We start from the raw sequence: 61413 nt of genomic DNA on the forward strand, positions 1-61413 counted from the left end.
AGGTAAGTGGATTGTTAGACAGAAATACAGTAATAGTATTAAGATAAGGGAGCTTTAAAATAAATTAAAACGCAACATTCAGTGTTGTAGGAGATGATTTCATCTGCGGTTGCTATAGATTCACCTCCATGTGGTCTTCATTTCTGCAACCTCCTTTTTTCTTAATTTCACTGTAGGGAGGTGATTTATATAATAAGTCTACCTGCTTGGCAGAGTCTAACTGTGTGTGTTGGCTAGATTCTTCTGTCAGATTCATCATTTTGTGCTTTTCTGTCACTGTGACAAGAAAGAAGTTCATTGCTTTTCATTAGTTATATCAAGTTTTTCATTTTTCATTTATAGTTGGTCGGGAAAAGAAACCCCTAAAGGCTGCAGCACTCAGGCAGGATGTTGTAACAGATACTCGACATGAGCTGCACTGACAATGCCCTCGGGACTCCTGGCAGGGCCCAGCAGGTCCAGGCAGCCCGTTTCCATGTCCGTGTAAAAGCTTTGATTCAACATTGTGATAAATGCCTCAATTAACATTCCAGTCCATTAAGGCTTTGACATTTTTACTTCAAACGGACATTCACGGTTTACAAAAAGCTTCGCTTGCGGGCAGCAATCTTTTTGAAACACTGTCCCGGTTGTGAATTTGACAGAACACCTGCATTAAAAGCACCCTGGTTTTAGTGTTACAGTGCTTTTAGGCTCCTGTAATGAAAGATAAAGATTTAACGAGAGGAAAGGTTTGCTCACCGTTGTCTCTCAACTTCTCAGAAATGTTTTCAAGTGACTCACTGAAGCCCAAAATAGGTTTAGAGCAAAAGGTTGAAGACTTACTTAAAGGACACACATACTGTATGTACACGCATGCACATAGACACACACAAACACACACACACACACACACACACACACACACACACACACAGGTATGCATAATAAATACACACATCTGCTCACTAATCTACTTATCCACCCACCAACTTTTTCAATAGATATTTTAAGTAGCTTCTGTGCAATGCAGTGGTAGCTCTGTGGTGAAGATGTATAAATTCATTTTCATGTTCCCCACACATTGGGGATTTTGTAGGCATATTTTCAGGTATGGTGCTAATGATCACCAATACAATATGTAGGTTGCAACACAATCATTAACTGAAACAGAAACTGTGTGTGAGGAATACCAATAGCAAAATTCTTCTGCTTATGTACGTGCTTTTGTTTTACACTTGCTTTGGCACTGTAAACTTCTGTTCCCCATGCCAATAAAGCTAAATAATACTATTAATAAAGTATTTAAAAAAGTAATACGTGAGAAGGTCACCAATGCTTGGCAATTGTTTTCAAAGATGCTGATGATCAGCTGCATATTGATAGTTACAGTTTCTTGGGGTAGAGAGAAAGATGCTTATTGTGTTTCTTTTCCTTTAAAGAGCAACTTATCACCTTAATTTAACTTTAATACGCCTGCACATAATCAAAAACTGCATTCAAAAACATTAACAGCCTACCTCGTGACTAGGTCCTGCTGGCACAGCCCAAGGTTCAGTTGTTCTGAGACGTTAGTCAGATGTGGAGTGTAGCATTGCCTCATAGTTTTGTGGACAGAGTGTCCTAGGAGATGTCATTTTTCAGATTTTTGGGGGGTGGACAGAATTACTGGATCAATAAATAGTGTAATAAAGTGACTATACTATAAACATACTCAACATTCTCTACTGGTTTGACAGGGATGGGGTACCATTCCCTTGAGGCATTTTCCAAACTCCACAATTGATGAAGCGTCAAAATCACAAAAACAAAATTAAATTAAATAGAGTAAATGATATAGCCCCTTCAACTGTGGTTGCATTTACTATGTTTAAAAAAGTTCATTTGGATAAAAAGAATCAATAAGGTTTTCACAAGCTTCACTGTAGAATTTTTGCAAAATATATAAGTTCATGAGTATGAGTATACTGATATAATTTTTAAAAAGTCAGAGTCAGTTACTTTTAACACTTCTATGTAAAGGCAGAACACACACAAAAACAATTTTATTTCATTTTTTAAGTGATCGTGGCATTGCCTGTTTTTATTGTCAGTCACTTAGCTAAAAACTCTAGAAAACTAAAAAACTAATTCTGGGGACCTTTATTTATTACTTAAATATATATATTGTTGTGAAATAAAAAATCATGTTCTGAGATACCATTAGACTTTTTATTTGTAATTGTTATTTTATTGAGTTTGGATGACCATGATGAAATTATGCCTATTGATTCAATGTACTATCATGACTGTCAGAGTTTAACATTTTCAGTTAATCAAAAAATAATTTAATTTTTAGTTCTGTTAACGTAAAATACAATTTGTTGACATTTACGGCCCACAGTTTCCCTCTCTTGCATGTGCAGGCATGTTCAAGGCAGACGAGTGACCACAGGGCCACAGCTGAAACTCATTGAAGCATAATGTGTTGAATGGTAAGTAATTTTATGCTTAATTACACATATTTGCATTCGCTCAGGATTCTGTTGATGATAGTCTACTGTAACCGAATACCGAAATCTGGAAGTCCTCACTCTGAAATTTGAGCAGTGTTGATAGTACAGTCTGTGTGCCGAGGTAAAGTTAGCTAGTAGCTGTAGCCTGTCACTGATTGAGTAGGCTTAAATGCGGGAGTAATAGGTGGCCAGGCAGCCAAGAAAAACATCAAGCTAACTGAACATAGGATTACCTATTAGCCACCGCTTCGGTTAGCATGTAGGCTAGCTACATTTATAAACTACAAGTAGCTACGTTAGCCAGCTAACTGGTTAGACATGATTAGACTATGATTCAGATGAGAAGATCAACTTATTTATTAAGTTCATGTTACTTAGAAATGTGTTTTATTGTGGCCAAAAAGCTTCTTCACCTAACTTAAAACATTATGTTGGATCAACTTAAATACTTGCATTCATGTTGACAATTATTAAGTTCATGTTACTTAGAAATGCGTTTTATTGTGGCCTAATAGGTAATTCACCACACTCAAAACATTGCTTTCAATTAATATAATTCTGCCAGCAGTCTTAACTTAAAAATTCTAGTGGAAAACATTAACATACTTTTTTTTGTTGACCCAATGTTTTATGTTTTAGAGCCAGTCAAGCGCTAAGCACACTGGGAACCTGATTTTCCATGTCAAAAACTTTTTGAATGCAGCAAAAGCAAAGCACCCTTTATTTGTTATTAGTTATTTCAACAATAGTGGCCGTGGTAATTACTACTTTTGTACAATCAGGAGCAAAGTAGGAAGTCAGGTGACGTAAACATAGAGATCCACAAAGGGAGGAGGTTGGAATGGATGGGTGGGTTGACAAAATGTGGAACATGGGAGACCACTGTTTGTTTGCTGTTTCCAACCAAGAGTCAACATTGGTTTCTTTTAATCATGGCCACGATCCTCCCATAACCTTAACCAGATGGTTATTACTGTGACCACTAATGTCCCCTAAACCCAATGAAGAAGTAATGTTAATCCAAACCAAAATGTTTTTCAGACCTTACTAATTATGTATTTTAAACCAAACCATGCTCCTTTCCTTGTGCCTAAACCAAACCTTAACCATAGTATTGTCAGATCATAAAACAGATTTGTAAAGGTTTCGGAAGACACTTTAGGGCAGTTGCAAACAACATGTTTTGTACTGTAGTATAATTTGGGGGGGATTGTTTTGACAGAGGTTCAAATATTGTTATTTGTGGTCCCTGGGCTGCTGGTGATGCATGCAAAAGTTCTGGAGAAAAGAGAAACATTGAAATATGCATAATCAAAAAACAAACTATAGCAAACTGTTGTGACTTTACTCCCTTTATTGTGAGCAACACGGTTCGCCCATTGCTTCTTCAGGCTCACTGTGAAATTACAAAAACACTTACAGGTGTACTAAGTAGACCCTGTGCAGGTCATATGACCAGCACAATCCATTTTTTTTTACACCTTTCTCATGTATATACATCTATAAAATCAAATATCTTATATAAAGTTTTATAATATAAACGGCAAGAATGTGTTAATTATCCAGACAGATCAACGAACATCACAATATATATATATTTTCAACATACATCAGTCACAAGAATTCCAACATAACAGGAACTTATAAGTATCTTAAGGCAAAACAGCCTGTCGTTGCACTAAATAAATTATTATATAATATAATTATGTGATAATTCATTTTTTCATTAAAATATGCATGTTACAAATAGGACTAAGTAATTCGTATTGATGAACCAAAGCCATCCACCTCAGAGTCAATCATTTATTCAATTTTGGTCTTGTAATTTTTAACTGTCAAGACACGGAATAAGGATAAAAAACATCTGATAGAACTGTTGGTGGAAAAATTCACATCCAGTGAACATTTAAAATTAGGGTTCCTTCTAGGTTTAATGTGTTTGGTGAACCGCTTCTGATCATCAAATAATATCATTATCAGTCATGAATTCTCACTCCTCAGACTTCGCAATCATCATTTCCCTGTAAGCCAAACTGAATTGATGTTCCATGTCTTCCTGTTTAAACTTTTTTGTTTTTTGAAAAGTAACAAGACCAAAAAAAAAGACATGATGTGCAGAGACTCATTTCTGCCTCAGTGTGATTGAGTTTAATAACAGCTAGTTTCGTGTCTTTCTATTAGTTGCTGGCTTGTATTTTGCTCTTGAAAACTCTGGGACTCTGATAAGAACGCATGTACATGAACAGTATGAGTGCAATCCAAAACATTTCAAGGACTTGTCTGACAGCTGTATTATCAAAGTGCTCATGAATATAGACAGCATTGCCTTCTCCAGTTATTGTGACTCACACTAAGCAGCTGACATGGAAAACCATCTCGCAATATACAGTAACTGTTCATCTCCTTTACTGTGCATTCCTATTGGACAATACGGAGCACGCACTGCTGGCGACGCGAAGGCATTCACGCAAGTTGAACATTTGCAACTCGTGCGAGAAAGTTGCATGACGCTGTGTCGCGATAGCCTATCAGCATTGAGATTGTCCGGTTGTCACCAACGGCTTCAGAGCGTTGTTTGGACAGGACCAGGCAGAGCGGAGAATAGATACTGAATCCCAGCTGGCTGACAGAGAGCTGCTGAGTGACAGGGAGCTGTGGAGGAGAGAGCCGGGGGCAGCGCTGGAGCTTGGACAAATAAACAACCATAGTCTGACTGGATTCTGCTGCCACAACTGCTAGATTCTAATGTTCTATTAATGTTTATCTAATGTACAGTGGACATGAACCAGAGATGGGACAAAGTCATTGTTTTGCAAGTCTCAAGTAATCCTCAAGACTTGGATATGACATTCTGAGTCAAGTCCCACAACAAGACACTTAAAGGGACACACTTACATGATACCACAATGTTGTGTGACTGTTTGATATTTAAGGTTCAGTTTGCAATAGTTCGGAGGATCTATTGACAGACATGCAATGTAATAGACATAACTATGTTTTCAGTGGTGTATAAAGACCTTACTTAATGAACCGTTATGTTTTTATAACATTAGAATGAGACATTTCTGTCTACACACACCGAGGGTCCTCTTACATGGATGCCATGTTGCACCGCCATATTTCTACAGTAGCCCAAACTCTACAGAGCGCGTTTCATCACTACGTTGAAAACATACAGGAAAAAGAACAACAACAAGAAGTAATATTAGTAGTATTAGTAGTACTAGTAGTAGTAATCGACTGGTTTATTTGAAGTAAGAAAAGAAGACAAATAGAGGCTGGCATGTATTATTTAGCACAAGAGCCGACAGAGCGTGTTGGCCACCGTAGCTTCTCCTGCGAGCTTGGAAAGGGAGGGGTGAACAGTGCATTCATGTAGTGTGGGAGTAATCAGAATCTTTTTTTCTCCTTAAATCTTAATTGCAAAAACAGGAATAAAGTGTACATGGGGCATGAAGCCCCATGTACACTTTATCCCTCCAGAACTTTGATTTGTGCAAAATCACATATTGCATATATATATTTTGCAAACATGTAATTTGTAATATGGTTATACCGGTTAATTTGCTGTCCATGTAGAGTGAACTGGAAGTCTGGTTTATGTGCTCTGATTTTGCTAATCTAACACATCTTGTAGCATCCATGTTGATTCCACATTCCGACATGAACACACACTGAAGTTGGAAGAATGACTTCACAACTCGGGAAATGAGACCATCTGAGGATCACATGAATGCACTATGAGCCACTGGTTCCAATTCGCAACCCTCACCAGTAGATGCCACTAAAACATTCACACTGAACCTGTAATGTAAGCCTCAGTTTACTGTTCTTTTAGAATTTTAAGATCAGGTAACATATTTTGATAACATGAATCCTTAAAACTGCCTTAGCTTTCTTTTTTTTACCACCAGGGGGCAGAGGCAGATACAGAGCAACATTAGCATTCATTTGGAGTTTCATCTCAAATATTGTAGTTTCATCCCAAATATAAATATTTTTTCTTGTAGAGCATTGTTGTTTATTTTGGAAAAAAGTACAAAGTATAAAGCATTTGAGTATTTCAGAAGTGTTAGCAAGACCAATTTTGCTGTTGTGATGATTTATTTTAGTTGTCTGGGTTTATTTTGTTTGCTTATTGTTTTGCATAGGCTACATATTTAACACCAAGTACCAAAAACATCTTCTCCAAAACAACACCAGTGAGGTGAGACTTGTCTCTAAGCTGCTCTTTGATGAATTACTGGTGCAAATCCCAGAGCAGCTGTACAACTCCTGCTAGGGACAGTAGCATTTAGATTAGTGTGTTAGCATGCTCACATTTGCTAATTAGCACTAAATATTAGGTACAGCCTAGGTTGACTGGAACAGCATTAGTTTTGCAGGTATTTGGTGATCAGCCGTAGGCAAAATTAAAATGTTGACTAACTGATGAATGTAGAAAATGTAGACAATTTGACCAAAGTCAGTAAGATTCATCCTCTGGGCACCATGGACATCTGTATCAAATGTCATTGCGATCCATCCAATAGTTGTTGAGACATTTCAGTCTGAACCAAAAATATTAGTCTGACAGACCAACACTGCCAGCCATTTTATAAATTAATTAATTAATGGTAAATAATCATTAGTTGCAGACCCATAATAAACCATAGTTTTCCTTTAATTTGTCCTCCCCTATGAAGCGGGCAATAATAAATCTTTGTCATGGGATGTAAAAGTCCATAAAAAAAACTGAAATGCATTTTTGCAAGTTTAAGGTCAAATTAAAACTATTAAATTTGAGTGGTTTATAGCAAGGAGTAAATGGAATGACACAATTTGACACAATTCATTGAGGAATAAATTTAGCAAATTTAAGGAATGATTTGGAATTTCTGGACAGCAATTATTGATTTAAAAAAATATATTTTTACTCAAAATGTTCTTCACAAACACCATTTAAACTATTTATTTGCTGTGTGAATGCTCAAAATGAATGAATAAAAAAAGTCAAAGTTAAACCTTTTTCATAACTATTAGTCATGAAAACAGCTAAAAAAGAGTTTACTGTATAAAAAGTAACATAAACTCATCTCAACTCGTGAGATATTCATCAATGTACAGGACCCCATAACTGCAGAGGTTATTTGGTGACCTCTCATTAGTATGTGTTACAAACTGATTTAACCTCTCTGCAATCTTCTTGCCCATATGACGGGCCCATCAATTATTGAGCCATTAATTATTGGCTCAAACAGATGTCAGTCAAGTGAGACGGACACTTTGACCCTGATGAATAACACAGAGCTATAAACACACAGTGAGTGTGTCTTACCGTTCGGCCATGAGCACCGGCATATGAACACATTTAAAAGGTGTTATAAATTTCAAGGACAGGGAACTAGTAAAAGGAGAGCTTCCATGACAATGACTGGCTCATATCAGCCTGTATGAAGATATAAATACTTACACTGCTCCACTTTCCCTCATGGAACCAAACAAGCATCCCAGTAGAAGACATTAACGCATTTAAATTGGGCAATATGGAGGGAAAGTATCTGTAAAAGAGCTGGTGATCCTGGATAAAAAAGATTCTATGCAAGGTGGTGGCTGCTGGAAGATCACAATCTCTTAATATAACCTTCCTGGAGCTCTGCGGAGTGAAGAAGAAGCTCAGCTTAGAGAGTGATTTTATCTTCCGCTCAGGCTTATTGAGTTTATTTTAGTCAGTTCAGCTGGTAGAGAGCTGCACTAAAGCTCTCAGAGTTCAGGCTATTATTCCCTCAAGGGCCACAGACGCTAACAATGTATGTCCATTTATCATACTTGTTTGTGGTGCTTTGGATAAAAGTGTCCATTAAATGATATGTGTTACATAAGGTAGATATGCTAAATGTATGGATGTTACATTTACTGTTACTGATAATCCCAGGTGAAATAATGTCAAAGAACAGGATGAGGTCTGGTGTTCTCTATTTATTGTCAACAAATCCCATGAAAAGACTAACACCAACAATGAATTGAATATCTACCACATATTTTCTGTGCATCCAAAGCCTGATATATCTTACTATGATATATCTACTATTTTATTATTACAAAGACCATGGTCTAGACCTGCTCTATGAAATGTGCAATGAGATAACTTCTGTTATGAATTGGTGCTTTATAAGTAAAATTGAACTGAATTGAATTATTTTCCATAGAGCTTCATTGTTGTTCAAAAACTACTGTAATACATCAATGAGCCGCACTATGTGTCATATTCCTTCATTACCATAAACATGGGGACTGTAGGGGAGTATACAGTATTTTTCTACTCAGTCCCACATTCACTGTCCTGCTGGCAGAAATACTCACTAGAGCATCCAAAAGTGTTTCTCCTCATCATATTGTCTGAGAAAACAGCCATCCATCACAGTATATCCAGAAAGCTCACATCGATACCAGTGTGGAGACGTTGCTGAAATATAATGAGAAAACTAAATAAAACATTAAATAGATGAAATAACGCAGTAGAATATCACTTTATATAATTTACTAGATCATCAGACTAGTGACTATCTAGCATCATATCATCATACATATAAACTCACTCATTCACAATTAGCAGGCTGCAAGATTTTCCACTAGGGGGAGGCAGACTTTTGGTGACTGCATAGGTGTAGCTCCCCTCCAGTTTAAATCACGAACACAAGGCGTTTCTTTGGTTACAAGCATTTATTCCGACATTCACATCGTCAAGCATGCTGTGAGAATTGACATTCAGATGGACAATGCTATCACGTTATTATCACGTGAAACTCTGCAAATATATTAGCTGTAGTTAGCCTATCCAACAATAGAAACACAACGTAAAACCGTACAAATAACCTTGCATACCCCATTGGCCTAAATTGAAATTGAAATTGAAATTAGAACAATGGCTGCAAGGCAGATGCTGCAAGATCAGACAAAAGGCAGTTCCTACTTGGTGCAGCAGGAGAAAAGCAAATGCGGTAGCCAGACTCAGAAAACAGCAGCCACCTTGCTACGGCGAGGTTTTAATGTCATGTGACATGGTGACATTTTGCAGTGCCAAGTTGGACAGAATTTCTAACCAGCATGCCTAACATTGCCAGGGTGGTGATGGCGCAATGGATAAGACACATGCCTTTGGTGTCAGAGACCTGGGTTCAATTGGTGTCTGCGTCATTCTGCAATTATAACTCGGACAGAGTTGGCTAACATTCGGTTTAGCCTTCCGCTAACTTGAATGGGGGTAAAATGATAACCGTGCGGATCTTGTAGTCTTATCAAAGGTTGTCGACTGAATGGATCACATCCTGATAGTGAAATGAGTCATTTTGCGGGGGTTGTGACGCTCAAAAATATTGATCCACCATGCTACAGCCACTGGCCGCTAGTAAAATTTAATTCAAAGCACGGAGCACTTCCTGTCATCTCGGAGGAATAGCGATGCTACCTAGCCAACCAATCACAGTTGGTCAGCGCGTGTAGTTATGTTATGGAGACACGATTTTTCAGGTTAGTCCTACAGTGTGTGCATAAAAAGAAGGCAATGGGATTGTCACCGCCATGTTGTGACAACATGGCGGTGACAACAAAATGTTACCCATAATTCAACATGCCATGACGTCAACTTCACATTCCCTATAGTTACATTTGAGTAGACTTTGGTAAGCTCTCTTTTTAAAGTGTAATATCAAATTTTAATGATTAACTTTATATTTTGTGTGGACGTATCACCCCCATATGACCTGTTTGCTGGAGAGCTGGGTGGATTAGATAAGCATCAGCCACATAGTGATAAACCACAGGAGCTTATGAGCTGAGGCTGCTGTGGTTTGTCGCTGTGGTAACCATTTCATCTCCCCCGTCTGTAGCCTGCAGGTCATAGCCTACGTAGATGAAATATCTTACATCCTGTAGCTTAGGAGTTAAAAGTTTGCAAAAGTGTCCCCTCGGTCATTGAGCACCATACATCATAATATCACGAAGAACATAACAGAAATATTTTCAGCCGCCGGAGTTATCACTGTAATGAGGCTGTCAGTGTGGCGACGTCCCAGGGTTACTGGTGACAGCCAGGACAAGTGACGCATGCCGCTGGCAACAGAGATCACAGCGGGCAACTGCCGTGACTTTCAGGAGGTCTAACCTTGTGTTTTTCCTTGACATATCCAATGCAGGCAGGCAAACAGCACGTTGATGTTACCTGTCTGCTGGCATTTCTGTTAAAGGTGGAAGAGGTGGTTATCTAACTTAAGTAAGTACACATTTTCGTAACACTTTCACATATCTGTTTTGCTATTGCCTATAATATTTGGTATAATGGAAATATTCACTCAAAGATGTGGGTTGTAAACACTTGGTTTAGAAATATAAAACAAAAAGTCCTCTGGTGCACAGGAAGTCATGCATTTTATATTTGGCAGCACCAACAGCATCCAAATCAGATGCAATTATAACTACCCTCTGTGGCCCCAGCACAAGCAGCATTAATAATCTCTCCTCTAGTCTGTTTGCCTTATCTAATAATGTTCGAAAAGAGGCCTACTACCTAGGTCTTATTTTTGATTCAGAATTGTCCTTTGATGCTCAGATGGTGCAGTCCCGCTTTGCTCAAGTGAGACAGCTAACCAAGTTCAGGTCATTCCATTCCTCTTCAGACATGTCATTAATGCTTTTATCTCTTCCAGACTTGACTATTGTAATGCACTTTATTATGGTAGCAGCAGGCGGAACGTCCAGAGATTGAGACAGATACAAAACGTTGCTAGGATAACATCAATCCTTGCTGGTTACTGGTGAGTTTTAGGAGTGATTTCAAGATCTTAGTGCTTGTTTGTAAGGCCTTGAATTCTGCCTATTTCTGTGATTTGCTAACTCTCTATGAGCCGGATTACTGCTTGAGATCATCTTGCAGGGCCCTGTTTTGTGTAACTTCCTGCCTGAAGATCTTACACAGCAAACTCAGTAGCTTCCTTTAAATCTCATCTTAAGACTTGCTTTTTTCATATGGCTTTTTCTTAACTATTAACTATTTAAATTGTTTTCTCAAGTTCTGGATCTTAATTGCTTTTATTATGTTTTTATTGTAAAGCACTTTGTAACTTATGGTACTAAGTTAAGTGTAATAATAACAATAATAATAATAATATTGTGTTTGGAATGAATTATATCTGATAAGTGCAGTGTAACACACCATCACAATGACCACTTGTAATTCGCTCAACTGGAGATGTGACATTTTATATAGTTCGTGATGAAACTGATGAGCTGTGAAAAGTGGATAAATACAGGTCAACATTTTAAGTGCAAATGCATCAGTTTTGTAAGAGGGTGAATGAGGGTTTTTACATTCCTTTTTTTCCAGAGTTGGTTGAACAAATGGCAATATTATTTTTTTAAAGTGCACTGCTGCCCCCACATGGCAACAAGAGTGAAATGCAGTAAATTTTTATTTTATTTTATAAAAACGACTTTGAGTAGGAGTAAAGCCTACATGGGTAAAAGAGCAATTGAAAACATATTTTCATTATATTTGGGGAGTATTTGTCTGGTCTGATTTAATGTCTTGTGAGTGAAGTCACAGAAAGTGATATTTTAAGGCTAAATTGATCCTGTGAATGACAAGTTGCTTCTAAATAGAAATGCAAAACCACCTGTTTGGAAATGCTGTGTCTGAATTAAGTGATTGATCTATGTGTGTTTACTTCAAGTGTGTATGAAATTATTAAGCTTATGTAAGAGGTCATTTACACAGCAGACATTTTGACTTGTCCTAGTAGGAAAGGTACAGGGGTTACTAATAACATTAATGATGGTTCTGTTTTATTCAGGTGTCCCAGTGAGCCATGACAGTGTGATAGTTAATTATCATGCACAATACCAGGACCCTGAATCATCTACATAAAATTCAGTAATTGTTATTGTGTACACCTGTGCTTTTCCTACTGTGACATGTAAAAATGTCTTAAATGCCTATTAGAGCCTGTGAAGAAGAACTACTTGAAATGAACAAATTTACATGGATGTACTGAATATATTTATGGACATTTGAGCAATGCAAAAATACTCTGGAAAAGCAGAATGTCACTTAATTTGGGAATTACACAGTTGACAACAAATTTACAGTGGATGGACATGATAACAGAAATGCCTTACCTTGTAAGCAAATACCAATTTGATTTTGAGACATTTCCTTTGGCCACATGACTGATGATCCACAATCTGGCTTCTTCTGTAGAGTTTCTGTCCCTCAACATGCTATTTCTTCAACATTTGTAAACATGAACAAGACTGTTTCAATAAAGATGTGGTCTGAGGTATTTATTTGAGCAAGGTTTTATAGACAATGATTCATCTGTAAAAGTGCGTGCAAAAATTTTATTCTGTCTTCAGAAAATGCCTTATTGCTTTTACTCTGAATTTCCATTTGGAAGGCTAAATGCCAAAATGCTTCAACTCCACTCAAGTCAAAGTGCCAGATATTCAGCATTTTGCATTTAAAAAATAGTGTTGACACCCTTTAATATACTATTGAAGGAGTTTATAAACAAAGTGAGTATTATTTTCAGTGTCTGTCACATTTTACAAAGAGCACAAATTCACATTTTTGAATGGAACGTGTACTTTCCACTTCCACCTCAGGAGCCCTGCCAAAGAGTGTAAAGGGCCAAATTTGGAAGTTAAACAATCACCAACTTTGACAAACAGCACTGAATACTAATATGTAAATATGTGTAAGTACTTTTTGCAAAATGTTAAAACGCCCACAAAGATTTTTGTTCCCACTTTATTCTTGTCTTTGGCAGACTGCAGACAGTTACATCCTGCACAGTTTAAAAAGTGATTTTGTTGCCGGGGAAACTGTAGAAAGGTTCGGCAAACAGCTGAATTCATTTTGAAAGACTTTGATATCTTCAGACAAGCAGAGATGGGCTCTACCATTATTGCTTTACATCTGGAATTGAGGTGGTGCTGTGTCTGATATACTGTCCATCCAAAAACCTATCAGCATCAACATTCAACTAAAATGAGCTTTTCAAAAGGGCCCTTCTGAGGTGTTATTCTTATAGTAGCCTTCCCTTTGATGTAAATAACTTCAGTATGCTTCAAACGAAGTGTTTATTGGATGGTCAAAAAGTATGTGAAAGCCCTTCCTCCTACTCCATGTCAGAATTGGGGCGGGGGTAGGGGAGGCTGCATCCAATAATTTTTGTAAAGGAAAAGTCCAAGAAGCAAGCCCACTTCATGCTGAAAAGGAGGTGCAGAGGTGAGAAAGGAAGCAGGGTTTAAACTTTCTCCCAAGCTCTTCTTTTTCCTTTTTTTACGCAATAACCTCTATCACATTTCTTGTGTACACCAAGTGCACAACTATGAATGCATCTGAAGAGAGACTGTCTCAATGTGTACACCGTCATCTCCATTCGAACAATGATCACGTCTCACTCATCTCTATGACAGCTTTTCACTTGACTTTTAAGGATGATCGTTGCTTTAAACAAATTTGCCTTCTAATGCAGATGACAACATGTCATATGAACAAGTTTGTTTTGAGCATGCTAACACATCTATAGCTCAGTCCTAGAGAAAGAATAGACACAACTTTGCTGCATGGCAAAACATAGACAAGTCATATGTACAGAAATGTCCTTTTCCATGTCTTGGCAATTTTTGAAATTAAACCCTGCATTAATTGATTTTTTTGGTGGAAACATGCTGTAAAGACAACACAAACACGCAGTAAAATCAACTTTTAATTTTACATATCAGAGCTTTATTGCCAAGTAGGGTTTTACACATATGAGGAATTTGCTTTGGTGATGAGGTGCTACACGTAGACAAACATACAGTTGACATAAATAAATCTAGAAATATATAAATATGGAATAAACATTATATATATATTATATAATGATAATAAAAAAAATAGAGAAATATAATACAACTAGTTTCAGAGAAAGAACAACATCACAGATATTTACATGTGCATTATTCCGGGTTTGTGTTGTGCAGACGTATTGCAACAGAAAATAATATTGTGCACATAAATATATAAATTGACAATATAAAAATATAGAACAAAGATTAACAATTGACAACAAATATGCATAATGTGCCAGGTTTGTGCATGATATGAAATGAAATGGAACAGTATTTACACGTGCAGATACATTTGTATTGCTTGAAAGGGGGGAGTGTCAGTGAGGGACTCGGGTCTTGTTAATGAGGCTAGCTGCAGACGAGAAGAAGCTGTTTTTGTGGCAAGACGTTTTGGTCCTGATGGACCGCAGCCTCCTGCCAGAGGGGAGAGTCTGAAACAGTTTGTGTCCGGAGTGGATTGGGTCAGCTGCAATCTTTCCTGCTCGCCTCAGGGTTCTGGAGGCATCCAGATCCTGAAGAGAAGGAAGATTGCAGCCTTTGTCCCTGGTGGTGGCAGCAGTGTACCAGATGGTGATGGAGGAGGTGGGGATGGACTCAATGATGGCGGTGTAGAAGTGCACCATTATTGTCTTGTAGGAAGTACATCCTCTGCTGGGCCTTTTTGGTGAGGGAGATGATGTTCAGCTCCCACTTGAGGTCCTGGGAGATGATGGTGCCCAGGAAGCGGAAGGAGTCCACAGTGGTGGCGGGGGAGTCACACAGGATGATGGGGGAGGGTGGGGCTGTACTCTTTCTGAAGTCCACAACCATCTCCACTGCCTTCAGAGCGTTGAGCTCCAGACTGTTGTGGCTGGACCAGGTCACCAGATGGTCGATCTCCCACCTGTAGGCGGACTCATCCCCACCTGAGATGAGCCCAATGACGGTGGTGTGGTGTGTGGTATCCGCAAACTTCAGGAGCTTGACGGACTGGTGACTGGAGGTGCAGCTGTTAAAGGGAGAAGAGCATATGGTCCTGGAATCAGAGACATGTTTTCCCAGCTTCACGTGCTGCTTCCTGTCCGTCAGGAAGTCAGTGATCCACCTGCAGGTGGAGTCAGGCAAGTTTAGCTGAGAGAGCTTGTCCTGCAGCAGGGCTGGGATGATGGTGTTGAAAGCAGAGCTGAAATCCACAAACAGGATCCTGGGGTAGGCTCAACTCATTTGCCCAGGCGAGAGTCGTTAATGGATTGGGGGGCTTTGGGTTTGTAGTTAGTGATCTGTCTGAACCCCCTCCAGACAGAAGTGGCGTCGTTTGCAGAGAACTGGTCCTTTAGCCTCTCTGAGTACAGCCATTTAGCTTCTCGCACCTCCTTGTTATACCTGTACTTTAACGCCCTGCACCCGGCATTAGCTCCTCCTTTTCCAACTTTAGCTGTCTGAGTTTGGCTATAAACCAGGGTCATTGTTATAACTCACCCAGGTGCATGTTGGTATACAGCTGTCCTCACAGAAGCTGATGCAGGACGTCACAGCCTCTCTAAACTCATCCAGATTGTTGGTAGCAGTCCTGAAAACATCCTAGTCAGTGCAGTCCAAACATGCCTGAAGATCCTCTACAGCTTCACTGGTCCACTTCTTTGATGTCCTCATAGCAAACTTACATAGCAAACTCCCTAGCAAATAGTTGCCTATTAAAACGTCCAACAGATACAGATCAGCATCATCATCATTTGCAGTTGTGCTTCTTGCCACCTGGCAAACAACAGTCCAGTATTCACTCTCTTTTAGCTATGTTTTCTTTCCACCAACCCCAGAGGGAAATATCTGACTCGGTTAGTTTCTAAATTCTCCACTATGTTCACCAGCCAGATGCTAAATTTGTACAGTTGTGTTACCAAAGCTTTTTCTGTGAAAACCCTTACCAGCTGGAAACAATTTGATGAGAGCTGTGAGAGTACCAAAACAGTGAAGTTGTGGGCTGTAAAACCATATCAATGATTTGAAAGATATTAAAGCTCCATAGAGCTGATAATCCTCGGTTTATATTATGAGACACTTTTTTCACATATACATAGTTATATAATTATTGATTAACTCCATCAATATGTGTGGATACCAAGCTTCTTTTGGGTCTTTGACAGCCCGATATCATTCAGCTATTAGTTCTGGACCAGCTATTTAGAGGGTTCCAAGTACTTGGAAAACCACCAGAGATACATTCTTTCCTTAAGGGAGATGGACAGATACCTAACAACTATTCAGCTGTAGTGGGAGAAGCCTCTGCTACTACCATAGGATGAACCACATTCTTTTACTGGGCAGAAATTACATTACATTTGAGTGGTTGGAAAGCGCTTTTACATCTGCATTCACCATTCACACACATTCACACACTGAGCCTAAGTGCTCAAACAGAAACCTTCCGATTAATGGTCAACCCGTTCTTACTCCTGAGCCACAGCCGTCCCTGTGGTCTGCCTTCCTGACAGTGGGAAAGATCAGGGGTTAAAATCTTGCCGTGGAAAGACTGCAATCCCAAACTGTGGTCGGTATTCATTTTGTGTTTGAACTTTACATCAAAGGGTCGTGATTGAACTCTCTGGACAAAATAGATGGGCAGCTCTCCCAGTAAAGCAGCATGCGGCATAGTGACTCATAGAGTCCAACATTTGTTTTAAGCTTTTCTGGCAACACGTAGCTCCACTGTGATGAAAACAAAATGCCATCTGACAATTTGCCTTGTGCATCACTGTGGTTACTGGTGGTTCTCAATGTGAAAAAAGGGCACATTGTGGGAAAGCAGGTTACCACATAACACTTTACTATTATCATCCTATAGATTTGTAAAATAGTCTGGAGAATGAAAATAAAGGTCATTTGTTGTCAAAGTCATCTTTCTCTCATCTTCCTCTGCAATGCAAGAAGACCTAATCTGCAATGTTTTAAAAAATATCAGCATAATTTTCCAAAATCCATCCATCAGCCTGAATTTTCCTAAATTAGACTCACAAAACAAACAATTAAAAGATATGTGTTGGTACACTGAAGTAGCCTACTTGAATGATTAATGAATATTTTCTCACTTCTCTTGTGTCTGTCTATCCATGCAGACAGTTTTGGTATTGAGGTTCAAAGTTAATTTGTGCCCTTGGATACAACTGTTGAGAAAACAATCTCACTATAAGGTCCAAAGCAGTCATGTGGATTTTGATCATATCATATCAACAACTTCATCAGCAGATGAAGTTTGCCCAGTTGCCATGAAATTTAATTCCATTTTTTTCCTGTGCACTTTCTGTCTGCTGATGAAGATCTGATATGATTAAAAGCTCCAGAAGCTTTGCATTTTTTCCAGGTCAGGATTTAGGCTGTAACACCAATTCAGTCGAGGTGAATGACATTCTCTTTATGGCGCTCACAGGATTAAAATGTAATTACATTAAAAAAATATAACAGTAACATCTCTTTCAGAGACAGTGTCCCTGTTACTGGCGATAATCCAAAGACCTCAGTGTGAACAGTTTTCAGGGACCAACTTCTACTGAAGAAATAGTCCTTCTGAGAACTTTTGACAGCGTGTTGTGTGGATAGTAACAATTGCACATTTGTCAAAATTCCTGTTGAATTCCTTAGAATGATTTTTCAATGCTGTGAGCAATATTGTTACACCAATTTATCAAACAGAATAATACAACTGTGCACCTTCTGAATTCAAGTTTCTCTCTTTCACCAAAATAATTGCCGTGTTAAGTCATTGTAATACACGCTTCATTGAAACAAAATCAAACTGGCCTTTCCACTGTTCCAACAATAAACCCTTGAATCACTTCTCCTCGCTCCTCTCTTGCTTGATGCCTCTCCTGAAGGGAGGGTATCTGTGTTCCCAGGGTTCTATACTCCCACGGTCCTATGTTACCCAGCTCAATATCCTCTTAATATGACACATTAAGGAAACCTTTCAAAGTGTTTATGTTCTCAGCAATGTGTTGTCCCTAGGTCAAATGTTCAGTGAATGTTTTGCTGGGTCAATATGTTGCCACGTCAAATTGGCCTCTGTTGGTCTCGGAGGCTGTCTTCAGTCCCATCCTGCCATAATTATAGGGAGGCTGCTGAGACCTGTGCCGTTGCCTGCTCGCCTGTCTCTGGTTCTGGTGCCTATTCCGGACTTAGTCAGCTAATAGGACTGCTACGTTAGCTGCAGGCTAACTGATCTAACTAGCTGATGGCAGTTATGATCTGACGTGATATGCTGCCCCTGTTTTTTGGAATACGAATTTGACTGGTGGAGAGTAGTCTCAATTCTTAACACTGTACCTTTAATACACAGCACTGCCTGATCGCGGGACCTCATCAAGACTGTCAGAGGTCTTGGCCTATTTAGAGACCATAACTTTAATCACTTATTGATCCCTGTGCTGTATAGCCTCTCGACTCCTCTTTCTATTTCTTGCCTCAAGTGGTGTGTGGGCAGTGCTGGATGAACTGGCAGTTAATGAGGTTGTAAGGACTGTAATTGACAGGAGCAGGTCATTTCTGCAAAGAGCCAAACATGTGATCAGGCTAGTCAAGAGTTCAGACAACTTATTTGGTGAGGACTTAGAGGATGGGGAGTGGGTGAAGTGGTGGGATGGAACATAGCCAAGAGCAGAGAGGAGGCAGACCGTGGAAATACACGAGAAACATGGGACCTTAACTGACAACAGAGCTCCATCAAGAAAGTGGAAAATGTGGTTAGAATTAGGGCTGCAACTAATTGGCTCATTACCAAACACATTGACTTTGCACTTCAAGATTGGTTTAATCATTATTGTGAGAGTTATAACTCAACAGTTGTATGTTAAGTCTGACATAAAACAAGCTCAGGTTTTTAAAAGAAAGCCAGTGTTAACCAGGGGTTTAGAGTTTAAAAGATGTGGATGTTACTCAGGCAAGAAGGGTCTAACGAAAAGTTGCAAGTTGTTAAATTTGACCACTCTTATTTTACAGAGTATTCTTTTTAAACATTTGTGTTGAAAATGTAATAAAAAAAATGTGCAGAACACAAATGTCAAATCAAATTGTCTTCAAATAGCTTGCTTTGTCTGACCAAGAATCCAAAACGTTTTTAATGAAATAAAACAGAGAAATGCACAAAACTATTGCATTTGAAAATCTGGAATTTGGAACATTAACCCCACTGATTTTGGCGATCCCGATTTATCCTCTAGCGCCACCATGAGGTCTACATTTGTGATTTTGAGTGAAGTGTCTGCACTATTGGATGAATTGCTATGAAATTTGATACACATATTAATGTTCCCTTAACATTTCATCTAGCACCTTCACCAGGTCAAAATGGTAATTTGTTTGAGAAAATACCCACAAAACGAATTCCCATCAGCCTCGGCTAAACTTTGTGTTTGAGTGCTAACATACAACTATGATGGTGAACATGGTAGAATAACTTACTAAACATCCGTACGTTAACATACTCACATTTAGCTGAAAGCACCCATTGTGCCTAAATACAGCCTCACAGAGTCGTTCGTTAGCAAGGCTGTAGTATTGTTCCTTGATAAATGACTTAATAATAAAAAATAACTAAAATCTTCTAATCATTGCAGCTCTACTTATAAATCCTCCTGAAAACTATGAGAACCTTAAAGAGGTCATACTATGCTCATTTTATTCAGGGATTGTACCCATAGACTGTATATAAAAAGGTTGTACCAGAACAGGTTGACATGGTTTAATTTTTAAAAAAACACCATATTTCTGTCATCCTGCACATTGCTGCAGCTCCTCTTTTCACACTTGAAAGATCCGTTTTAGTTACGGAGTGAGGCATCTCACTTCTACTCGATCTTTGTTGGGAGTTGCACATGCACAGTACCTAGGTAAGGATTACTAGCCAATCAGAAGTACAGTAGGGAGGGTCCTGACAAGCAAGGTAGTGTGATCCACAACAAAGAGCTTCAGCCAGCAACCTGGCTTCTGTTCAGTCTATATGTTTGAGCCAGAGTGTGATCCAGGCCGAACAACCCAAACCAGCTTTGCAACCTAGACTGGAGTGGTGAGTTATTAATTTGTAACAAATGTATCTTTCATGTTTTAACTGTGCTCTACACAGTAACAACTTTATGTCCATGGTCTGCCTAACATTTGCTAGGAAGGGTGGGGGTGAAGGGAGGCAGCGGGTGTGTGCTGCAGCTCAGTCTGTTTCCCCACCAGTGTTTTTGAGGGCGTGTCTAAATAGCTGCTAGGAGAGCATTATGACGTGTTGTTAAGCCATGACGTTACATAGTGACGCAGAGAGTTTACGGAAGTAAACACTTGACTAAAATGGAGCTGTTTTCAGGCAGTTTGGCAGCAGTGTTTTCTGTGGGAGATGGGAACTCCCTTTGCGGTGGACTTTTTCACTTTGCAAACCTATTACATGCACAAAAAAGATATATAACTCAATTAAGGGAAAAGGCCAAAAAGCCTAAAAAGACCTCTTTAAACCTCAGGTCTGCAGATGTTGTGGCTGGACTTTTATCATCCAAAGAGTCACATAACATTTGGTTTTAATAAAAGTAGAAAAAAGCGCTTGTTTCATACTATTTTGAAACTTCACTTACATGTGATGCCACTGACATATTCATAGCAAAAAGGCGTACAAGAGACCTCTTTATTGAATTTATTAAGTTGTATTCAGACACTCAAAACTGCCCATCACTAGTAATGCTGTTTTACATCATTAAAATTCATTGAGCTGTAAGAGAGACCACCAGAAACGTTAATTATGCTACCTGCTTATAGCTGTAGGTTAGCAAGTTCAATACAGTCTGTCATATAAAATTGAAGGGCATTAATTAAAACATGATCAACACTGTGCAATGCAATAAAAGTTCCTTTCAAACATAACCATGGACCATTTCTGAGAAAAGTAACAAGACACCAGAGAGGGATTTTGTTAATAACACTACATATACCTAAAAAGACCACCACTGCTTAACATTTGACCAGTTTGTGACAAGGTCTAGGATGAAAAAAAAATAATAATAAGCAGACCAATAATTAACTGTACAATTGTTCGGAATCTCTAGATAATTTCCTGGTGAGCTCATGAGCTCTGCAAGCTGTACTAAAGGAGAAAGAAGACAACATTGCAACATTGCACCCTATAACAACATTAGAGTATTTTTTTCCCCCACATACTTGTGACAATGGATAGTAGTCAAATTTTCTGTTTGTGTGCTGCTTGAACTATAGTCTAAAAACAATCCCCCTGTGATTAAGATCACCCAAACTGATGCAGGTTGACTACTGGCCTGAACAGAAACAGAGCAGATTAACAAAGAGTTTAACATACAACTAGTCGTGTGCTCAAGTCTTTGCAAGACAACTCACAAAGCAGGATTTTCAACAGTCTTAAAAGTTTCCTGTTGATTATCTTTTCCTTGTGAAGCCACATCCATGTCAAAACTTTATTGGGCTTCAGTAAAGCAAAATGAAAGTATTTGTTAAATAGCAAAGCCTAATTTAAAAACCCTGTCATACAGGCCTCATGTTGGCCTGAAGGTGTTGGTTCCTGATGTTCCCACACTTTCCAAAACTCCATGTTTTCCACACTACAAAGACTTTTGATATGATATACAGCAATGTCACAAGCCCATATTGCTCTACAGATAGTTGCACAAAATGGGAAGCCAGATGTGTATGGAGGAAGTTTTTCTTCTACAGCCTACTTCAAGATGTTTTTCTGTGTATTTTTGTTCAAAATCTGGAGAGTACCAAATAAATTTTTTCGCACTTTCCATTAGGAGCCTGGGATGAAGATGTCTTCTTGTGTAACAGATGTGAGGAGGGAGGGATTCTTGGTTTGCACAAAAGTCCTTTCCTGGCACTGTCTCAATACACGGATGCCTCACAACAGACTGTTGAAGCCAGGCGTCTCAAGATGGGAACAATTTGGTTTTCTTCTGATTGTGAGCATAACTTAACCCGCACACAAAGAGTATTACAAGCAACATCATTCACATCTAGTTGACCCTGTGAAGTGACAAATGAGGCTACACCTTCTCATCTGCAAATCACACGCGGAAATTCACACACGACACAATCACAGGCTTCTCGCTCGCTCAAATGGGGTTAGTCTTCCAACTGGATAGTAAAATAAAAATGTGTTGTTTTCTTTTTAGGAGTTGTAGTGATACATGCATCCATTATACTGATATACACTTCTTAAAAAAAGTAAAAAAGAAAAAAAAAAAAAAAAAAAAGGAACAAACAGAACATCAACAAAAAAAAAAAAAAGGTATTAGAAATGCAGCTATACAGAGTCTTTTAGCTATTCCAGGGAAGTGAGGTTGACGGTCAGGTCTGACGTCAGGAAGCCAAGGAGCCAGATGTCCAGATGTTGTTTGGGGAGGGGGCAAGAGGGGGTGAGCAGGAAGAGCTGGGTTAGTTACTGCAGCAGGGACGGCTGGTGGGCTGAGCCGACTCTGTCAGGTCCACTCCCCGGTTCCGCCCGCTGCTGGCTCCTGCCGCTTGAGGCTCATTCTTGGGTAGCTTCTTTGCTGCAATGACAAAGCAACAACATCAGTGATGACCTCACCATAAGTGGTCTGATAACCATAACCTATGATGACAATAGGACGGCGTTTAGTCGACATAATCGACAACGTCCATTAGAAGAATTCAGAGAGGCTGTTTAAGGGAGAGACAGCAATCTTCTTATTAAGAACATTTCTGGTTGTTCATTTCTAACTGCAATGCACTGCAGGAAGTGCTGGGGGCAGTATCGCTTCCATTGTCTGCCATGACTGCAAGACTATTCACGAAGAAGAAGCATTCATGCGAACAGCGGAAAAAGTGGAAAGCTAACAGTGGAACGTTTTTTAGTTTTAACAAGTTTTGTACACCACTAAATCATCACTAAATACACTTTTGAGAGGTTCTGAGGCGAGAACTCAACTCTGTAGTTTTAGAAAAGTTGAATTAGTTAAATGGTTTAATTAGGGTTAGGGGTGACTAGAATAATTATGATTAGTCGACTAATGGAATAAATTAACAGACTAGTCGACAACGAAACTGATCAACCAAATTGTTAAGAGTGGCTTAACACTTAATCCTCTTTTTCCGAGTTAGTAAATTATAGTCAATTAATTACATATTCAATTAATCCTGGTCTGCACAAATACAAAAGTTTTCAGAGAAAATTTTATATTCCTGTGCTTCTCAGGGACACCACACTCCCGAATCAACTGTTATCAGTGTGGACAGTATGGAGTTGTAATTTGCAAAGACATGTCCAGACTATCACTCTCCATTGCCTTTGTGCATAAAGTTGTGAAGTAGGCTTGTTCAAGTTAAAAGAGGGTGTTAAGTTGCTTTTCAAAGATACTTTGTCAATGATCACTAATGAGCCCAACCAATGCTGGATTTTTGCAAGCAATATCAATTTGAGTTTAAAATAAAAAAAAAATCAAATAATCCTAATTTCTTTTCAATAAGCGCATCACATAATCAACCACTTTTGATAAAGATCTCTTTAAAGCCCTGCACACCCACAAGGGCATTTTCAATTACTGTAGAATTAGCTGATGGCACCAAAGTCTATGTACTAATAAAAATAATGGTCTGATTTGCCCCGCCCTGAGAAGAGAGTGATGAAGCTGTCAATCAAGCACAGTCTATGTTTCCAAAGAGACTGTTAAGTACCAGTGGTAAACTTCGGCCATAACACCTATGTGAACATTATGAGCTGTGACATTTCATTAAGGCACATCATGGACTAACTGCTAACAACGTACCAGCCTAATGGTAAATATTGTATATTCAAATTAGGCTTGAATGGCATCTATTTTTTCATACCTTCCTAACATTTCATTGGAATATACTATAAATGACAGTATTTGTGTAAACAAAACAAATATAGCCGCAAGAGGCAATGATAGGGATCCAAGCAGATTGCTCAGAATGCTAATTTTGACATTTTCAGAGCAGAAGACCAAATTCAGATGACTTAAGAGATTAAAATGATGAAAGAATTTTCACTCTAAGCCAAGCCATTTGAGATAATTGCAGAAACGGAAACTTAACTGTTATAGAGCCACATTGAGGTCAATGAGTGTCATTTTATACGCCTGGGTAGTGGGTGGAATTTGCAACCTACCTACCAATTCTGGTGCGTTTTGGTCTTAACAGTTTTTGCTGCATGAACACTTAGCAGTTTTAAAGAGAGAGAGCAAAAACAATAGGACGTAAAAGCTGAGCTGCTGGTGATAGAAGTCTTTGTAGCATGTATGACATTGTCTAGCCTACAATGCTGTGTCTAATATGCAATTAGCCTACTTAGACAAGTCTTGCTGGGTGTAAATACTTATGGCCCATAGAATAGATACGAAATAAGCACCCTTCTTCCATAAAGTTTTGCTGGAGGATCCAATGACCAAAGTCCTGTAACGTTATCTACACCACTCGCAGTCACCGATGACTCACTCCCTTTTGTGAGTAGTGAGTGTGTGTCTGAGCGAAAGTGAGCGAGCGGCAGGTGAATGCTGCAGAGAAAAGGTGAGCAGTAAGTGTACAGTTTGTCAGTGAATAAAGGCTGCAGCTAAAGCTCTCATGTGTGTTGCTGTCCAATTGCTGGAAATACAAATTTCATGCGGCGTTGCCTGCCTGCGTTGAGGGCGTACACTACAATACAGCGTCTCCATATTAGTTTTATGGAAAGAGGCTCGTCAGTATTTTTGATGGTATTGAAAGTCATACCGCTGGGACTTCTAAATACCCTGTTACACCGTAATACCTTGATATTGCCCAAGCCTAATCCAAACGGCTTCCAATTTACGATAAACATGAACTCCAGTTGGATGCTACTAACACGACCAGTCTTTTATTGCTGCTCAAAGTCACTTCAACAACATTTGCTGAGTCCACCACTGGTCATTGGCGTATCGGGGCTCCAACAGTAGGTCAGGTCATAGTTCTGCTTACATTTATTTCATATTAGAATTCTTCAAATGTTTATATAGATAAGATCAGGAAATTTAAGATTTAAGAGACACTTACCAATGGCCATGAAAATCTCATTCACGTTCATAGAGGTCTTTGCTGATGTTTCCATAAAAAGCAAGCTGTTATCATCTGCGTATGACTGTGCATCCTATGGAAGTGAAACCAACATCAGGAAATTATCACTTAAAATGATTGTACACAGTTTGCATGAACAAAAAACTAAATATGGAGGAAGTAAAGTAGGTATTTTTCCAAGTAGTAGACAGGATCAGGGCCAATCAGCCAGAGATTGTTGTATTCTGTCAACATACATCAAAATTAATAATCGGCCAGTGAATGTTTTATGTTAGCTTCAACAGACTTTGACACAAACCCCAATTTACTTGTAATGATTTGTTGTGGTTCCTCTAGATAATTAAGGATTTGAAGAACACAAACCTGGAAATCCAGTGCTCTCTTGTTTGCGAGATCAGCCTTGTTCCCAGCCAGAGCTATTACAATATTTGGACTGGCTTGTCTCTGAAGCTCTTTAACCCAGTTCTTCGCCCGTACAAATGACTCCTGGCAAATAAAAAAGGGAGGGTTAGTGAAATAACAATAAGATCCACATAATAGAAAGATCAGGACAAAAGGTGCCTTCCTATGATGTCTGGCTAGACATTTACCAATCTTTTGACCAAGACCCAGAATAGAGACTCATTAAAATGATGAAATATGAATCTAATGAAAATGTCCTCAGCTCATGTTCAGTAAAAAGCAGTATTTTGTGTGAGTATGCTATACTGCAATGCAGAGGTTATACAGTGCACACAAGGATTTTTTTATTTATTTTAAATTTGGGCTATATGCCTACATTGAAGATAGGAAAGGAAAGGACTCTTTGTTCAAGACCTGGGCCCGTATTTATCAAGCTTCTCAGAATTACCCTGCTAACAATTGACTTAAGAGTAACAAATTCTTAGCTCAAAGCTGCTTAAAAGTTAGTTATCAAGCATCCATCGTCAAACACTTATCCTGCGTACAGGGTCGCGGGGGGCTCCATCACAGGGCCACACATAGACAAACAACCAGTCACACTCCATGATCGAACCCACAACCTTCTTGCTGTGAGGCGACAGTGCTAACCACCGCGCCGCTGTTATCAAGCACCTCAGTCTTAGTGTAGTGTAGGACTAAATCTTAAGTGTCACTTTGCTGTGCTGCAAACAGGATTTTTGATGTCAATGTAGGCAAGGACCAATCACTGAATAATTTCCTTATAACATTCTTAAAGTTCACATTAAATGGTGAAATTCCTAAGAGGAGTTTTCACTCAACACACATTTAACAAGAGAATTCATTATGATATACACATTGGAAATGAAAGATAAAAAAAAGTTGATCTTTATATGAGCGCCATCACTTGCACCTACTACTCCAGTAAAGCCGGCTATCTGCATGAATTGTGCTTGCTTCTGTTGGATTACGGGGGGTGTTGTTGGGAAATGCGTGACAATGAGTGAAGCTCTAAGTGCCATAATTGTTTCCATGACAATTCAGCTTAATGATGATTGTGATGGCCCGAAATCATCAGCATTGCTGCGTTTGTCCTGTGGCAAATAAACAAAGCGTCATCACAACCTTCAGTTAGCTGAAAATGCGTTACTGCGTAAAGTCAGTGGTCAGATGACATCCCTCGCTGACAGATTATGTCTTTTGCAGAAGGAACTCACGGGGACACATACACATCAGAGAGTATCATCCGAATGGGCTGCAGTGTAACAGCTCATGCAGCTTTTATCTTAGTCTCAGGGTCGGAGTACTATCTCATCAAAGGAACATGGTGTCTTTCAGTGTTCCCTAGGGGATCTATAGAAAGACACCCATGTCCAAGGTACCTGTGGTGAACCACTTAAAGTCATGACCCCTCTGGACAATTGTTAAAGCATCACACACATTTACCATCCATTGACCCCATACCCAAGAGGCTGGAGGCCCCTAGTGAGATTAGACACATGGCAGTGTTTTAAAGATGGTTCTCATGAAATTCCCATTACACTGCGCTATCCGACCCCGTCTAATTAACTGTGCGTCGTCAAATAATTCATAAACATCCTTCCACTCCTGAAAGATTTGCGCATGTCTCTGTCTCCACAGTGCCATCACAAGCCCCTACTGGCAACTGGAGAGAGTAAGAGTGATTCTTAACTTTAAGAAATGTAATAATTTGCTTTTATTCTTAAAAAAGTAGGAGTAAATTTCATTCATTCTCAGCACTTAAGACTAAAATGGCACTTTGAGAACTTTTATAAATACCGGCCCTCGTCTTTAAACAATCTACTGTTAAAAAAAATTTTTTTTTTTTAGTGTCAGAAGGTGCTTCTTTGCTGCTGGCTTTGTCACTGAGCAATGTTCATACCCGATAGTAATATTAACATTAAACTATGTATCTCTTCATCCTATTTTTGTGACCAACTTTTTACACAAACAACCAATCACAGTCGATCTTTCTGGTACAATTTACAAATAGAATGACTCAATCAGCTGTTGTCTTTATGGCAGCTGCAGTTTTGACATCAAATTCGACAGTTGCCGTTTAAGATATAGACTATGTGGAGGTTAATGATTCTCATTCCACTATGTTCTTTTTGTAATCAAAAACTAGCTATGTATAAATACTGTTTAAATATCTATTTGAGTATGACTCATGTATTAGGTCTACAATGTCTACCACACGCTGTGTTGTTGAGTGATGACTCATCTCTTTATTTGTCAAAATACTTAGAACACAACAGACAGAAAATACATGGTGTTAGAAAATGTAAAATGGAAACCCCCACTATCTCCTCATTATTGACAACAATGTTGTTCCAGCTATGGTTGGTGAAAGCAGCGTTGGTAAGAGGAACCACATGCCAGAAAACCTGGCACCTGACTCACCTCATTTGTTATATCATACACAACAATGGCTGCCTGGGCACCTCTGTAGTACATGGGAGCCAGACTATGGTAGCGCTCCTGACCAGCTGTGTCCCAAATTTCAAACTTGACTGTTGTGTCGTCCAAACATACCGTCTGAGTCAGGAAGGCAGCTGCAAAGCAAAGGAACCAATGACAAATGGGCCTGTAGCTACTGAGCTACACAAAATGTGTAAAAGTGAATCAAATAATTTAAGATAAATGCTGGAGACACACAGGATTATTATCTGGTTGACATTTCTAGTGATATTGAGCATTTTCTATACTGAACATCCAAAATCTGGATGTGTGCTGAGGCATTAGGTACGGTGGGAATCACTTAAACACATTTGTTAACCTTTATTTACTTTGAGATGCTTCACTGACAGCAATGCTCCCTTTTTTACTGTTTACATTTCGTCAATAACACACTTTCACACCTGGAAACGTCACTATTGCCGTTCTGGGGATCGCACCAGCGACCTTAGGGTCACACACCTTTAGGCCATCATTGACTGCATCTCTCTAATTGTCACTTTATTCAAAGGTACCTTTGCCTTCTTCATGCCTAATCTTCCAGTGTGAGCTGATGCTGATGTCATATTTTGTGATCAATTTACTGACATACGATGATAATTGAGATATTCAATGCTTATTCCACTAAGTGATCATTGCAACGCTGTTAGTGACAAGAAGGCAAATAAAAGTATGTCAGTAATATCAATCAGTATCAATACAATTTCGCCTGCCTGTTCAGAAAAAATAAGCCACAACATGGCCATAACGAGGATACATACCTCCGATTGTGCTCTCTTGGAATTCGTGAAACTGTCCCTTGACAAAACGAAGTACGAGACTTGACTTCCCCACAGCCGACTCTCCTAAAAGCACAAGTTTGAACTGGCAGATCTTGTTGCCTGCGTTTGGCCCATTGGGTCGTGTAGCTCCGGCTCTACTTGCCATGTCACACAGTCCGGGCTCTTCCTTTGGACGCTGATGTACTGTGAAAAACTTTAGAAAAGACCTGAGCAGGAGAGAGAAAAGAAAGCTTAGTGTCATTCTCACATAAAAAATCTTAATGATTCAAAAATCGACGTCAGGAGAACATTTTGGCTAAAATGGAAATATACAGGTTTACTATGTTCATTAGAAATTCAAGCGTTTCTTTTGATATTTTATTTTCTGCAACAAATCATGATAACGACAAGCAAAGCACTAATAATTATTTATCTGTGGTTTTTGGTAGCATACACCACTTGGAACATACTAACTTAGATAGTTAAGTTTAAGTATTTTCTCTGTAGGTAAATGAGCATACAAAATTGTGGCAATAGCACAGAGAACATAAAAGCAAACCCTATTTAACGATTGGATTTTATGTCAATGTGTGATAAAGAACTGCTGCTGCTGCTTAACTGTATTGCATTTGAAGCAATATGTTTTACATCCAATCAAAGTTAGGATGTTAACAAATAAATGAGACAATGCAAAAGCAATTTATTGATATTCCCAAAGTTATGGTCTTGAAATAAAATCCCGAGTCCTCAATGTCCAAGACCGAGACAAGACAGAGTACAAATGCGGTTGAGTCCGAGACGAGACCAAGCCCATCAAAAAGTGATCGGTCTCAAGTACTACAACACTAGAAATGATGAAAATAAAAGTTAAGCTAACTTGTTAGAAACTAAAATGTTCAGGCACAGATTGATGCAGTTTGTTTGTAGAATGGGGTACATATTCCTAATTTTTAAGATTATGTTAAGATATTAAGTTTAATGCTGTTCTAAGAAACAGTCCAAACCCTGAGGCCAAAATGCCACAGTCTCACAGATGACACAGTGACCACTGAGGAACATTTACTGTAGTTCATCACACATCAGGTCACCAAGATATCACAATACCATTACAAACAGTACTTACTTTCCTCTCCAAACAATAGTTGGTTGCTTGCCATATCTAGCTGAGCTATTACAGGTGTGGCAAAAACATATTAGGGTGTGGAAAATACTGTAGTGAGTGTCAAATGTCCACCTCAGCAGTAACCCCAACATTTTAGCAACTGGTGTCACACAAAGAGCATCTGAACATCTGCTTCCAAAGTTTCTCACCTGTAGAAATTTAACTGCAAAGTCTACAAATGACAGAAAGTTGAACAACTGGTGTAGCTGTGAAAATCTGTAACAACAAACCTCTGGCAACTCCTGTTTATAGCTTTACGGTATGTGAGAGACTGTCACAAAGGAGATCTGTATGACACAGGCCCGGTCATGGGCCCGGACATATACGAGGGAATAATGTTTTAAGGTTAAGTTGTAGACAGTTTTCCATCTGTCGGTCCGTAAACTTAGATTTAAGGTGAATAACATCAACCATACCTACCTAATAACAGATTCTCTCTGTAACTTTGATATTTCTCATTACACCAACAAAGTAATCACGAAGCACCAGTCCAAAAATATTAGTCAACTTGTCCAAATCGCGTTACGACACACACTTAACCACAAATAACATGTTATGTTGTTGTCGACTGGCTCGAATTAGCAAAGCCATGACTAATAGCGTTAGCAACATAGCTACCTAGTAACGTTAAGTAATGTCCAGCCCAGGACCCATTTCTGCCTGAAAGAAAGCATGATTTCACCTGTCTGAGTTAATTAAGTTCCAGTCTGGGTGACGTTAGTATTGTACCCACTCTTATAACGTTAGCGCTACAGCATTGACGTTTGAGAATGCCAAAACACAGATGATGCCGTTTAGGGTGTGTACAGCTAGTGACAGCTAGCTAACCTTAGCAGCATGACGTTAGTTCAATGAACTGCCCAATACAATCAGGGGACTAAATAGAGTCGCAGATGTTTGTTATATCAAACATGGGTCAACGTTAATGTGTTAATGGTCTTAACATGCTGACTGATCCAAAATCCCCCGCCTTTTAACGTTAACTTACTATGCTAACTAGCTCGGCCCATCCAGCTAGGGTTAGCTAGCCGGATAATAGATACTAGGCATGCTAACACAGTCAGCGAACGTTGTTTAGCTGTGGCCGCATCGGGAGGAGCCCACCCGGATAGCCATTAGCCAGCTAGCTAACACACATATTAGCTACTCACCTACCAAGAAGAGGAAACTAATTAATGTAAATGGTGTCTCCAGCACAATATTTGTTGCACTTCACAGTGTATCGAGAACCCAGCGAGCTACTGTAACGTTAGATTTCTTAAGGCTGCGCGATGTCCCTCTCCCACTTCTTTCAACTTCCCTTTTCGCATTGTACGAACGATGATGACAGATCGTGTGACTGGAATTGACAATCCGCCTACGTAGTGGTGCGAGGAACCAATCGTATGTTAGTATTTATTCCCAATTTACCGGTATGTGCCTTTCCAAATACCAAAATACCAGACACAGCAATAAAACAACAATCAAGACTTTTTCAACGGGGAAACTAGGCCAGAAAAGAGTGCATTTGTCGTAACATAAACCTAACGTTAGGTCAAAAGAAAACAGTCTATAAACCATGTGACTATCAATTTAATTAAACAATTAATTAATCAATTTAATTTTCTTAAATTAGTCATACAAATGTCACATTTACATCCCCATTAGCTTACATAAATTTATATGGACATGAAAAGTATTTTAAAATGAAGTAGCCGAACAGTATTTTGAATCGGACGGTATGATGTTGCTAGGCAACGGAACTCAAACAGGTACACTAACTTTACATTGCGTGAAGGGAAGAAGTTGGTGTAACGTTAACTTAGCTAGAAAGTTGTTTAAAAGCTTTCCCAGGTTGATACTAAAAGCATAGCTGTCCACGTGGATTCAAGATGAACATGACTGACGGAAATACCTCTAACCAAGTGAAATATACTGATGGATGTCCAAACATACCGAAGGTAAGTCAACTAAGTTAGCTAACGTTAAGTTATCTTAAAGTTACTCTTACTATCGAGTCTCTAAATAATTGTTGTATTTTATCGTTTATTATTTATTTTCCCAGGCCGGAAAACTAATACCTATAGGAGACCGGACAAAGGTCTGCTTTCAAGAAGTGGCAAGGGTAAATCCGTTTGTGTGTGTGTGTGAGCATTTTGAAAGTGTGATCTGGGTCCTGAGTGCTGCATCTATGGAGTAAGTTACCATGTTGCTACGTCATCTGTTTTATCTCTGGGTGTTTTGTCACAGCTGGAACTATTAATATAATCGAAGCAGCAGACAGACTTCACTCTCTCTGATGACGGATTAACACTTATATTTCAGCCCCCCACTCCACTGGTGGTAAGGAAATTCCGCAACAGCAACCAACCAGAGCCAGGAGCTATCAGAGTGCACCCAGGGAAAGCAAATGATCCAGATGTTGCCAGCACTCTAGTTCATGGCATCAGCACCAAATCTTCCCTCACTGTGAGTACCACACATAAGCACACACGGTGTTGTGTGTGAAGGGGCAAGGAAGGAGGGTTTTTACTACCCCAGATTTGATGGGTTGATATATTTTTAAATCATTGCCAATGAATCATTTAATATTCAGCTTGGTGATGAGATTAATGGCTCTTAAGTCTTAACTAAATTGAGGACCAAAAATGACTTGCCTATTGGTATTTAATGATGCTCCTGATTAATTACGTAAGACCTCATTTACATTTTTTGTATAGGTAATGGATCAATGTAAGAAATGAAAATCAGTGGTGGTTTTACTGTCATGTGTATTTGTTCCATCGTGTAGCACATGCTAATCTAAAACACTGTGTGATTAGTTTATGGCATAAGCTAGCTATGCATACATAGGTTTAAGCCTACAAGGTTTTGATGACACACACCCAGAATATGGATATATGTTTATTCTATTTACATGATTCCAACAGGGCAGAGGCCTGCTAAATCCTCCCCAAAAGACCTTGTTCCAACAGAAGTTACAAGAGCTCAGTGAATCAGTGTACGCCTCCAGTCAAAAAGCACCTGTGGGAAGGTCTCATGATCAGCATGCTGGACTTCCGACCTGGTATAACGACAAAACTACGTATGGTGTGAAATCAGTTAGAGGTATGTGTATCGTCAGAAAAGGTCATTGCTGATACATTAAAAAAGAACATACGTGTAAGTCTGGAAAGACACAAATGCTGTAACATATACATGCAAATATTTATCTACTCAAAAGTCATATTACTTACATACTTATGTTACTAGTCCCCCATAATGTTAAAAGTAAAAATTAAACAAAATAAATAAATAGGTTTATAACTAATAGGCATAATTGTACTGAACTAATGAGCCTCATCTCTTTTGAATGTTTCATGTCTTATGTCACTTTTTGTATAGGGTTGGATGTACGGGAAATTATTAACCCTTCAAAAACCGTAGAAGAGGTAGAAAGGGAAGCTCAGGAGGGACACGAGGCGTACATCCATAGCCACAAAGCCTATTTTGTTGGTAAGAAGAATGAGAAAAAATATTTTATGCATAAGGCATTTACTGTTACTACAAACTGACTTTATTGTTACTACCTACTATCTGTCCATCTATCCATCCATCTATCCATCCATCTATCCATCCTTCCCAGGTGAGCGGATTGATAGGAAGTACGATTGGAGTCACTACGGCAAAGACAGCAGGTTTGGGATCCTCACACCCCATTTCAATGACGGCCGTAATCTCGGCAAAAGCCTCCGGTGGCTGGGAGAGACACAGAAGTAAGTGCTGAAAGTGTTTTCTTAAATTCCATAAATATGTGTTCATTCAGTATATCTCTAACTTTACACATTGTTTTGCCATAGGTTTTACAATCCAAAGACAGTTTGGAAGAGATCTGGGAACAGGGAAAAGCTGGCACTACAAATTGGCAAAACAAACAATTTGTTAAGTTTCTGTCATTTCTTTGGATCAATTCTGTGATCTCTGACTATACTTAACTAAATTGTGTTTACTTCTTTTTATTAAACCCATCTTTTCAGGAGAGGAAATACCTTGAATGTTCCACCAGATCACATCTTTGGAAAGCTCTTGCCGCTGGATGAATTTGGTAGAGTTTATGTGTGTCAGCAGATATAGTGTGTCCTGAAAAACAGTACACATACTGGAATGACATTTTGCCAACTTCCTGCACAGGTGTTGGAGATATCATCCACTCCACAGAGCCGGGCCACTACGTGAGAGGCCGAGACCGACAGCGCAGCCTGGTCAATGCAGTGCGACACCACCTCAAGAAGGTCAACTTCCACAACTTCCCCTCCCTGCTGCAGGCATTCAGACATTATGACAAGGTACGACTGGTTTCACTACAGACTGGGTGACACCATATTGCTGACCTATACTTTCAATCTGTTGACAATTCATCTCATCACATTTAAAGTAACCAGAAAAAGTACAGTGACACTTTATGCAGTGTACAAAGTCAACATAGCATGATTTCAGATACATCAAAGAACATAAAAAGACATTAGAGCACAGCCCTTTCTGGCAGTGGCCATTTTTACTTGTCATAGTAGGAAAATAACGCAATAAGTAACGTTAATAAACGCTGCTTTCCATATAGGCCTTAGCAGCCATTATGTCAAAATATCTGCTGTAAAGAAGGTCAGTTGGAAGCATGTGACCCTGATGTTAAGACATGTGACAAAGTAACAATGCTGCTTTAATTCTCCTATTGCAGTCTTACATTTGTAAGAACATAGTGTAGTCATTAACCTTTTTCATGTGTATATGCTTATTTAAATCAGCAGAACGGCAAGGGAATGATTGACAAAGAGGACCTGCAGGCAGTGTGCCAGCAATTCCAGTTGGGCGTGAGCGGGCCAGTTCTGGATGACCTGATGGACTACTGTGACACAGACAAGGATGGAATAATCAACTTCCTGGAGTTTGCTAACTTCCTCAACTGGAAGGACAAGATGCCCATCAACAGTCGAGATCAACACATTCTGACAAATGGTCAGTTAAATGTATTGTAATATATGAATTTATTTACTAAGATGCTATGGTAAACATTTTTTCCCCGCATTCATTACCCCTGTTAACGTCTCAGGTACTGAATTACAAATGCAGTTAGGCAATTTATTTTTATGGTATTATATAAGTTTAAGTCGACGGTTAAAGCCACTCTATTTATTTTGTCTCCTATAGACCGTCAGACTAGCATGGCTCCACCCAACACAGAAAAGAAGCCTTCGACAGCATCAGCACAGCTTCCTGTCTTTCAGGCCTTGATTAAGCCTGAGGATCTGGAGCCTGTTGAGCCAGGCAGCTCACTGAAGACTCTCAGGACCCTTAGGAAACCTAGGGAAGTCCCAGACCACTTCAGGACCTCCTACTCCCTCATCGGGGCTGTCAGTGATGGTTCATTCACATCAAGTAAGTGTTGTTTTATAAGCAGTAATTTAACATATTTATATTTCAGTCACTCCCATCTCCTGTACATCCTTACTCATCATGTGGTTTCTCTTTACATAGATAGCCGCGCTTATGGGATCCCGTCTGTGCGCGCCGACCTTCCAGCTCCACGCATAAAGAGAGTCAGTGACACTAACAACTATGGTGATACATCCACAGCTGCAGATCTTCTGCATCCATCAGTTCATACCCTTCAGGGTGTTCATGAGGAACACTTCTTCTGTCCTCGCACCAAGAAGGAGGTACGTGGGTACTAATAAGTTCTGCGGTTTTGTGTACATTTAAACATGACCAGTGTATTTTATTTATTTTTTTAATCCATGCAATGTTAGAGTTGACATACGTTAACTCGGGAATGATGATCTCAGGTGGAGCAGGCTACAATGGTACATGTCTTGCCTGAAACGCCCATTTCGTCCTGTATTTCATAGAAAGGCTGGCTACACATAACGTATATAATAGCTTTGAAAAGACCATGCAAATATTTGGCATTTGGAACATGGGAGAGGTTTAACCGTGGATCAGTCCACTGCAGGGCTTCACAGAGTTTAAAAATTAACTTCACTTCAGCTGACTGATTTTGTGCTGTTTCATTCATTATTTCAGTTATTGCATTATTAAATTGCGTCTTTCCCTTGCATCACCTGGAAACTTTTAAGAGATTCCCTGCAACAATCTAGTAAGAGTAGATAATATAACGTAATTGCTTCTGTGGTGCGGTGAATGGCCTTTATACATTTTCAAGTTGTACTTTTACTATACACAGCAACGTTTTAATTGTTAGTTGATCACTGATAGCCAGATAGCTGATGATCACTTGGTGCCACCACTGTTTCATTCTATTCATTACACCACATTAACACCCCAAAGCAACTTATGATAAAGAATGTGCATCTTCCCATATGTTTTCAAAAGATCCTCTTCATTAAAAAAGTTTTAATTCTATATGAGAGGTGAAAGATATGAAACATCTTTGCGCCATGTGACCTTATCCAAATTATTATTACAAGTCTTCTGCTGCTGCAGTGTGGCTTAAGTTCCTCCTCTTCACAGATTGCAGAGATCTTCAGGAATGTGGGTGTGAATATTTCTGACGAGATGTTCGAGGAGGCCTGGAAGATGGCGTCCATGAAGCATCCGGACGGGGAAGTTTGTGTCGAGGTTTTCCGTGATGTACTCAAGGAACTAAAAGCAATTTAATACTCAGTGTTTTTACCAGCACAGTGTTTCCTCATCACAGTCAGTATTTTTTTCGAAACAATATCTCCGCTGTCCAGTGAAAGCTTTGTAGCTCCAAAATGTTTGTTTGATGGGAGTGCATTTTTGACGCAATGAAGAAAGAATTTCTGCAGCCTAAAATGTCTGACTTTTTTTAAAAAACATTCATCTGAAGAGCATGGTAGTTGTGCCATTACATGGCAACCATAATGTAAACATGTCCAGTCTCAGTACACACACCACTTAATGGTATAAAAAGTAAGCTAGTTTTGTTTTTATTTTATCTCCCTGCATAACAACATATTTTAACAGCTTTGTCTTAACTGTCACGTATTCAGTAGTCAAGACAAGACACAATATTAATACCACCATAAACTGAAAGATAAATATGTCAGCAAACAAAAGAGGTTTCTTTTCTCGATTAGGCCTCTATCTGTTTACAGAGAATCAATGTCTATTCAACTGAAAAATAGAATTACATGCACAGAAACAGCTCATTTGTCAACATGTCACCTTTCTTTTGTTGGAAGCAAAAGGTCATCTTTTGTTTGTACACCTAAGCTGCTGTGAAACTGTTAAATATTTTGTTGATTGCTTGGACTAGCCAGTGTGACTCTTTCTATGCTGGTGAAAGACCAGCATAGTAAATACTGAGGTATGTTCTCTGCTCCTTATCATTTGTTCTGTCAGAGTATTAAATTTGATTTCCAAGCATATTTATCTTGTAATTTTTAATAAACCTTAAAATAGGAGTCCAACAGAGATAGCATAATTAATTTATGGCTTCTTGGAGCTGAGACACATGTAGACATACAAACAGACAGACTTTCAAAGAGGTACAAGGAATTGTTTGCAATCTGTTTCGCTAACAAGCTTAATGAAACAGGTTGGCACGCAGCCTCGACTGATCCACATGTCAGAACATTACAAAACAGTAACATAACTAATGAAAAAACCATTAGCTTTTTGTATATTCACCACTTGTTTGTGTTTTCTTGTTAATTTCCATTAAACCGAGTGATGCACACGCGTGGTAAATTGTTTAATGTGCTCTCACCATATCCATGAGCATATTGACGTGCTAAGCTAACCGCACTCATTTAATCTCATTATGACTCCACTGGAACCAAAAAACCCCCACGCAAACTTCCACAGACCACATATTACTATGCAGGAAAATTAGAATAATCCTCAGCGTATTTCATTCTGCATGAATTAGTAGCCGCTAATGACAGAATCCTCTCTGTTTGTCAGATATGTTGTCAACATTAATAATATTGCAGCAAGCTTTTACAGAATGGGATGACACGCAGCATTCACGAGCCTGCTCGACGTGATGTTTATGACAAGTGACATGTTTCTGGCAGTGACTGGGCTCAGACACAGGCTGCCTTTGAGTTAAACAGGTGGAGAATTTTCTGGTACAATGTGTCACTCTTTCTTGCAGCGATGCAATGCAAGTATTTTCACTTGGTGTAAGTCTTGTGTTGTGATCTCTCGTCGATCCATAAAGTACTTGTTTGACAGCCATATACCAGTACACACACACACCCGGCTGCTTACTATGGAAAATGGATTATCTTGTAGCCCTTTACTTGTTGTCACCGGTACCACAACACTAATATATTTGGTCTCTTATATGTTTCATGAATCAAATGCGTAGAATTCAGTTATGGAATACAAGGACTGCAGTGTCGGCCACAATTCCTCAAGGTGCATTTAGCCATATGCAGGGGACTCTGAACATGATTAAACACATGTACGATCATGTCATTTTTACATGTTTGCAGATGGTGTTGTAGTTTTGCTTCTTGGTCAAGAAAGGGTTTGAGGAATGCATTCCAGCGCTGAGGAGGGTCTTCCTGTTGTGTGTGTGAGACAAACTGTTACGACCCGTGGGCCGTTTATGTGTATATGGGATGTTGTGCTGGAGTGTTTTCCCTCTCTGCCACCAGCAGGACCTTGCCTCGCTACAACAAAAGAGACAGTGTTACCGAGTGTTTGGAGTCTGTGGCGAGCGTGTGGCATTTGGCAGAGACAGTAACCGCCAGTGGCAACAGTGGGAGTCCCGCGGTTAACTGTAGTGATTTACTGTTTTTTTTTTGTTATTTGCACAGTGTGCTTGTGTGCCAGTTTGCTATCACTACTTTTGCGTTTGTGTCTATCCGATACCTTCGTTCCCTTTAGAAAGGACCCTTGTTGCTCGCTTCCCTTTTTGGGAGTTGTTTTCTGTTGATTGTGCATTTAGAGACACTTTTTGTTAAATATTGTAAATAAATCCCTTTTTTTGGTTAACTTACTCCTGTTTTCTGGTTTTCTTCTGCCCTGGAACAAATTATTAATTGTACTTACTTCCTCGCCCTGGGCTTTGTAACACATATACGGTTCAGCCCCCCCATCATTTTTGTACAGTCCCATACTTTATCAGTGCAATGTGAGAAAGGACATACTGTTGTAGTGTATGCAAAGAATTACGGAGGAAAGTCCAACATGGACTAAAACGTTTGCACCTTCGCACTCTAGCACATCTGACTGCACAGCCCTGTAATGTCTTAAATATAAAATATTGTGCTATATTTAAAATTCAGACTCCAGCCTGAATCTGTTTATTCTGTGCACTTCTCCCCTGACTACTACACCAAAGAAGAAGACAACAAAAGTAGTTTAAGGCACAGTTCAACCCTTGCGTCGACTTCCTGTGTATTTTAAAGGGTCATAGGTACAGTTTGGTATGATCTCACAACTTATTGATTCAATATATTAGATTTAACATACGCAACAGAGTGTCAAAATCAATTCTTGGCCTTGGAAATAGTGGTTTGACAAAAAAATAAATAAAATCAAGGTCCACTTAACAGCCTTTTCTGGATCTTTAAGCTGCATCTCATAGTCTTCCTCAGTGGATAGTGCTGTGATTTGTCATGGGCATGGTTGGTTATCACCCAACCTACAGTGTGTATGGAACTTTGCTCATGTGATGTGACCATATACAAGCAGCTGTTGACACGTGACACACTCGCATATGTGGGTCACATGATGACAACTGAGCCATCACCATAATAACTGAGCAAACTCAATTTGCAGAGATGTGGTTGAAAAAGCTAGTACATGAACCTACCTGGAGTGAAATTTGTATTCTTTGGCAACATACTCAACAGATGTTTTTTAGCAAGAGACAGATTAAAAGTCTTGTACAGTGTGGGGGTTACTGTTTTCAATAGTGTAAAATCACAGGGGCGGGTGTAAAGGCACCTGATCTTCGGAGGATGACTTCCAGTAGGAGGGTGGGCACATTTATAAAGTTCTGTGGTCCTGGTTTGTCTGCGCAGCTTGGATCCCATTTCATGTGATCCTAATAGACAGTCAGTCTATTCAACAATCATTCTGCTACTCGCTTTGCCCGTAGCCCAGTTCAATGTTGTCTTTTACGCATAAGTAAATTCAGTCAATCACTACTCCCCTGTTTTGTCCTGATGACTGACAAACAGCCTGCAGTGTCGAGTCAAATCACTCAGCCAGTTTCCACTGCCAGTGCCAAACAGTCTTGACCGTCCAGTCAGGAGAGGCTCCTCTCGTCAGCTCTCGGTGGAATCTGGAAGGGAAGTGGCAGACGTGTTTAACAAGAGCCAAGATTTAAACATGAACAGCTCCCCAGACTGATGTAAATCATGCATACCCCGTGTCTCCACTATTGAAAATTCAGTGGAGCTGCAGAAGAGCATCCTAAATTCTTCTTAGTAATACAAGTGTATTCAAAGTCCTGGAGGACTCCACTCAAACTAAGTTTGGCTTCTTGTCTCACCTTGAAAACAATGAGCTGAGGATTCTGAAAATGGCTTCCTTATCCTGCCAAACTGTCTGTTTGCTAGCCTTTGGGATAACATTTGAAGTGTAACAGGCTTTCTCAGAGGGGATTCTAAGACCTGAAACAATAGGGAAGAGAATCTGGCTAACTAGATTGGTAGAATAGCCACACCATGTGGTCCAGCAACTAACCGGATTACTGACTGGAAATGGAAAAAGGCTTTGACTGACTTACATGCACTGGGAGTGAAATAATTTCCCCTTTTGGTTACAGCAGCAAATCATATCAGTGGTTCTTTAGACCCAAATCAGAACAACTGAAGTGATGCAGAAACAGAATTTTACATTATCAAAACTGGATTCCTCACTTTTGACAAACAGACAAAGGTCCTTTTACGGACATATAATACATAACAGTGGCTTCATCTAGCTGTTAAAGTGATGATAGGGCTCTTTATTCAAACACAAGAGCAACATGTTAAATTGCCGTCATATTTACATAACGAGGTGCATGTCTGAAAAGGGGCTAATAAGCCACTACTTGATCTTAACATGGTCTGACCAGCTGTGTGTCTGTTCGCCTCACTGTGAACTTGTGTACCATGTATTACCATGAATACAGCCATAAGATTGTCTTATGCTTGGCTTGTATTTACTGTTCTTCCAATCCGTGCTTTTATTAATGTGTCTTACTTTAAAGTGCATTAGTGGCAGTCCTCTAGTGAAATAAATGTCACTTTCACCGTTTCCCCAAGTGAGGTTTTAAATATTAGATGAACTCTCATCCACCCACACTTTGGAACATTTCCCCAAAAAATCATTCTTTCCACATATATCTGAAAAACATTTAAGTCGCCACCATCAGCTTTGGCTCTGTTTCCCACCCAAAAAAAACAGACACGCCATATGTTGGAGAGCCTGCAGGTAACTTTGAACGTTTGCCAACATGTAATTATCTTCCCATGTAAATATTTGTACCTTTTTAATTGTGATTCAGCATGCTCTATATAGAGAAATTAACCAAACAGAGATTTTTGCAACAGAACATCTGAGCAAATGAATGATCAAAAATCAGCTATAAGCAAAAAGAGTCAGCACACACTGCATGAAATAGATTTGTACATGTCAAAGCTGAACGATGGAAGATTTCATTGTAATCCATAGTTTTGAACGCATGGCATGTTTACGATGTGTGCGGATGACAAGCTGAGTGCTTACTCATAGACTGCTGTCACTATTTTCTTCTGTGGGCCGCCATCTTCCCGAGGGGATACTTTGAAGATCTTTGTGCCCTCGGGGTCATCAGGGCCTTCGTGTGTTGACAGGAACCAAAACCTCATGACGATGAAGCAGAACTTTCTACCTGCAAAGTAAAAGACAGAGACCAGAGATCATCTAGCAGACAAGTTACCAGTAGAGATAGAGGCACAGTCACACTTGAGAGCTGACAGGTATAATTACAGTCATCTACAAGTGATCTCTGTTAAGGAAAAGTGTTTTTTTAGCTTGTGAAGAGAGAGCATTGTTATTTTCTTCTGCTCATATGCAGAACATAAACATTTGTGAGCGTGACCCCAAGATCTGAATGGTTGCAGGGAGGGTCACATCAGCACAGTGTGAAACAAAATGTTCAACAAACACTGTTAAAAATGAAAACAAATGATATATAAAAAGAACTTGAGAATGAGGTTCCAGCTCTGAAACTGCCAATATTAGTCCATGACATCTTCCTTGGGAAGAGAGCACGGATAGTGTTGTGACCTGTAACTACAAGCATCTTTTTCAAGAAGTACACTCTCTCTGTTCTCAGGTTGTAAAAGACTTGAGCTGACCAGAAAGGGACCCTGATGGAATGCATACTGCAACTCAAGTGTGCTGATATAACTTTTTGTCATTCAGTGCATGTAATATAAATCACCCAAAACTCACCGTGTTGATCAAACACGACAGACACGTCTTCCGGCAGCATAAATATAATATCGTCCATTTTGACAGCTAGCTGCTGTCTCTGAGCATCGGTGAGCGACCTGCACCTCTTCTCAACATAATCAATCATCTGAAATGACAAAAGTGACAAATGACAAATAATCAAAACATATTATGGGGATAATTTATCCTCATTCCTACCAATGGACTACTTTTGATCTTGCAATGAATCTGGACCTACATTTTTGGAGGATATATTACACTGTTGGGCTGCCTAACTGTTTTGAACGTGGCTTTGAAGACACTTTTAAAATGACCACAACGCCCGAAAAGGAAAGAGTCTCATTCTTAAATACTTGTAGTGCTAGCATCCCACATTTGGTAGTAAAACTTTAAATTGAAATGTTTTGTGTGTGCATGTTACCTCATTGGATACTATCCCCACCAGCCTGTGGTAGCTGCCACTGGACATCATGCTGGAGACATGGACCAAAGCCTGGGATGAATGAGGAACAACAAGGTGATTTATTCTCCTGCATCACGGTGGAGGATGTTAGTGCCTCGTGTCATCCCCCTTCTTCTTTACCTGTGACTGATGCATCACGTTCAAATTAATCTGGGAACCTTTGTCTTTGTATTAAGCTGGGTAATAATTGGCAAAAATCTAATACATAATGTTAGAACTCCCAGTGTCTGAAATTTAGACTTAGTCTTCTAGCCTAAAAGTGTTTAGTAGATTGTTCTGGAGCTTTCAATCATATGACTTGATCTTCATCAGCAGATTGAACTTGAACCACAGCTTTAAGCCATACAAGCTCAGGAGGAAAATGGACATTTTTAACATCTAAAAAGCCTCCACAGCTAAGAAAATCCCATCTGCTGATGAAGATCTGGTCATATGATCAAAAGCTCTTTTAAGTGAAACTGTTTTAGGAATTACTCGTTTCTATATTGGGTTAAATACTAGTAAAATTACATTTTGTATGTTACAGTTGCTGTTGAGATACATTATTATACTTTTTGGGTCGTTTCTTCCTTTTATATTAATAAATGATCTATGCTTGTGACTCCTTCCCTGTGGCTTTTCAGCTATTTTATATTATGCTTCATTTAAAATTTCAAATCATTTGCCACGTAGACTGAGAAAATTGTGCAGTTTGGGGGATATGAGACCGTCTATCAACCACATGGGGAAATGTTACCAGCCTTTCAAAGTGATGCAGCCGCAGTTTGAAGGACTGCTGGTACTTGTGTCAGTGGTTACCTGCTTTACTCCTCTGTCAAACTCTACAGAGTTGACGTCTAACTCAAAGTACAGATCGATGAGATACATGATGACTTTACACCGGATCCATGTTATCGGGTCCGGGGTGCCGATCACGGAGATACCGGAATGACCGCCGGAGGTCCTTCGCGGGTCGTCGTCTCCGGGCTGTGAGCTGCACAGTCTGTGTGTCTGACCGGCGAACACGAACCTCCTCCTGCACAGTCTCCGGCAGTGTGCCCAAGACTCCACAGTGAAAGGACGCGCTGTACGCACAAACACCCCCGCCCACTGCCGGTGCACGGCCGGTTGCCTGCTGCAGCTCGAGCTTCTTTTCCAGGCGCAGAGCCCGGGTGAGCGCGCTGCAAGTCCGCCGAGGTCCCGGCACGCAGCGAGGCCGGTGATCCGCTGCATCAGAGCAGGGAGGACACAGCGAGGGCTGAAACTGCCACCATTGTCACGGTTGTCTTTGGTAACCTTATGTTTTACCCATAATCCTTATCGTGCTCACGACGTACACAAATGACTGTTGCCTTCAGGTGCTGTTGAAAGGGCAGGAAAATCTCAATTATTTGGCTTTTCTGCTGCATTTATTATTAAGTGGTATATTTTGTATTAATATTTACATATATTTTACTATTAAATTTTGATACTGCTTTAATATATTTGATTATCAAATTGCTGCTGCTCATTGTTTCAACATTTTTTAGTTAAAGTTGGAAACCGGGGAGATGTGCGGAGGTGAAATATCAAAATGTTTGGCATTTGACATTATATGTAAATTCAAGCAGATTATATAGAGTATATAGGGGTTGTCAGGATGACTCATATTCTTCACCATATGATTTACCAACTACAGCAGCCTTATTATCTTACACAAAAAGTTACAACCTTTATATTACTGTTAAAGTAGGCTATGTGTTTTAAATTTCCAAGTAGCCTAATAAACTGGTTGTTGGTTGCTTTTATTTGCTAATCAGAAATGCGTGTTTAAGAAATTCATGTGAAATATTTCCTAGAGCACTTTTGCACACATTTAGTCCCACACTTTTACATGCTTCATATGTCGTCTCCCACTCAATCTGTGGTTGCATACACTAGGTCTAAAATCATATCAAACAAAGCTTTCAAAGGACAATATTTGTACTGATGAATTGTTTTCTCTCTTTGATTGAGTAAGCCGAAACTTACAAGGAGCACGTAAAAGCAGCAAAGTTGCTTTACTGACAGAATCCAGTAGAGGGAGATACATGTCCATTTATCTGCCGCATGTCGTGTGTGTGTGGGTGTGTGTGTGTGTGTTAAAGGGCCTAAAGTACTAGATAACTAGAAAACAAACTTCAAGTGTGTCTGTGCGTGCATGTATTATTAACACAATAAAAAAGAACAACTAAAACGCCAGTTACGCACACACTCACACAGTTGTTCCTACGGGCCAGCAGTTTCTGCCCAGACTTTGTTTTCTGCGCAGGTGCCCAAAATGATTGTGCGAAAATGTGAAATTTGATCAGCAGACCAAAACATCATTAAGTCCCCGCTGTTCTCGGTGATTACAGGTCAGCGCCGTTTTCCCGTCGCTCTCTCCCTCCTCTGCGTGCGCACGCACGCGGCAGACACCTGCGCGCGGCCCCGCCCACCTGAAGTTCTCCCAACTAATTTTATTTATCAATAATTAGCAGCGCAGCATTTGGTTATTTGAAATTGCGCTCAGACACGGAAACCTTTCCGGGATGTATCATAGTAATTATGTGTGTCAGTTGAGAATGCTTTTTACATCTGCGAGTTGAATGGAGCAGAATATTAACGACTTCACACACAAGTGAGGAAGAGTTAGAGTCCAGGCTGCTGTTTATTACACGATAATCAAGACATTTAACCAGGATAGAGTGAGGGGGAGGAAGAAGGGAAATAATTAAAGGAGAAGAAGGAAAGGTAAGAGGAAAGACAACACAAATGAAAAGAAAGACAGACACAAAGATGGAGTTAAAGAAAACAAAAAGAATAATAGAACATGAATAATTAACATGTGAACTGTCTCATGAAAGTCAGTCATCACCTACCATCACCAACTGTCAGGAAACATATAGGCCTATCTGCAATTCAGAATGAAAAGATACAAGCAAGAGAGAAACTCACAGCCTTTGAGATTTTTCGCCCTTTGTACCCAGCATGCTAATGAATCAACTCTGAGTCTGGAGTCAAACTTACAGATACATACCACAAACACCAGTTAAACTGACTTTAAAAGCAGTTCAAAACCAGCCTGCCTTGTCAATTACTGCCACGCTGAAGCTAAAGGGCACTGAGTTAATGTCCTCTGTACCGTTTCTGTGAATTTCAGCAACCTGAGGAGGAGATCACATTCTACAATTGCACTTGGTGGAGTTTTTATAACGGGTTCTGACATTCCTTTGTGTTAATATCTTTAAATGTGACAAAACAATGAAGTTAAAAATACCCCAAAATGAAAATCCTCTGAAGTGGCAGTTAGACCATTATCGAGAGATAAAATGAACAGAAAATATGTACACACAAAAAAAACTTCCATTTACAGATTTTTTAGTATTTACAAAATCCTGCCCGCAGGCGGTGAAGGTTTACCTGCTGCACCCAGACACTCCAGCTGAGAGTGTCTTATAAGCTAAATGTGATTTAGTGTCATGGAGATGGTGTGTGACCTGTGTGTTTATTCAGCTCTTTCCTCAGTTGTGCCACTGAAAGGCACTGTTGTCCACAGCTGAACTCCTGGGTAACATCCACTGACAGGGATGAAGATGTTGTGTTGAACAAACCTCCTGAGTGTTTGAGGAAGGTCACTGGTGGAGCATGAGTTATCAATAATGATGACTTCAGCAATAAGATATGGTGCTGAGGAAAATCTAATATTATATCTTCTTATTGTCCGTTATTTTAAGTGTTTATTTAACAATCCCACAATGCATTTATAGAAGATGTCAGTGGATTATTGTCTATATTACATAGAGGAGACATTTATTTTTTTATATTTAGCTCAAATCTTTGTTTTTTCTGGTCAGTTATTGTCTAGGTTTTCTTCAAAATGTAATCGGATTAGATAAAACAACCCAAAGATGTGCAGCCTGCGTCAAGGGGCCAGAAGCAGTCGTTTCTTTGTTTTAAAGGTCAGAAGCCACAAAAGCTCGTGAAGTGCTATGTAAACATACATAATATTAAACTCATTAATTTATTTTATGTCATTTTCCACAATGTGTATGTGATCTTATTCCACCTTTCCATCCGTTTAAAATATTCCACAATGAAGTGATAATGCACTCTAAACAGTAGGTTTTTGTTTTTGCTTTTGCCTTTCTTCATTATGAGGTTTATAAAATAACTTGGTCAACTTTCCACTGGAAAGGATGGCATGTTAAATTTGAAAAAAAAAGGTTGTTTTTGTAAATTTGAATTTAATCTGGGCTACAGGTATTGGATTTTGTGTCTGTTGGCAGGGAGCCACACACAATAGCAGGCACAGGTGTTGACCAAAAAAAAAAAAGAAGAGAGAAAAGGGAAAGGCAGAAAGTGATTTGAATTATCATTGTAGAATACATTTGGCATCTCTGCAATGAATAGCTTTAAATAGAGCCACAAAGTTTTATGTAAAATTGATGCATGGACATTTTTCAAAATTGATCAAGTTCTTTTTTTTTCTCTGCTTAAGGTTTTAGTAACTCTCGATTTCAAAATGCGCAGCGTGTTGATCAAGAGCACAGATATCTTTGACTTGAACGTGGGGTAATGAGAGAAATTAGCACAAATGCTCTAAGTAATAGTTCCTGATTTTTTTCACTCACAAATAATTTTTCAACTTGTTTTTGTATCTATGCATAAATTAAAAAATCTACTGAAATTTATTATTCATCGGAGATGTGATTAATATGCAAAATTATGCAAATTAAGATGCAATTAGGCTCCAATTCTCTAGTGGAATTTTCCATTATAATTTAATACAAAGTAACAGAGTAATTGGTGTCACGTGTAATTACGGTTACTCAAGTGCACTTTCAGGCATGCAAATGATTTGCTATATGTTGGTTATCCTATGCAAATGTACCATGTGGTGTTTTAACAAGTTGAGGAAAACACAATGACTGCATGGTTACCCAGGGGGGTTCCAACAAGGTAAAGACACTGGGGTGTATTTTTTTACATGAGAGGAGTTGGAAAACTTTCAGCGCACAGATTATCACCAGTGAAGACTTCCAGTTACTTTTTTCCCTCTTTTAGAATTTTTACTGAAGTGTAGAGCAGCATAGACTTTCATCCGTCACCAATCGATTAATGAGAGAAAACTGTTTTGGATGTGACGTGGGAAAGGAGGTGGTTTCCAACATGAAACTGTTGCTTCAGTTGACACGGTTCACAAGTCTCACACCCCAGCACCCCACCTTCTCACCTTCACCTCCACCCCTGCTCGATTCAGTCAGAGCTTTTTGTGTGTTTGTTACAACTGTGCCCTGTTTGATCAATGACACTGCAAATGTCACACGGAATAACAAAACATTATGCGCAGGAGACAATTACACCGGTGTGACAAACTTTGCACTCGTCGGGCCAGGCGGCAAGGAGAAAAGCGATTGTGTAATTGATATCTATTTAGACGGAATGAAAGTCCTGAGAACGCTTGGAGGGGAAAATGTCTCGCCGAGCAATTCCTTCTTGGGAGGCAAATTGATTTTAAATTGTTACATGGCTGGTTTCATGTCCTGACATCTTGCTTTGCTCGCTCTCGCTCTCCAACACACACACACACACACACACACTCTCTGGCATTAGTAACATACACAGAGATACATTCACTTGTACACATACACGCATGCAGACACACACCCTCTGCTATGTGTCTTGTTCATGATCATCGCTCTGAACAAAGACACCTCCCTCCCTCCCTCCTCATGCACCCCCCCAACCATCTTTCTCCCTCTCTCTCTCTCTCCCTCTCTCTCGCTCTCTCTCTCTCTCTCTATCCGCCTCCACTCTGTGTGCCTGCCTGCTTGCACAACTCTCAAAGAACATAATCCCTCAACAAAATGGAAACACAAAGGAAACTTGAGCTCAATCCTATAAACGCACGGACACAGCAGACAATGCCTCCTCCCACCCGTTTCCCCCTATCCCCGTCCCCCTGCCTCCCCAACAGCCATAAATGCCCCGTGGCACAGATCAGGCTTTATCAGCCCTCCCTTCCTCCTCCTCCTCCTCCTCCTACATCCAACCATCCCTCCTTCCCTCCCCGATTAGTACCCCACCACCGCCACCTCTACCCCACCCATCCTGCTCCTGCCGCCAGCGTCTCCCATACCTCCACATGGACCGTTGTCATGCAGCAGGAGTGTGGAAGGGCGTTGGATGATTTGGCTCCTGTTTGGGAACAAATCTTTTCAGTTCTTACGTATCTTTGATTCCAGAGCTGTGGTGATCTGCTACATTTGCTGTTAATGTATGCATAGGCGACGTACAGGATGGTGTTCATCAGAAAGTTCAAATAAAGCAGCAGTTCGAATACATGTTTGTGTTTCCAGCAATTTCACGTCAGTATGTGAGTCTTAATAGTGCAAAACGCTAACTTTGCTTTTTCTTTTTCTTGGTGCGACAGTCACAGTCATCAAACCACTGTGTCCAACACTTTTACATCTTCTTCTACTCTCTTCTTTAGTTTTTTGTTGATGATGTCCAAGTGTTTGTACGTGGTGCTTAGCCATAATGATAACCAACAAGTCCTCCTGAATAAACCCACATAATAATAAATATGTTGTTTGTTTCCTCTTGAATGACACATAGAAACATTTTCTGAACCGACATCTTTCAACAGGACAACATCATTTGTTTGTTCCTTCCATAACTGTCCCAAATCACTGTTGAAAAATAAATCTGTTTTCTTATGTGACAGTGGTTAAGGTTTGGTTAAGTGTAGGCTATAAAATAAAGTAGTTTGGTTTTGGGAAGGTCTTGGTTTAACTACTTCGTTAAGGTTAGGGGAGCTCTGTCGTCATGGTAAACACATGGTTATAGATATTGGAATATGGAAATGGAAAAGGAATAGCGGCCTCTGATGCGGTGTCCCACCCTGACCTCCTCCCTACGCCGGCTGTGTCGCTCCAAAACAACGTCACCTGACTTCCTCCTTTGCTCCCGTCATAATTCGTAGAGGGCTTTGTCACTTGAACATAAGCATATGTTGTTTTGAGGCACTTGCTGACACGACTGATGTAGCTGTTCAGACAGTCTCATGACAGTCTTTTTTTAATCCCAAACAAAAAAGCTTGATTTTCTGTGTGAGAGTTTCCCCTGTAGGAGACATATGTTGAATTTTTACACTCCGCAATGTAAAATTCTGTCATGAGCTTGCCTGAAGGTTTTCTCGCTGTTGTCCCACATTGGTCAATGAGAGAGAGCAACATTTATCATTAATTAACAAGAGTTATCTGTATGAAGATCTGTAACGTTGTACCGTAAATATCCACCAGTTTACTTTAATCAGGCTTCACAAAACCTGAACTCTACAGTCACTGTGTGTCCATAAAGTGAAATTACAATGATGCACAAAGATGTTATCTGATGGCTTGTGGTTTGGCAATGTAGGTCAGAGTCAGTTTCCACCTTTGACTTAACTGTTTTGCGCCAGTTTGTTATTAGAGCTCATCCAAACCTGCACCTGAGCACCAGTGTTCTCCTGAGAGTTAATCCTACTCAGAGCCGCAGCAGTGCCGGAGACGGAGGGAGCCCCCTGGAGGTGGTAGTGAGGTGGGTGAGGTTTGATCTGCTCTAATCTGGTTGTCGGTGGGAGGTGGGGATGGTGTTGGGTAGTTGTTTGGCATCTGTACCGGGACTCTCTGTGACTGTGTGGTCTTCGGAGAACCACTTACCGCCCCCGTGCTCTCCTCTAGTTCCAGGCTCGGGATGGTGAGGCCCCCTCCTCCCAACCTGCTGATTAAATCAACCCTATGCAGGGCAAAGCGCGATAACAGATACAAAGTAGGCCGCCTTCACTCGCTGTCACAGGAAGAGGAAGTGCCTTGGTGTACCTTCACCTGTGCCTGGTGCCTCGCTGGTGCTGCCGCTACAACCCGCTGCACAGCTGGAGACGAGACAGCAAGCGTGTCAGATCAGAGAGCAGCGAAGCTCACGTGTTGCGTTTCCTGCTACTGTGACTGTGTCAAGTGACCATCTGAGGCCTCAGAACAAAAGAGACAGAGATGGCTCATTTCTGCCTTAACTGACATTGCTAAACACTCTTTGAAAGAATTAGACTTATTCTGTTTATTGCACTGAAAACTGCCTTTTATACATTTACCTTTAATTATTCTTTAGTCAAACAGCACCTCAAAAGAACAAAGTAACATTGAAACACCATAAATGTGTGGATAATTTCATTCTGATTAAGAAAGAAAAAGGTCAGCTAAGTTGTTGCAAGATGTCTCACATGTGGCTCAATAATTAAACTAAATCAATTTGGAAAATTAGCAGCTAAAGTAGTGGAAAGAAAAACAGGTTGGGATTATTATATATATTTCCCTACATTTAAGATGCCAATGAGCAAATCCCACAAACATCAGAGATCTGGGATGGCGAGTCCTTCTCTATAAATTCTATAAATGTCTGGTCTCTTTTCATGGATTACTGTCATTTGCCATCCGCTATTGTGAGTGCCTGCCAGGCTGGCTTGCCATTTCTGGGCCTGTGTTTCCAACCTTGATATATTTGCCAAATGAATATTTGAAGCTGTAATTAAATTTATCCCACCTCTACACCTTCTGTAAGACGGCCACCTTGCACATTTCTCACATGCCATATTTCAGCTATTTTTTTGTGCGAAAAAACACAGCTTGTTGCCATTTTTTAATGATTTGGAATGAGGATATATTTACTGGAATAAATCTGATTTCAGGACATTCATAATGGTCCTGCTTACGTATTCAGACATAAATAGACATTGTGTGACGAGAAGAGTGTTCAGAGCTGTCACTGGCTTCATAAACAAACTTCATAAAATGTCTGTAAATATGATAAAAAAAAATTAGGTGATGGAATTATAGCAGAATTTTATGCATTACGCGAAAATCAGGTGCTGCTCCTGACAAACAAGTTACTATTTCCAGACAGCCAAGAGAAGGCGCTTAAAATCAGCATAAATGTGTCCACATGCAATACTCTTCTCATTAACATATCAACATGTCTGCTGTGGAGTTATGTTTTCTTCTCACATTTTAAAGGTAAATCGAAAAAGTTTATTGTTTATTTTTATAACAGAGGGTACAAGTGAGCTTTAGACTGGAGGAAAGGTAATGATTTATTAACTGACTACATGTAAGAGGATGCTTAAACTCTTTTTCATCTTGAGACATGAGGCCTTCGCGCATGCCAGAAACAAACAAAACATTAATTCCTGATAGGGAAAAATATAGCTTCTGTATTTTTTGTCTTTTGGGAAACACTTTTTAACCTCATGGAAACTCAGATTCATGAACAAACACTAAATATATAAAATATTAAATTTACATAGTGTTACATGATTTTTTCTAATTCATCATGTCAGACTGTGTGTTAAAAGTAACAAGGATTGTTGTAAATAATGAATTAAAAGATCTCTCCTTTCAAAACTAGACTAAACTTTTGCTTTCATTGTGGACATTTTTTATTTTATGTCTCAGTTTGGAGTGAAAGTCTCCACACACTCACAGTCATCTTGTCATTCCTCTGTCTCTCCATCAGATGATCGTATGACTGACGTGTCCCATCGTCGCCCTCCCTCTGAATCCTGTTAGTTACACTTTAAAGGAGCCCACTCCTCATAATTAAAATCTCCAAGCCTCCCAATAATTACCACAGGTTCCCCTGCACTTTTGAATTGCACTTGTGGTGACATAATTCATTAGTGTTTGTCCAAAGAAATGATTTAGAGTCTTTAAAGTGCTCCTCCATGCAGAATAGCTATTAAAGCAGCCATATGCACATATGCTTGGAGCGTTAAATGGTTTGTTGAAGTCAGTCAGGGTACAAGCGATGATAAACATAAATTATGACTAATACACTGCACCAGTGGCTTTTTAGAAAATAAAAAATTACTGACACAGGGAAACCACTTTGGATTCACCGCTGCAGCGTCGCAGCACCCCTCATCTGTGTGCTGAAGCGAGGATGTAGGAAGCACAACACAAATGGCTCGGGCATCACCTTGAATATTCAGATGGGTAAGCTAATCGTTTATGCCTGGATACACCATTGTGATTACCTGGCTCCTTTGGCATCACTTCTGAGCTCTCTCAAGGCAATGCAGAGTGCCTTTTGTTTTCATTTGGTTCCATTAAAAAGTTTAGACCACAATGAGACTTTATCACTGAAGTTCATGCAGTAAATTATACCAATAAATGTTATTTCTTTTGCTTTAACAACCTGTGATTACTGTGCAACGTGCAAACCTGTCTCCACTTTTTGTGACAGACACCCTCAATGAGGAATGTGTCTCAAATGACAAAAGAGAAAGATGATTTTACCACCTAGCAGCTGGTGCAAATGAGCAGAATTTCAATTTCAACTTTTACACCAGCGCTGTCAACAAAGTGTGTTACTATAGTGTGGTACTATGCCTCTTTGATTTCTTTTCTTCATAAGACTTAAAACATAAAATAACATCATATTCAAAATCTAAACATCTTCATCTTATGATTTTTGTTGACATATTTGTAGCTCTGGTATGCTCATTGTATGCTCACTTTGAGAAAGTATACTAACAAAAATAACAACAAAAATACATTTAACTAAAATAACATATCCTTAACAGTAGGTAATTCAGACTCCAATGTTGACCAGGGCTGAAACAACCAGTGGATTAGTTGATTGACAGAAAATTAATAATAATCAGCTATTATTTTGCTGATCAAATAATTATATCAGTCATTTTTTAAACAAAAATGTGAAATAATCTTGGGTTCCAGTTTCACAAATGTAAGAATTTGCTGCTTTTCTTTGTCATATATGGTAGTTAACTGATTATTCTGGTTTCAAGTTTTGCTCAGAAAAAGCAAGCGATTTGAAGACATCATCTAAGGCTCTAGAAAATGATAATGGGCATTTATAAGTATTTTCTTATATCTTAGACACAACAATGAGTCGATTAATCAAGACAATAATCAGCAGATTAACTGGTGATGTAAATTATGCTGATGGAGTCTAACTTTTGCTTGTTGATCTATAGTTTTTCCTTCCTGTTTTGCAGCACTTGCACCTTTCATAAATTCAACAACAAAATCCTTATGTTGACCTGTCCTGCTGCCCCAGCATTCACACCTGCACTATGAAAGCCTCCAGTTCATAGCGAACATAGCCCGATGTATTACCATACACCCTGCATTCATCACTTTGTTTCCCCTTTGTGTTTCTCCTTTTTTAAGGGAACTGCAGGAATTATTAGCGGCTTAGCACCGAGAGGCCCCTAAGTAGCTCTCGGGGTGTAAGCCTCTCTCCCAAGTCAAGGCCAACAGCACTCACAGCCCCCGGCCCATTCAGTGATAATGTACATGTCAGCAGGGACATGCAATGATCCCTCACTTGTCCATGCTAAATGATCATTTTCTTTTTTGCACTCAGTCTTTCATTGAAGTAAATCCACTCCCCTAAAAAATCTCCCAGAAAATATTAACACACTGTCGAACAATAGTCCTCAGAAAGCATGAATCAGCAGATGATTCCCAATTCCATGCACACAACAGGGGATTGTATTGAGGCTATGTGTGTGTGTGTGTGTGTGTGTGTGTGTATGTGTGTGTGTAAGGGTGGGTGGAGGGGAGCCTCTGATAGCACCGACGCTCTCATCCAACAAAATTCCAAAACCCCCAGCATCAGTACAGAGCTTATGATCTGTGGGAAAGCTGAGGCGAGTTGCGGAGCGGCAGAGCACCTCGCCCGAGTCTCCAGACGGCCTGATTTGGGAACGCCGTGAAATCCGTGGCACCTCTCCTGGCTTCCTGGCTGAACGGCTGCCATATCTTGTGATGGACTGAGGCAGGAGAGAGCGAAGCAGCCAGGGATGAATACGGCTTAATCTTTACCCAGGCCACATGTGTGTGCATGATAACATGGTTGCTTTCTTCCTGTGCAGGGTTATTCTCTTCCAGCTGCCAGGTTAGCTGCCTCGCACAGCCGTGTTTCGCTGCGATATTTGCCCGCTGTAAAAAGAACTATTGCACCTAAGGTGGGGGCTAATGCATGTTTTTGGAATTGGCGGTAATTCCTGACACATTTCGAGAGACAGATAGGGTGTCTTTTAGCAAATGACAATATATGTAAAGACACCTAGCTCCCCCCACCTCCCTTTTAGTTCCTAATATTTCATTTGTGAGAAGCTTCCTTACACTGGGGATAGAGGTTATTTTTATAATTAAATGACGGCGTTGTGATCAAAAGCAGCTAGACATGCAGCAAAATAGCTAAACACACATTTAAAGTCGGGCTGTCGGTCTGTAGACATAAGGAAAATGCTATTTTGCGACACAGCATCACATCAGGTTCCTAAACAGAATAAATATAGATCTAAATGTGTCTGTGCTAAGTGGCCGCTAATGTTTCCAATTTTGATTGCGGAATTTACAGACAACATTAAAGCAGCTTTATCCCCCATTCTTTGACATTCATCATGTCTGAATTTATGTATATGTGTGTGTATGTGTGTGTGCTACATGCAGGTGCTCTTTACTCCATACATTTTCCCATCATCTACATAAGCTTTAATGCAATCACTCCAGCAGCTTGCTGTAAATTTCCCTCCTTTCTCTCCTTCTTGTATAAACTTTCTCCCCCTCTGCTCATCTGCCCGGCTACACAAAGCCCATTTATTATGATTGCATTACCATAAATGATTTTATAACATCTGCTTGTCAATAATTATCGTACAAATTCCTGTGCCCTCTGACCTGTGCTCTGAATGAACCCCAGGTGTACGGCATCGTCTTGGCTAATGAGTAGCGCCACACCAGCACATTGTCCCCACGTCAGTGCACACAGCGCCCCAGCCACTTCAATTAGAGCCTGGCACACACCTTAATATTAGCCAAGAATTGAGGAATTGTGTGCTAATTGAAAACATAGCATTCAAGAAGAGAATGTAAGCAAATGGTGAGGATATGTGATCTAATATCCTGACTGATGCACAAAAGGTTGTTTGTTCTTTGCAAGGAGAACATGGAGTGAATAAGCTGCAGACTTTTGATGCTGTTTGAAAATATTATTCAGAACGTACAGGTTTTAATTTACCTTTATATATATATTTGTCTAATTGCTTCTACTTTTGGGCTCACCAGAAACAACGATGTGGACGAGGGCAAGTGGAACAAATTTGGACAATTTTTTAAGGTCTAGCATCATGAATTTGCTGAAGCAGAGTTTCAGGGGTACAAGAATACCTAAGCAAAATGTCCATTGATGAAGGCCTAGGATGCAGCTGAAAGCTCTAAAAGAAATCTAGTAAGTGGACTCTGTTTGCGTAACTACTATTAGTGGCGGAAAATTACTATTGAACACATGTGCTTGATTTGGATTCATTCATATCTTGCCTTATGTCATAAGTCCAGCTTTTTTTCCTGCTTATAAATTCAAATTAGGGAGGGTAAACCAAAGTGTGGACCAAATGGCTGCTTTTTTAACACATTGATGCCCCTTTAAGTAATGCAAAGTTTTGGGACTTTGCCAACATAGTTAAGTAATATTTGTATATTAAAAAATAGTCAAACATTGTGTATGCATAAAATAAAAAGTAAATGTAACAAATGATATCTCAGACCGAACAAATTGGCCTCAAACATAATGATATAACATAACTATCTAATAGCAAAATTAAAATAGTACAATCACTGTGATTCCACGTGCTCACATTATAAACCATTATTTAAATGCTCACAGACATTGAAGTGCATCAATCTATTAAACAAGTCTTTTTCTCCCTGAACAGCAGTGTAGTTGCTCTAAAGCAGACACAACTGCAGTGTCAGATGCAGTCCTAATTGAAAAGTTAATTAACTTTTGGAAGTCATCAGCTGTCATTCCTGCGAATCAGACTCCAGTCAGGCCCCTGGGACCAACTGCATATCAGTCTTAATGGCTGGGGACCCACTGCTTGGCTACGTGGGAACATTTGGTCATGGAAAGTACCATTTATAGAGTATTGTTTAATTAAAGTCAAATTAAGAGAACTGTATGCAGAATTTAATTTCTGGTATGAATTATTGTAGAAAACAGAGTGCAACTCAGATAATCAAACTTTTCATTATCTTCTCCTCCCTCCTGAGGTGCCGCTGCTGACTCCCAACACATAAATGAGAGGAAGCTACCCACAATGTATTGCAGATCTACAAGTCTTCTCTCATACATCAACTTCCTTCTGTCAAACATTTTTGTTTTTAACCAACAAAAGCTTCAATTCCATTTCTCAAAAGTTTTGCTATTTGTGTGATAGTTAAAATTCCACATATATTATAAGGGCCACCATGAAAATGGTGTGTCAGAAACAGTTTGTTAACCAGTGATGTCTCCATGATAATAAAATATGCCCAGATAAACCAATACAGTCTTCAATAAAGCATGAATTCTTAAATGTGAACTACCTGTTTTGTACAAAAATGAACAACATTTTTGGAATGTGACTACATTTTTGAAAGTTGAGGACATTTTCAAAAAGTGAGGACATTTTTGAAAAGTAAGAGGATTTTTGAAGAGTGAGGACGTTTTCAAAAAGCAGGCACATCTCTGAAAGTGAGAGGATTTTTGGAAAGTGAGGAGATTTTCGAAAAGGGAGGACATTTTCAAAAATCTGGGGCATTTTCAAAAAGTGAGCAAATTTTTGAAAGTGAGAGCATTTTTGAAGAGTGAGGAACTTACATAAGATTCAGTCATACTGCTGTCTACATACTGCATTTTAGAGGTTTAGTGGAGACAAATCCTCTCGTGTTGATTCTGGGGGTCAGCACAGGTTTAATTGATTCTCCTTCTCCCTCCGTCTCTTATTAGGGCCACAGCGCCTCTCCATGGGAACTGCTAATTGGGCCTCCCCAGTGGCCACTTGGAGAAGCAGGCAGACGTGGCCCAGTAGACACTTCTGTCTGTCCACAGGGACGACAGCAGATAAGAAATTCAGGCCGACAGTCTCCCTCCTTCACCATCTGGACACCAGATTTACTGATGAACTGACTGAGATCAGAGAGACTCAACATGGTAGAAGATAACACTTCTGTATGTTCAGACTGATACTCTTAAAAAGTGAGGACATGTTGGAAAAGTGAATATATTTTTTGAAAGATATTTTGTTGAAAGACATCTTTTATAAAGTGAGACCGTTTTTAAAATGTGCAGACATTTTCAAAAAGTGGGAACACTATTGGAAAGTGAGGACAGTCTTGACGGTCAAAGGGCTATCTGAGGGTGAAGTTTAGGTTAAAGTTTGAGTCTAGGGAATGCATCATGTCAGTGAAGGTCCTCCCAAGTCAAGAAGTACAAATGTCTGAGTGTGTATGTGTGTGAGACAGAGAACAATAGAGACAGAGAGAAAGTGTGGTGTCGATGGGATGATTTAAAGGTCACATGTGCTGTGGGATGTAGATGTGTGACAGTGAGGTTTCATTAGTTAGGAGTGATAGTTGTGGGGTCACACGTATGCGTGTGTGTGTTTGAGCATTTAGGTGTGTATGAGTGTTTTTCATTTGTAGAAAGTGTGTGTACCTGTACCAGGTTAGTGCACGCTTGTTTGCAAATGTGGCGAATAAAGATGCCTGCGAGTGTCTGCAAGTGTATTTGTCATCTGTGTGTGCTTTGCCTGCCCATGTGTGATAGGACATTTGCGTGTGTCTATGTGTTCGTGTAACTGACCTTGATGTTTGTTACTCAGAAGTGAAGCTGAGCAGATAGGCAGCAGGCTTTTACCTCTGTTGTTTTTCTTTTCTCGCTTCCCTTCAACCACAAAGAAACAGAAGAAGATGTTCCGTTTATTCCCTATCAAACTGAAGTTAACTCAGTCTGTGCATCCTGTCTGTGCTCGATATAAAACCAGCATGTTTCCTCGAATATGACATTTAAATCTTTTTTTAGGTAAACTTTTGAAAGAGAGCTGAAAGTCAGTGCAGGTTTTTTTTTCTTTATTCCGGTCAAACGGATTTTATTTTCACACTTAAACCTGAGCAACAATGCAACGCTGAGAAAAGAAAGAAAATAGTTTCATATGCACATGTTGTGATATTCTCACGGTGCTGAAAGGCTGAGAATGCATGATTTTTACTGTAACTTGAATAATATCAAAACACTCACACCATTGTGACTCAACAAGTACCCGTGGCTAAAACTTGGTCTTTCAGTCTCTTTGTTGTGGCACGTGTTTTTAATGAAATGTCCCAAATTTACCTGAAGTGCTTGTCACCACTTTTTCAGTTTCATTTTTTCATCAAACGGAAAGCAACAGAGAAAAAAAGGTTTTCCACTGTCTTCAAATCTGTATCTTCAAAACAACTTAAATAATACAAACAAACCTGCAAATTTTTGTGGTTTAACTATTAACATGAACACTGAGAGAGCAAAAGGAAATTGTCTTTAAAGATATCGAGCAAGGAAACATCCTGTGCAGAGAAAAAAAATCATATCAAAACTCACCAGTCATAATGGTTGTAAAACCACAGCAAAGTTACAACTGTGCACGAAGAGTGGAATTGAAAATGAATCAGGCGTGAAGTTTCTCAGCATGAGTACAGAGAAATCACAGTGGATTCCAGAGAGAGCCCGGGAGTCAGGATTAGCGTTTGAAGGCTAAATGGTGTTATCGGTTCTGATTAAGGAGCATGTACGTGGTACTCGCTCCACCTCTGAGACAGCCATGGATGTCAATAGGGCTAATTGGCTCATTAGAACAGGTATTTAACTGTGCTATAATCATTCTGTGTCATCACTTAAGCCCTGGTGGAGCACAAGGGGTTCTGGCTATTGAATACCCCCCTAACCTCTGAAATAATTTGAGATACGAGACTGAGAGGCTTGTCTGACAGGAAGAGTGCAGGGCGGCTCACGATATCTTCTGCTTTGTGGGTTTTGTTTTCCTTTTTTTAAGGGGAAGTTTACTTTCCCAGCAAATATATAAAATGAATAATCTACCCTTTAATACTTGGGCTAGTTTTCATATCACTGTGGATAATGCACTAAACACAAAACATTAAGTCCAGATATTTAGCAGGATCTACTGCAGCCCTGTGACTTTTTGCAGTGAGCGGTAAAAGTATTTCAGTGAATCTCCAAAGCCAGGAACAGAGCTGAGAACAAGACCAGACACCCCACATACAACAATGGATTTTCCCCCAAAGACACCAGTGTTTTAAATTTGCCAGTCATAAAAGAGCACATTTTGAAAGACTAAGTAATTACAGCAGGCGGCACTGAACGACAGGTGCAATGTGATAAGAGATCACAACAGACAAATCTTCTTCTTGCAACTGACTTTTAGATGGACATTTATAAACAAGCAGATAACGATTGATAATCCATCCAATCAGTTTGCATGAAAAAGGCAAAAAGGAAAAGAAAGAAGTAAAGAGAGATGGACAGCAGGGACTACAGAGTCTGGAGATCTGTGTGTCTAAAACCAGAGTGTCCTCAGTATCAGTTCTGATCACGTGGCACGTCCTTAAAGTATTCCTTGAAATCTGTAGTCTGCAAGTAATATAATGGCATGTCATAATCACTGTGGGAGAAAATATTTTAGATGTAAAAAATGACATCATATTTTGGAATTTGAGTTACAGATGAGTTGAATCGGTTATAAAATGATTATTGTATCTTCTGTCTCCCCAGTTGATACAGATATGTAGGATGGTTGGTGTAAAAGTGAAAACAGGGCTTTCATATTATTCCTTTGTAAACAAATCTCTTTTGGAATTAGTTCCTGTGACATAACAATTGTTCATAAGGCATTATTATTATGTTGCGAATCAATGCTGTTGCAATGTTGATGTTCTGTTTCTCTTAGGGTCTGTTCGGGTCAACAGCACTTTGGGTCAAATTTTCCTTAGGTTTACTTTTAATCATAAAAATGTATTTATGCTCATGAGGTTTGAGTAGGTTTTCAAAAGGTCTGTTTGGGAATGGGTCCAAAGACACACTCCCAACAACATGCATACAGGTGAAACTTGAAAAATTAGCATATCGTGCAAAAGTTCATTTATTTCAGTAATTCAACTTAAAAGGTGAAATTAATATATTATATAGACTCATTACATGCCAAGTGAGATATTTCAAGCCTTTATTTGATATAATTTAGATGATTATGACTTACAGCTTATGAAAACCCCAAATTCAAAATCTTAGAAAATTAGAATATTGTGAAAAGGTTCAGTATTGTAGGCTCAAAGTGTCAAACTCTAATCAGCTAATTAATCCACCTGACCTGACAGTTGTGCAGAAAACCAGCATTGACACCCTCCACAAGGAGGGAAAGCCTCAAAAGGTAATTGCAAAAGAAGTTGGATGTTCTCAAAGTGCTGTATCAAGGCACATTAATAGAAAGTTAAGTGGAAGGGAAAA

At 39.5% G+C, this 61413-nt stretch overlaps 3 protein-coding genes and 1 long non-coding RNA gene across 7 annotated transcripts; 2 read left to right on the forward strand and 2 right to left on the reverse strand.

Annotated features, from left to right (window-relative positions):
* Positions 1-20974: 20974 nt before the first annotated feature.
* Positions 20975-31656, reverse strand: LOC123967793 (ras-related protein Rab-5A). 2 transcript variants are annotated; one of them, XM_046044034.1, is made up of 6 exons: positions 31361-31656; positions 29048-29274; positions 28233-28384; positions 25752-25874; positions 25368-25461; positions 20975-22870 (listed from the first exon to the last, which is right to left on the reverse strand). In XM_046044034.1, the coding sequence occupies exons 2-6, from the start codon at positions 29211-29213 to the stop codon at positions 22755-22757; spliced, it is 651 nt and encodes a 216-aa protein (XP_045899990.1). In that variant the 5' UTR covers positions 29214-29274; positions 31361-31656; the 3' UTR covers positions 20975-22754. The 2 variants fall into 2 exon arrangements, with proteins under 2 accessions (XP_045899990.1, XP_045899991.1); XM_046044035.1 differs by having other exon boundaries at positions 31365-31655.
* A 127-nt stretch (positions 31657-31783) lies between these two features.
* Positions 31784-43113, forward strand: efhb (EF-hand domain family, member B). 3 transcript variants are annotated; one of them, XM_046044029.1, is made up of 13 exons: positions 31784-32149; positions 32254-32313; positions 32514-32657; positions 33119-33296; positions 33573-33683; positions 33814-33943; positions 34028-34108; positions 34205-34272; positions 34359-34513; positions 34970-35180; positions 35373-35600; positions 35700-35881; positions 43036-43113. In XM_046044029.1, exons 1-13 carry the CDS (start codon positions 32081-32083, stop codon positions 43090-43092), a joined length of 1674 nt encoding a protein of 557 aa, XP_045899985.1. In that variant the 5' UTR covers positions 31784-32080; the 3' UTR covers positions 43093-43113. The 3 variants fall into 3 exon arrangements, with proteins under 3 accessions (XP_045899985.1, XP_045899983.1, XP_045899984.1); XM_046044027.1 differs by lacking the exon at positions 43036-43113 and adding an exon at positions 36693-37573 and having other exon boundaries at positions 31792-32149; XM_046044028.1 differs by lacking the exon at positions 43036-43113 and adding an exon at positions 36693-37573 and having other exon boundaries at positions 31811-32149; positions 34973-35180.
* On the reverse strand, positions 39518-44352 carry si:dkey-82o10.4 (uncharacterized protein LOC797793 homolog). The gene is made up of 5 exons (XM_046044032.1): positions 43852-44352; positions 43012-43083; positions 42591-42717; positions 41880-42024; positions 39518-40449 (listed from the first exon to the last, which is right to left on the reverse strand). Exons 1-5 carry the CDS (start codon positions 44263-44265, stop codon positions 40365-40367), a joined length of 843 nt encoding a protein of 280 aa, XP_045899988.1. The 5' UTR covers positions 44266-44352; the 3' UTR covers positions 39518-40364.
* An 11542-nt stretch (positions 44353-55894) lies between these two features.
* On the forward strand, positions 55895-57387 carry LOC123967796. Its single transcript, XR_006824348.1, has 3 exons — positions 55895-55980; positions 56166-56328; positions 56813-57387. It is a non-coding gene; the product is annotated as an uncharacterized LOC123967796 (long non-coding RNA).
* Positions 57388-61413: the final 4026 nt, after the last annotated feature.

The sequence above is a fragment of the Micropterus dolomieu genome, linkage group LG03 (genome assembly GCF_021292245.1).
Source record: "Micropterus dolomieu isolate WLL.071019.BEF.003 ecotype Adirondacks linkage group LG03, ASM2129224v1, whole genome shotgun sequence".
Taxonomy (NCBI): domain Eukaryota; kingdom Metazoa; phylum Chordata; class Actinopteri; order Centrarchiformes; family Centrarchidae; genus Micropterus; species Micropterus dolomieu.

Bases quoted from the DNA above. Each gene is read 5' to 3' on its own strand.
- si:dkey-82o10.4 (XM_046044032.1), bottom strand. From the start codon at position 44,265: ATGCAGCGGATCACCGGCCTCGCTGCGTGCCGGGACCTCGGCGGACTT. The intron at 43,084-43,851 runs GTAACCACTGAC...CATTCATCCCAG, and splicing joins TTGACAGAGGAGTAAAGCAG to GCTTTGGTCCATGTCTCCAG. The intron at 42,718-43,011 runs GTAACATGCACA...TTGTCATTTCAG, and splicing joins TGGGGATAGTATCCAATGAG to ATGATTGATTATGTTGAGAA.
- efhb (XM_046044027.1), top strand. From the start codon at position 32,081: ATGAACATGACTGACGGAAATACCTCTAACCAAGTGAAATATACTGAT. The intron at 33,297-33,572 runs GTATGTGTATCG...CTTTTTGTATAG, and splicing joins TGGTGTGAAATCAGTTAGAG to GGTTGGATGTACGGGAAATT. The intron at 33,944-34,027 runs GTAAGTGCTGAA...GTTTTGCCATAG, and splicing joins TGGCTGGGAGAGACACAGAA to GTTTTACAATCCAAAGACAG.
- LOC123967793 (XM_046044034.1), bottom strand. From the start codon at position 29,213: ATGGCAAGTAGAGCCGGAGCTACACGACCCAATGGGCCAAACGCAGGC. The intron at 28,385-29,047 runs GTATGTATCCTC...TTTGCTTTGCAG, and splicing joins CCAAGAGAGCACAATCGGAG to CTGCCTTCCTGACTCAGACG. The intron at 22,871-25,367 runs GTAAGTGTCTCT...TTGTCATTGCAG, and splicing joins TGAGATTTTCATGGCCATTG to CAAAGAAGCTACCCAAGAAT.